The sequence below is a fragment of the Terrapene carolina genome, unplaced genomic scaffold (assembly GCF_002925995.2).
Source record: "Terrapene carolina triunguis isolate 2854851 unplaced genomic scaffold, T_m_triunguis-2.0 Scaffold837, whole genome shotgun sequence".
In the NCBI taxonomy this organism is placed as follows: domain Eukaryota; kingdom Metazoa; phylum Chordata; order Testudines; family Emydidae; genus Terrapene; species Terrapene triunguis.
In genome coordinates, this window is record NW_020665188.1 from 4,695,756 (window position 1) to 4,767,031 (window position 71,276).

The 71,276-nt window shown below is 48.8% G+C and overlaps 2 protein-coding genes across 2 annotated transcripts; one reads left to right on the forward strand and one right to left on the reverse strand.

Annotated features, from left to right (window-relative positions):
- The first annotated feature begins 27,914 nt into the window (after positions 1-27,914).
- TM4SF19 (transmembrane 4 L six family member 19) lies at positions 27,915-36,547 on the forward strand. The gene is made up of 5 exons (XM_024217528.2): positions 27,915-28,091; positions 30,218-30,295; positions 33,503-33,672; positions 34,463-34,652; positions 36,394-36,547. The coding sequence occupies exons 1-4, from the start codon at positions 27,915-27,917 to the stop codon at positions 34,650-34,652; spliced, it is 615 nt and encodes a 204-aa protein (XP_024073296.1). The 3' UTR covers positions 36,394-36,547.
- Positions 36,548-55,919: 19,372 nt separating this feature from the next.
- On the reverse strand, positions 55,920-58,771 carry NEU4 (neuraminidase 4). Its single transcript, XM_024214352.1, has 4 exons — positions 58,571-58,771; positions 57,795-58,050; positions 56,570-57,007; positions 55,920-56,464 (listed from the first exon to the last, which is right to left on the reverse strand). The coding sequence occupies exons 1-4, from the start codon at positions 58,769-58,771 to the stop codon at positions 55,920-55,922; spliced, it is 1,440 nt and encodes a 479-aa protein (XP_024070120.1).
- Between the last annotated feature and the right edge of the window lie 12,505 nt (positions 58,772-71,276).

The window sequence follows — 71,276 nt, forward strand, 5'->3', positions numbered from 1 at the left end:
CACAGAGACTTATCAAAATGGATCTCATGGTGCATTCACCTCTGTTACCAACAAAAGAACCTGCAACCCCCATCGGGCATCAGAACTCATTCTACCAGATATATAGCAACTTCAGTAGCATTTCTGAACAATGTACCACTTATAAACATATGTAGAGCTGCCACCTGGTCTCTGAACATACATTCACAAAACACTATGCAATAGCCCAGAGCTCTGGTTCAGATTCACTGCTAGATCTAGTAGTGTTATCTTCACTTGCTCATGAAACACTGAAGCCCCTTCCCTCCAAAGTGGGGCAGTGATCTACAGTCACCTGAAGCGGAGCACCCATAGGGACAGCACTCAAAGAAGAAGAGAAGGTTACTCCCTGTGCAATAACTGAAGTTCTTTGAGAGGTGTGTCCTTGTGGGTGCTCCACTACTCACTCTCCTCCCCTCTACTTCGGAGTTCAATTTCTGGACTCTACGGTAGAGAAGGAACTGAGGGGATTGGGTCGTGTGTGCGCTAGATGAGGCGCCAACGGTGCTATGAGACAAGGACCAGGCATGGGCAACCTGGATGGGCACTGCTGCTGAAATTTTCCAATCAAAAGTGCAGGGACGCACCAACACCTGAAGTGGAGCACCCGCAGGGACACACATCTTGAAGAACCTCAGGTACTTCACAGGCTGAATAAACTTCTCTCAGTCCTCTCTCCATTCTGTGTCAGCTAGGGCCCCAGCCAGCCATGTTTCTGCACCGAACTCCACAGCTCCAGAGTTGTCAACTTTGATCCACTTGTTGACCTCTTCCAGAAGAAATAGGCAGGAGCATCGCTCCAGAGAAGAGACATGGATCCCCTCTCCAGAACCCTCAGACCTGAGCTACATGAGGCCACACGTGTCTCAAGATCTGCAGCCAATGGGCTAAGATGGGCTCTCGGCACCTCAGTGCCAGTTATGAAAAGACTGCCTGCAGTACCAGCTCAGCCCACTTTTTCTCCAGCACTCTGCCTCAATACCTAACACGTCTCTGATGTCTCTTTTGGTGCCTAGAGCCCATATGGCACCAAGTGCCCTAGGTGTGGGCCTGATACAACAGTGCTAACCCGTGTGAATAAAAATTTGACTTTTGTGAAGAAAAAAATGGAACTTACAATTTAAATTTAAATATATTTTTTTAAAATAAAACTTTAAAATTAAATCTGAATTTAATACAAAATGTTAAGGCCTAAATTTATAATCTCTTACAACATTTAAGTAAAAAATGTCTGCTCTACTCAGGAGCTTCTCTCAGAAACTTTTGAGTTTAAAGACTGCTTTTCTATATAAAGAAAGAATCAGGGGAAAAACATCTACCTTTCAAGGTCAAACTTTATCAGCATCCTACAATAGGTCATGTGCTATATTAAGGGCTTGTATTGTTTAATAAAAAAGAAATTGTATATGTGATTTTGCATGTTTAATTAAATTCCTCTTATTATCCTAATGCAGCTTGACACAAAGCATGAGCAAAAAGTCAATAGAAAATAGGCAGAGTATTCACCATTTTCTAACATATTAGAAATGTAGAATTAATCTGAAAAGATTGAGCTATGAAATTGCCTAAACAAATGTACACTACAACTATATACTTTCCTAAGTAGCAAAAAGATATACCAAATCTAGTGTAAATGCTCTATTTAGTTGTAAATCAACATGCTTTAATGGTTATATCAACCAATGAGAGTGCACCTGCCTTTAGAAAACAATTAAAATCTCTGATTTAAATTGAGGCTTTCCATGTGATTTAAATCATTTAAATCGCTGATTTAAATCATCCACCGTAGTGCTAACTATAACTTTGGTCACCAAAAGCATGGTACTCCTCATACAGTGGTAGCGATGTTAGTACTGGTGACTTCCCCTACCCATGTAGAAGGGGAGCAGGCACACCTTAGCACACAGGAAAGGGTAGCCCAGAGGCCATTCTTTGGGCAGGAGAAGGCATGGGTCTTGCAGGGATCAGGCCCCCTCATCTCCTTATGCTGATCAGTCATGGCCCCAGTGGGCACCCTGGGGTATGCAGTCATATGCCCACCAGCCAACATCCTTTTGCTCCCCTTCCCCTCCACCCCGCCTTCTAGAGTTAGATTCCCTTCCCCTAAGAGGTAGAATACAGGTCAGTTAATGCAATCACAAATCAAAGAGAGACAGAAGGAGCATGAGGAGAGGTGCAATGGGCAGAAACAATTGATCCTGGTGGCAATTTTGTCAAACTCTCCTGATCAGGCAGTCAATCCCTGTCTCATCCAACAGATAACTTTAAGATGTTCCAAGACCTGCTGAAATGTGTGGCCAAAGCCCTTGACCTCCTGCTGGAAGCACTGGAAGAGAAGTCACCCCAGCTGCTAGACATGCTGTGCATCCTTCCATGCCTAGTAGACTCACTATGTCCATTGACAAGGGCTTGTTAGAGCCTGTAAAGGACTTGTGGCAGACTCCAGCATCTATACGTACCACTTCTAAAAGGGCAGATAGTACAAAGTTTTTCCCAATGGCTTTTAGTACTTTCATTTGCGTCTGGTTCCAGGCTCATTCATTGTAGCGGTTGTTCAGGAAAGATCTAAGCAGCAAGGGCCCCTTAACACAACATTAAGGGAAAAGGACTATAAGAGGCTGGATCTGTTTGGCAGAAAAATGTATTCCTGTGCCAGTGTCCAAATATGCATTTTTGGAAAACCTGGACTGGGATCACCATATGCTAGTGGGTCTGACAGAGTGTCAGCAAAAGATATTGCATGCAATTCCAGTCCTATCTCCACCACAACCACCTTCCCTAGCCCTCTTCAAGGACCCCTCTTACAAGATATGATTGAAGCCAGAAGTGGACTTGCTCTGAGATGCAAGAGAAGTGGAGCAGATGCCCTTAGAGTTCAGGGGCAGTGGAGTTATACCATTATCTTCTGATCTCAAAGAAGGAAGTGGGTTGGTGTCCCATCTGGACCTTCAGTGTCTCAACAGATGTATCCATTGTTTCAAGTTCAGAATAGTGACTCTAGCCTCCATTATTCCCTCATTAGATCCGTAAGACTAGTTTGTGGCTCTTGACCTTCAAGATGGCTGTTTTCAGGCATCTATTCATCCAGCCTGTAGGAAATACTTCACATTCCTAGCAGAAAAATCTCACTGCCAATACAGGGCTCTGGCCTTCGGCCTTCCCACAGCACTGAGGGTGTTCACCAAGTGCTTGGCAGTCGTGGTAGCTCATCTAAAGAAACAAGGAATTCAGGTGTACCCATGCTGATAACAGGCTGACTTAACAAAAATCACACCAATAGGTGAGTAACCTTAGTGCTCTTTGCCTCACCAGGCCTCAAATTCATCAGAGAAAAATTCACCTTACTCTGATTCAAAGCAGAGTTAATAGGAGCAGGCTAGCATTCCAGGTCAGCAAGACCTTACCTTCCTCAAGAAATTCCAAACTGAACCTCGTCAACTAACTCCAAGCGCACCCAAATATATCAGTAAGCATATGCTTCAGACTTCTGGGATACATGGCTTCATGCACCGCTGTCATGCAGTTTTCCAGACTTTGTATCTAGCCAGCAGTCACCACATGCACATGTTGCTCATGGTCCCGCAAGAAGTCCTCTGCTGGTTAAACTGGTGGGAAAGCCACAGTTCATGTGTGCAAGGAAGTACTCGTCTCTGCACTACTGCCTACCAAGACTCTTGTGACAGATGCCTTCATTCAGGGAAGGGGGGTTCCTCTAGATCACCTTCAAACTCAGGGCTTATGGTCTCCTCAAGAAGCTCAAAGAACGAGGAGTACTTGTGACACCTTAGAGACTAACACATTTATTTGGGCATAAGCTTTCGTGGGCTAAAACCCACTTCATCGGATGCATGCAGTGGAAAATACAGTAGGAAGATATATATACACAGAGAACATGAAAAAATGGGTGTTGCCATACCAGCTATAAGGAGACTAATCAATTGAGGTGGGCTATTATCAGCAGGAGAAAAAAAACTCTTGTAGTGATAATCAAGATGGCCCATTTCCAACAGTTGACAAGAAGGTGTGAGTAACAGTAGGGGGGGAAATTAGCATGGGGAAATAGTTTTACTTTGTGTAATGACCCATCCACTCCCAGTCTTTATTCAAGCCTAATTTAATGGTGTCTAGTTTGCAAATTAATTCCAATTCAGCAGTTTCTCGTTGGAGTCTGTTTTTGAAGGGTTTTTTTTGTTGGAGTATTGTGACTTTTAGGTCTGTAATTGAGTGACCAGGGAGGTTGAAGTGTTCTCCGACTGGTTTTTGAATGTTATAATTCTTGATGTCTGATTTGTGTCCATTTATTCTTTTGCATAGAGACTGTCTGGTTTGGCCAATGTACATGGCAGAGGGGCATTGCTGGCACGTGATGGCATATATCACATTAATAGATGTGCAGATGAATGAGTCCCTGATGGTGTGGCTGATGTGGTTGGGTCCTCTGATGGTGTCGCTAGAGTGGATTTGGGGACAGAGTAGGCAACGAGATCTGTTACAAGGATTGGTTCCTGGGTTAGTGTTTTTGTTGTGTGGTGTGTGGTTGCTGGTGATTGCTGCTTTGTCTCCAGGGATCCACAATCCAAGTGCTGCTGGACAACACCAGAACTGTGTCTTAACCTGCCTCTTCCTTGTCTGCATATCTCCCTGCTATCAGGAGGCCATTTGCCTCTGGACTTGGCATCCATCACCCAGGTCACGCTGCTGGCCCTCCATCTTCCAGGCATTTAGAACTCACTAGCAGCTCATTTCAGCAGGCAGTTCTCAGACAACCACAAGTGGTCAATTAAGGATCTAGTGTTGCAGGGCATCTTTTGCAAGGGATTTATCCATCCATAGACCTATTTGCCACAGACCAGAATAACAAATACCAAGTGTTCTGTTCCAGAGGGTTTCCAGTCCAGACTCCCTGTTGAAGGCTTTCTCATCCCCTGGGCATCAGGACTGATGTATGCCTTCCCCATGATAGAGGGTCCTGAGAAAACTGAGGCAAGATACATTAATAGATCCTGCAACAGCCCTTGCATGGGGTAGACAGTTCTGGTATTCAGATCTGGTGAACCTCTTAGTGAAGCTCCCCCAGTACCTTACCAGCTGTCTAACAGCCTCACAGTACAATGGTCAAATATACAACCAGGCTCAGCATAATTACAGTTGACAGCCTTGGATGCTGGTTGGATGATATCCACCAGAAGAAGCTGGTCATCTGAAGTTCAGAACATTTTGCTCCAAATCAGGAAAGACTCAACTAGAATATAAAGCAAAGTGATCATTTGGGCAAGCAATCCCATCATGCTGAGCATGTAGGCAGGGTGGGTGTGCCCATGCAAACAAGATCAGTTCCTGAAGTCCTCTTCCACAGCTCATCACTAGATGTCAGGGGAGAGCTCATTCAGACTCTGCTTGCACTTACTTACATTCCCTCAATAAACAGGGACAAATATATTCATCATTGTAGTTGATTGACTTGTACATTAAAGGCAGTGTTAAAAAAATCACAGCTACTTCCACCAGCTTTTTGTTCTGTTGAGTGTTGACAGGCCATGGAGTTGACTACCTGTCAGGCAACAACTCTGCTATGCTGTCCTTAGAGCATCATTTAGCTGGGTGTCAGTAATACAATGTGTCAGCATAGAATCAGGGAAAGTGACAAATAGCATCCGCACCAGGCCTGGCCCAACCAAAGCAAAAGCTTGTGTTGGAGGGTTCCCCTGTTTTGCACTACTATTTCACTATAGAAGCCATAGAGATTTGCCAAAGGAGCCTCAGAGGCAACTTCTGCTGTCTCCAAGGCTTAATTCCTACTACTATCTTAAAATCAGCATTCCCTTGCCCACCCAGTGTCCTATAACTTCACCACATAGATCAGTCTTCTAGCTACACCAAAACAATACTAAAGACAATCCATCTCAGAAATTGGAATGTTCATCTCCACCTTTCCGAGCTGGAAAACAGCATGAATCTGCAATATTTCCTGTCTAGCTTGCAAAATCTCAAGTACTGACTGAGTAAAAATACCTCTTGGTTGATGGTGGGGTTTTTGTTTTTTTTTTCCTCCCAGTATCTGGGTCAAAAAAAAAAAAGTACAGAGTCATGTGAGGACCTCTTTAGAAATTACGAAATGTTTTCGAAGGTGGGTGGTTGTTTTGTGTGCTCATCTGACCTGACTCCCTTAGCCTTAAAATTAGGTTAAAGTTCACTGTTCTCGATTAGCTAAATTTGAGTATGAAAACTTAAGTAAGGTTAATACTTCGTGAAAGATACCATGTTGAGAGCTCTTGAAAACAAAATCCTATCTGTGTCTCCAGTGGAGCTATTGCCTATGCAGTTTTCTCCATGCAGCCCCATCAGTGTCCCTCTGCCTGGCAGGACCAGCTATCATGGGATCACATATTTGTCTTTATGATCTTTCTGCTGAGCCTGTTAATAAGGGTGACAGTTATGATGATGCTGTTGTTTTTTAAAGGGGATACGTCTCCTCCAGGAAGTGGACACAAACCTCTAAATCACTTCACTTTGAACTAATGATTTAGGGCTGACCCAGGCTGAAGTTGAACTGGTGACCTAGTAATGAAAGACTCGATGGTATGTTACCAATCCTTTAGCTGTCCATCCACTCCCTTCCTAAATTCTAACTCGCCATGCAACTTCATCAAAACCCAGTGTGTTTGGGAAAGCCAGCCCCAGCAGGAGAGGTGAGATAAACCTAAAAGCACTGGTTATAATTAGAGCTGACTGGAGGATGACAGTTCCATTTCGCAGCAACTTCTGAGGTTTTGAAATTTGTTTTTGTGTGAGTGTCTGTCATGTGTTCTATAGATTGGTGGGTAGGATGCTGGCCTCCCTGCTGTGCCTGATTCAGTGCAGAGCTTTTCATCACAGATCACTCCAAATTGAGCAGAGCAGGACTCGAACCTAGATTTTTCACATCCTATAGCATGTCTATCTCAGACCCAAACACCTATGTGACAAAAGCTTTGTGGAACCCAGGACACCTCCCTGAAACGTTTTGGCTCTGGTTCAAAACTGCATTCCTCACCAAACTCATTTCAGTGACAGTGTTCTCATCAGGTCTCGCTATAACAGGCCCATGGAAAATTCTGTCTCCTGCCAAAGATGGACAAAGGGTTTCTGAAGGCCACAAGGGATGATTATGATCATCTAGCCTGCCCTGCATAGCACAAGCCATGGCACGCCCACGCCTAGAACACAGTGGGCAGAGCTGGTTGCCCCATCTCAAAAAAGAAACTAGAAATGAAAAAGGTACAGAAAAGGGCAACAAAAATTATTAAGGGGCTGGAACAACTTTCATATGAGGGGAGATTAAAAAGACAGGGACTGTTCATCTTAGAAAAGAGATGAGGGGGAGGGATATAATAGAGGTCTATAAAATCATGAATGGAGTGGAGCAGTGAATAAGAAAGTGTTATTTACCCCTTCTCATAACACAAGAACCCCAGGACTCCCAGGGGTGAAAGTAAGTTAAAGGACTTAACGGTACACTGGAGTCCTGAGCAGGGGCGTGGCCTCAACCGGAAGAGGCGAGGCCTTTAAATCAAGATCACCCCCAAGCTATCAGCTGCAGAGGCGACTGGGAGCCCCAGGGCTCTGGCCACCACTGCCACAGAGGAGCTCCAGGCCCGTTAAATCGCCACCCGAGCCGTGCTGCTGGATCCCCAGCTTCCCGAGACTGGTGATTTAAAAGACCCGGGGCTCCCCGCAGCAGCTGGAGTCCCGGGCCCTTTAAATCACTGCCGGAGCCCTTCCACCGCTACCCCAGGGCTCCAGCAGCGGGGCTTGGGAGGCAATTTAAAGGGCCCTGGGCTCCGGTCGCTGCAGGGAGCCCTGGGTCCTTTAAATCGCCAGCCTGGGGAAGCCGGTCCGGTCCGGTGTACCAGTTCTTGCCGTACTGGCTTACTTTCACCTCTGAGGACACCCTATCAAATTAATAGGCAGCAGGTTTAAAATAAACAAAAGGAAATATTTCTTCACACAACGCACAGTCAACCTGTGGAATTTGTTGCCAGGGGATGTTGTGATGGCCAAAACTATAACTGGGTTAAAAAAAGAGTTAGATATGGACATATCCTCCAGCAACTTTAATGGCTACTAGCCAAGATGGTCAGGGACACAATCCCATGCTCTGGGTGTCCCTAAGCCTCTGACTACGAGAAGCTAGGACTGTACGACATGGAATGGATCACTCAATTGCCCTGTTTTGTTCATGTCTTCTGAAGTGCCTGGCACTGACCACTGTCAGAAGACCGGATACTGGGCTAGATGGACCATTGATCTGACCCAGTCTGGCTGTTAGGTTCCCTTACAGCAGATTAAGCCCATTACTGCTTGTCCTACCTTCAAAGGACATGGAGAGCAGTTGATCACTGTCCTCTCTATGTAAAAGAATAAATAGACACAAATCAGACATCAGGAATGGTAACATACAAAAGCCGGTAGGAGAACACTTCAATCTCCTTGGACATTCTATAATAGATTTAAAAGTAGCCATCCTTCAACAACAAAATTTCAAAAACAGACTTCAAAGAGAAACTGCGGAGCTACAATTCATTTGCAAATTTAACACCATTAATTTGGGCTTGAATCAGGGACTGGGAGTGACTGGCACACTACAAAAGCAATTTTCCCTCTTGGTATTGACACCTCCTCATCAGTTATTGGGAGTGGACCACATCCACCCTGATTGAATTCGCCCTGTCAACACTGGTTCTCCACTTGTAAGGTGACTCTCTTCTCTTCATTTGTCAGTATATTTATGCCTGCATCTGTAATTTTCATTCCATGCATCTGAAGAAGTGGGTTTTTCTCATGAAAGCTTATACCCAAATAAATCTGTTAGTCTTTAAGGTGCCACCGGACTCCTCATTGTTTTTGTGGATACTGACTAACATGGCTACCCCTCGGATACTTGTCTTCTTTATAATGGCCCTTAACACATTTGAAGACTGTTATCAGGTCCCTCCTAAGTCTTCTTTTCTCAAGACTGAACCTGCCCAGTTTTTTTAACCTTTCCTCACAGGTCAGGTTTTCGAAACCTTTGATCATTTTTGTTGCTCTCCTCGACTCTCTCCAGTTTATTTACGTTTCCTAAAGTATGGTGCCCAGAATTGGACATAGCACTCTAGCTAAGGCCTCATCAGTGCCACATAGAGCAGGACAATTAGTGACAATTACACCTCTGTTAATACACCCCAGAATGATGTATTTTTTTGCAACTGCATCACATTTTGACTTGTATTCAATTTATAATCCACCATAACCCCAGAGCCTTTTCAGCAATGCTGTTGCCTAGCCAATTATTCACCATTTTGTAGTTGTACATTTTGATTTTTCCTTCCTAAGTGAAGTACTTCATACTTGTCTTTATTGAATTTCATTTTGTTGATTTCAGACCAGTTCTCCAATGTGTCAAGCTCATTTTAAATTCTTATCCTGTCCTTCAAAGTGCTTGTAACCCCTCCCAACTTGGTGTCATCTGCAGACTTTATAAGCATACTGTCCCCTTCATTATCCATGTCATTAATGAGAATATTGAATCATACCAGACCCTGGTGTGATCCCACTAGAGCCAGCCTCCCAGTTTGAAAGCAAACCATTGATAACTTCTTTCTGAGTCCAATTTTTCAACCAGTTGTGCACCCAGCTTATAGTAATTTAATCTAGATCGCTTTCCCCGAATTTGCATACGAGAATGTCACGTGGGACTGTGTTAAAAACCTTATTAAAATCAAAATATATCATGGCTGCAGATTCCACCCATCCATCATGGTAGTAACTCTGTCAAAGAAGGAAATTTGGTTGGTTTGCCATGCTTTGTTCTTGACAAATCCATGTTGGTTATTCTTTGTAACCTTTTATCCGCTAGGTGCTTACAAATTAATAATTTATTCCAGTATCTTTCCATGTATCAAAATTAGGTTGTTGGTCTCCAGTTCCCTTCCTCCCACCCCTTTTAAAAGGCTGGTTCTGTGTTTGCCCTTATCCAGTCCTCTGGGACCCCCTCACCTATTCTTCATGAGTTCTTGAAGATAATCACTAATGGTTCTAAGATAGCTTCAGCTAGTTCCTTGAGTACCCTAGGGTGAATTTCATCAGGCCATACCAACTTGAATCCATCTAATTATTCTTTAACCTATTCTTTCCCTATTTTGGCTTGTGTTCCTTCTCTCTTGTTTTGACTATTAATTGTATTAAGTATTTGGCCACACAACCTTTTTTGTGAAGACTGAAGCAAAATAATCATTAAATGCCACAGTCTTCTTGGTGTCATCCGTTATTACCTCTCCTTCCTCACTAAGTAGAGGACCTACGCTTTCTTTTGGCTTTCTCTTGCTCCTAAAGTATTATAGAACTTCTTTCTGTTGACCTATGTACCTTGCTAGGTGTAAATCATTTCAACTCTGTGGAGCACAACATTTAGATTGTGCTGTGACAAAGCTACACTGAAGTGTCTTGATACAAATAGGTGGTCATGGCATCTGACTTCTGTCCCCATGCTGGTGATATATTAACCTCTGCCAAAAGGTATGCAGATTTCCTAGATTAAGTGACCACCAGCTTTTCAGCAGCTATTCTACAACACTCAAGCTATGTTAACAGTGGAGAGAAAAAATGAATGAAAACATCTTGCCAGATCTGAGTCATTTGTACAGGGTCATCGTTATGATCCTCACCACTAGTAACTGTATATTGAGCTGTTCATCCAGACTGATTATATTGGTGCTTTCACAACTGGAATTGATGTGAAACGTGAACGTTTCACCTCTTATTCAGAAAGATGTTGCCCTCCCATATAGTTTTAAAAATACTTTGCTGTATCCCTAAATGAGGGAGGGTAAGAATACTACAGACTTGTGAAGAAAAATTATTTCTGATGTTTCATACTGTGTGGTTTGCTTTGAGCCACAGCTGATCAGACCATTGGTGTAGCAATGCAGGCTGCTCACGCTGGTTTGACGTATCAAGGACACAAGATGAAGTTGCAACACTTTTCCAGTGGAAAAAAACACTTCCTCTTCCTTCTGTAAAAAGAAACTCCTCGTGTTACTCTCCTTTGTCAGCTGTTTCAATACCATGAATTTCTTAAGGGAATGTTTCTTTGGTGCTGTCACCTGCCTTCTCAAGGTTAAGCTAATCACTAGGTTGAGCTGAGTAAGTCATGCTATCCGAGAATAAACGGATATTTCCATGTTAGGGCAAATTCAGATTTTCTCCTGGAGGAAGACAACTGACTCTCTGTGAAGAACTGCCCATGTGGACTCCCACAGTCAGGATAAGCACATCCCCCAGACCACAGGAGCTTCTAGAAAGCAAAGCAAGGTCCACTGAGAGCACTTGCCACCACCGCCCCTTTCATGCGTGTAAGGTGTAAATAAGGAGCCCAGCACAAACCGCTCATCAGTTCCTGCTGACAACTGAAGGTGCTTAGAGCATGTTTTGTATTCTCTTTGCTTCCACTGGTGGTCACATCTAGACTGGGAAAGTCTATTATATTTTGAAATATGTTAGCAAACACTATTTTAAATACTACTTTGCATCTAGTGTAGACAAGGCCAAGCTGTGTTTAAAATTCTCAGCTATTATGGTCAACTCTAAGCTTGCCCATTGCCTATATTGTCTGGGGCCCTGCTGACTTGGAGGCACATTCATTAGTTCTGTTTCCCAATGTCAGTCTTGTTCAGCCAGCTTTTCTTCGTAAGTATCCTCCCTGGCTGCAGTCATCTCCCTAACAGATGGCCTCGCAGACATCGCTAAGCTGGCTTCAGGTCTTGTGCTTCATGCTTCAGCATGATGCCTGTTTCAGAGCCCAGAGTCTGGTGCCTGACAGAAGGTCACAAGTCAGAGAGGTGGCCCATCTGCCTCATCTCTGAACCCGTGAAGATCAGAAAATCATTTCAAACCCCTGCTGAACAGGAAGACTCTCCAGGCCTGAGCGACTGAGTCCGATACAGAGCGTTCAGTGGCGATGCCCAGAGGCATATCTATTCCAAAGACCTACTTCCCAAAGTCCTTTTCTGTCCTGCACAAAGTGGCAGAGTCCCTGGTCTCATCCAATACCAAACATCAGGTATCATTGACACTGAGCATCTCCACTCCAGCCTGTTCGCCCAAGTGGCTTTTAACTCCAGCTAAAGGGGCATCAAAGTCCTGCCTCAGCTGACCAGGAGCACGAAGGTGGGTGCAGGTGCTGAACAGGCTCAGGACCCCAGTTTTGCTTGGGGCGGGGGCATAGCTTGGGATCCTTCTTTGCCTGGCTGAAGGGAAAAAGAGTAGAGGCTCGGTTCTCTCAGGTCACCTCTCTGTGTTGCCCAAGGCAGAGAAATGCAGCACTCTCTGTCTGTTTCAGCACTGAGGGGGGAGAAGTGTCGGTGATACTTCAGCATCTGCTCCCTCCGCTCTGGCACTGACCTCCCCTGATGTTCCCTCAGATGCTGGGAAGAGTCGGGGGAAAGTACCTCTTGTCCCAGAGAGCCCTGCATGAGGGGGGCAGGGCAACTGGGCCCAGGGACACTACTTTCCGGAGATTTAGCTACTGTCCAGGGTGCAATCATCCCTGGGTGCGATCGTCTCTCTAAGAACAGCTATGATGGCAAATAATGAGTTTGATTCAGAAACCCGATTTTCCTCTTGATTGACTCTAGTCCTTGGATCTCAGCATTCCTTCTCATGCCACCAGAGAGCCTCATCTTTGAAGGAAGAGGAAAATCATCTCCTTTTGCTCATTACTCCTGGAGACATTCTGCGCCAAAAATTTCAAAATTCTGCGCACAATATTTCAAAATTCTGCAAATTTTATTTGTCAAAATAACACTACCTAATCATGCCAGTTTCAATTATTTTGGTAATTTATTTCAAAATACCTGTCAGCAGGTATATCTGTAACAATACAGACACAGACAAAAATTCCGCCGGGAGTAGAGAGTTAAAGAAACTCCTATGACAACCCAATTCTTGTTTCTTGCCCTCTTTCCCCCCTCCCCCCAGAAGGCAGCCAGGGGTCCCCATACCCCCACCCCCCCCCCCCCCCCCGCCCAGACATCCGCCCCTCTTCTCCCGACAGCCCAGGGATCCAGAGGGAGAAACAGCCTGATGCTTAGTCCCAGGTTTGCACAGAGTTTTCTGTGCACTGCCCTCTCCTCCCCTCAGGGCATGCTGGGAACGGCAGCTGCCAGGAACCCTCTAGCTCAGGGGTGGACAGACATTTTAATCTGGCTCTCAAGCTTCCGCGAGGGAGCGGAGTCCAGGGCTTGCCCCGCTCCGGGGCTCCAGCTGGAGAGGGGGGTTGGGGACTTGCCCCCACTCCACATGTGCCGTGGCTCCGTGCAGCTCCTGGAAGCAGCAGCATGTCCCTCTCCAGTTCCTATGCACAGGGGCAGCCAGGGGGCTCCGCATGCTGCCCCCACCCCAAGTGCCTCCCCTGCAGCTGCCATTGGCCAGGAACCGTGGTCAATGGGAGCTGCAGGGGTGGCGCCTGCGGATGGGGCAGTGCACAGAGCCACCTGGCCTCACCTCCACATAGGAGATGAACGGGGACATGCTGTTGCTTCGAGGAGCTGCTTGAGGTAAGCGCCGACTGGAGCCTGCAACCCTGGCCCCCTCCTGCGCCCCAACCCCCTACCCCAGCCCATATCCCCCTCCTGCCCTCCAAACCCCTCGGTCTCAGCCTGGAGCACCCTCCTGCACCCTCAACCCCTCATCCCCACCTCAAAGCCTGCACCCCCAGCCGGAGCCCACACACACACACACACACACGCACGCACCCCTGCCCCAGCCCGGAGCCCCTTTCCGCACCCTGAACTCCTCATTTCTGGCCCCACCCCAGAGCTCGCACTCCCAGCTGGAGCCCTCACTCCTTCCCGCATCCCAGCCCCCAGTTTCGTGATTATTCATGGCCCCCCCATACAATTTCCATACCCAGATGTGTCCCTCAGGCCAAAAAGTTTGCCTACCCCTGCTCTAGCTCCCTCTCCCTCCCCCCCAGCAGTGTCTTCTATGTGTGAGCTGGGCTCCACTGAGTCCCGTGGCCCCTAGTGGTGGCTAGCAGCACTGCAGCCCATTTCGAGCGGGGGGGGGGGGGGGGAAGGAAATTTTTCATACACAATGTTAATTTCTGCAAAATTCTGCATTGCACAGTGGTGCAGAATTCCCGCAGGAGTAGCTCATTCAATCCCGGGCTTTTCTGACAGGTTAACGCTGTCACTTCCATTGGCCAGCATTGCTCCACAGCTGCATGTGTTTAAACCCAGAAAGGAGCATTCTCTCTAACCTTCTCGGCACTGCAATTACATGCTCTCCTACAACTCATGGGGCTGTCCTGGTTCAGACACTCGCTTCTGGGACAGAGAGAATACTTCTTGCTGTCTCACCTTTTTACCACCAGCCTTATTAGGCAGGACAGTAGGTGAATTTCTGGGGTTTGTTTCTGATACTTCAAGGGCCATCAGGGTAGTTCTTCTTCCAGTATTTTCCCTATGGGTCCTGTGCATCAGGTGTGCATGCACTGCTTGAGCCCTTGATTGGAGCGTTCTAGTTAGTAGTGCCCATTCAGCGCACACATGTGCACTGTGCCTCCTCATGGCAGACACCGAGGTCTATAAAGAGGTGTGCAGGTGAACCACCCTCAGTTCCTTATCTACTGCCTTGGCCCGAGACGGAACACTAGCGTGTCTGCCTAGAGCATACTCAGCTCTCTTTCACTCTTTTTTCTATCAAAGTGAGTTAGAGTTGTTGTTAGTGTTACGTCTAGTTAGTTAGTTTTAGGTGATAGGACCATTTACCTCTTTTTTTTCCTGGGACACTTGTGTTTTCCTAGCAGAAGCCTGGTTCACTGGGCTTCAAATGCTGCTTCTCTTGCCAGGAGGCTATTACCAGTGAGTGACAGAGTGTGTCCATTGCCACATCTCCCAGAAGTGCTGCTTTTTGTTTAGCCCTTAAGTCCAGGGCTAGGAAGTACGGGGAGATAAAGCTCAGATTGCTGGCAGTGGAATGGTCCCTACAACTACTCTCTGAGCCAGGTCGGGAGACATCCCCCTCCGTACATCTGTGCTCGAATAGATCCAGCATCCTGGATCCAGCCTCAGGACGTACTTCCCCTAAGAAAGAGAAGCCTTTAGAGCATGCTGGGAAGACTCCCAAAAAGAGGAGCCCATACCTAAGGAGCCAGCTCCAAAAAAACCCAGGTCCCTGTTGAGGTCCCTGGTCTCCGAGGGTACCGTTGAGGCCAAGGACTCATGCTCTGATCCCAGCAGGTCCGTGAAGCCCTGGAGCTCCAAGGAGAGGCTCCGGTATCCTTCACTAGCAAGGAGACTGGGCAAGGGTACCATAGAGCTCAGCCCCTTCGTCAGCATTGAACATCCTGCTCAGTGTTGGTGCCATCACGCACCTTAGCCCAGCCATCGGGACCAATGCGCTTAGCTCAGCTGGGGGTACCTGTACAAGCCATACCCACGGTGCTGAGCCAGCATCGGTGTCTGACATCTACAAAGCCTGCAGTACACAGATCATCATTGGTACCTTTGGCTCCAGCCATGGCGAATTCGGCTATGATATCGGTATCCGGGTCCTTTCTGGTACCACAGGAGTTCTGATACTCGAGGGACCTCTCCGTGTCAGATGAATCAGAGTCCCTGTTGCTGTTGGGGTTCTGCTACAACCCCTTTGAACCCATCCTTGTACAGAGAGGGCCTTGCAGCTCATCAAGGATGGTGGAACCAACACTGTACGCACCCCACTCCCTTATGGACCCCCAGAATGGCCACACTGGGCCCTGGACTGCCTATCAGCAGCAATTCAATAGACCACAGGTATTGTGCCTTAGGTAAACTGGGATTTCACACCCTCCCTTTACCCTGCCAAGGCAGGAGGAGACGTGTGAGGAGTTGGAGGCTAGTCACCCCTGAGACTCTCATTTTGTTGTCATTGCCAGATGAACCACTCATGCCTCCCCTTCCATTGCCAACTATTTCAGACAGTTCCATGACCTCATTAGAAGGGTAGGGGTTTTTTTCAGACTCAGTAATAAAAAAATGTAGAGTGGTCTCTATTCTTTACTGGACCTAAACAGAATAGAAACACAAATAAGGTGCTTTGCATGTTCTTGTCTTTTTGTAGTTGTTTCTTTTGCTTTTTTGATTGCTTTTTTAAAAAAACTTGCTACATAGTAAGTCTGCTGCTGTGAAAAGTGATATTTGTATGTTTGTTAATATCACTTTTCACAGCATACTTACTCAGCCCCAGCAAGTCTGGGGACAAATTAAACCCTGAATGGGGAAGTGGGCAGGGAAGCCGTGGGGCTCAGGGACAATGGCATGGGTGGTGAGCCTGGGACCAGAGCCTACTACCGTGTGGATGAAGCCCAAAGCCCTGCAGCTGAAGCCTACTTGGACTCAGTGACAGCCAGAGCATACCTCCCTTTAGATAGATTCATGACTCTGTTAAGACTGATAGGGATGATTCAGGGAAGCCATTGGACATCTAGAAGGAATTGTCTCCAACTCCTTGGTCATATGGCAGCATGCATCTTTGTAACCAATCATGCAAGGCTGAGCCTCCGCTGCTTCTAAGGTTAGTTGAGAACTGCCTATTCTCTGACCAGAGATGCCTTGGACAGCAGGTGGTGGTCCCCTTGCACATAAAGAACTCCCTAAACTGCTGGAAGGAGCAACTCCATGTTTGTGCGGGCATTCCTTTCTGCTACCCAACCCCATCAGTGACTCTAACAACCAGTGCATCCCTGTTTGGATGGGGAGCCCAACTTGGCACACTCATGGTTTAGGGCAAATAGAGGGTCCACAAAACCAGTCTCCACATCAACCTGTTGGAGCTCAGGGGAGTCAGGAAAGTCCTGCCATTTATCAGGTGCAAAATAATCAGTCTTGATGAACAACATGTCCTGTGTATTTTACATCAACAAGCAGGAGGAGCAAGATCCCGCCTCCTTGAGCGCCAAAGCTATAAAAGCTCTGGAACTGGTGCATAACCAACCACATCCAGATTTCAGCAGCCTACCTTCCAGGCCTCTGGAACACCACCGCCAATCCCCTCAGCAGACACTTCTGCCACGACTACAAAATGGGAGCTGGACACTCAGGTCCCCCAAGACATATTCCAGAGATGGGGATGGCCAGAGTTCAATCTTTTTGCCACCTCCAAGAAAAGGAAGTGCCCTCTCTTCTGTTCAGGGGGTCTGTGTCCCCACTCCCTAGGGGATGCCTTCCTTCTACTGTGGAAGAGGAGTCTGTTCTATGCCTTTCCCCCAACACCCCCAATTCTAAGGTTGATGAACAAGCTCAGGCCGGATAAGTTATCCTCATAGTACCTACCTGGCTGAGGCAAGCTTTGTACCCTTACCTACTTCAGCTGTGTCCAACTGCCAATCAAGCTCCCGACAGTCCCTCATCTCCTGTCTCAGGATCTGGGTCACACCTCACCCCAACCTGGCAGTTCTACACCCCAGAGTCTGGCTCCTGGATGGTTCTCAGGATTAAAGGTTTCCTGCTCTATAGAAGTGCAGCTGGTGTTATTAAACAGTAGAAAAATGTCAACCCACACTACTTACCTGCAGAAATGGAAGAGATTCATCCATTGATACAGGTGTCACTACTGCCTCAGGCCTGAATTAGTTTCCCTTTCCCTCATCCTAGATTGGTTGCTGGATCCGGAGACATCTGGGTTATCCATCAGTTACGTCAAGGTACAGCCTTCCATCCCCCAGTCAAAGGATTCTCCATTTTTGCTCACCGGGTGTCTTCCAAACTTATTAAGGGTCTGGGTAATCTCTTACCCCTACACTAGACATCCCACCCCATCTTGGGACCCCAACCTGATTCTCAATCACCTCACAAGACCTCTATTTGAACCTGTTCCCTACTTCATTTATCTATGAAGACAGCCTTCCTAGTTGCCATCATGTCGGCCCGTAGGGTCAGGGAGATTGGAGCCTTGATGGCAGATCCCCCCTTTACCATGTCCTTTTGTGATAAGGTCTCCTTACATCCGCATCCTAGGTTCCTAATCAAGGTTACATCAGATTTTCATCTTAACCAATCTATCCATCTACCAGAATTTTTTCCAAAGCCTCACAATTTGGGAATCTTCTTTCCAGACTCTGAACTTTAGAAGGCCCTTGGCCTTCTACCTTGATAGGACTAAGCAGTTTAGGAGATTACCTAGACTCTTCGTAGCCTTTGCAGACAGATCTGAGAGGGCTTCCATTTCTGCACAAAGACTTTCAAAATGGATAATTTGTAGTATCTACACCTGTTATGACATTGCAGGTCGTCAGCACCTCCAGGTCTGAGAGCGCATTCAACCAGATCGCAAGCAACAACTACTGCATTTTTGAAGAATGTCCCAGTATCTAAGCTATGTAGAGCAACTACCTGGTCTCCAATCTATATGTTTTCGAAGTGTTCCACCCAGCTCCATGCCCTTAGATCCGATGCAGTGTTTGGCTCTACAGTACAGTCTTCAGTTCTGGATTCTGTTCTGAAGCTCCTGCCCCCTTCATTGGATACTGCTCTGAAATGGGGCACACATAGGGATGGAATACGACTCGAAGAAGAAGGAAATGTTACTCATCCTGAGCAGTAACTGGAGTTCTTCGAGATATGTATCCCTATGGGTGCTCCACTACCTGCTGTCCTTCCCCTCTGCTTTGGTTGTTTCTTAGGGAATGGCTGAGTAGAGGAGGAACTGAGGGCGGGTTGCCAGAGCACCCCTATGTATCCTCGGTGTCTGCCACCAGGAGGCATAGGGAACATGCGTGGGCTGAATGGGCACTGCTAGCTAGAAATCTCCAATCAAGGGCTCGAGAGGTGCAGGTGGCCCTGAAGTGGAGCACGCATAGGGACACATCTCGCAGAACTACAGTTACGGCCCAGGGTGAGTAACGTTTTCTTAGCCATCAGTCTAATATTGGTTCATAAACTGTTAGTACAACGATTACCACTTAGTTTGTTCAACATACTCCCTTATCAACAGTGGCCAATTGAAAGTTGGCTAGGAAACCTAGTTTGTCACTGGTCCACACCCACCTGTCCTCCTTAATAAAATTAAACATACAGGTAGGAAACCTAGAGCTGTTGGATAGCTGTTACATTCAATCAGACGGCATGAGTGAACATGCAGGAAAGTAATACTGCTCTGCATTTGAATGCATCACAAATTCATGCAAAGGAACTTTTAAAATCATGAATATCTATTTACAGCAAAAAAAGTGGCATAAACAGACACTACTTATTGGTTTCATTTTAGATTTTTCTAGTTTCAAAAGGGTTGTTTTTTTTTGCTGTTTTTTGTTTTGTTTTGTTTTTTAAGTAGCATCAGGGTTGCCAGCTTTCCCAATACTGGATGTTTTTCTCAAAGCCCCAGTGCCTGGAGTCATATGAAGATCTCAGCTTTCATTGAAAAACAAAGTTTCTAGTCCTCATGGTTGTGGAGGAAAAATGGAAAATATGAACCCCAATGGCTCGAAAACCAGAATGCAGACAAAAAGAATCCAAAACTTATTTCAAAATGTCATGCTTTTTGAATGCTTGGGGTTGGTAATGCTGTAGCATTTTGGGAGGGGTTGGGGAAACACTGATGGAAGGAAGGGCCTATGCATAATTTGGGATAGTAGTTAGGAAACTAAAGTTGCAGTGATGAGCTATCATAGCTGAGGGTAGCTTCACAAATATTTAAAGTGTGAGTATACATATTGTAATGCAAATCTGCAGAATTTCAACAAATGTTAGTTTTCCAGCATGTTTTTAGAGGTACCTCCACTATCTCTACTTCTGAATGGTGGTGTCCTTTAATGGATGCCGCACGTCAGGCATTCCAGGCTGCAGATGTAGTTTGAGACATGCAAATACAGCATTTGAATGCCAGAAGAATTTCCTATTAAGGTATTTACTTGTCAATCCAAGAAAAAAAATCGTAAAACACCAGGATGTGCCTCAATAGATTTAAAAGTCTGGTCTCCATTAACATTAACAGTACATTTACAAATAGCTTATAACGGGTTAGTACACAATGACTGTTTTTGACAAACAGTTTATAACAATCGATAAGAATTAAGGCCAACGGGACAATGTGTTGCTTGTAATCATGGCCTATAAACTTCTAACAGTTTCTACTGATGTGCTTATAACCTACTACAATACATGCCATTAATGTCTGTAACATGCTTCTAACATCTAATAATCATTTATTAACCCATATGTGGAATCTTGCTACCAAGTGTGACTGAAAGTTTTTTCCATTTAGTGAAATACTGACTTGAAACAGCTCTGTTTAAAAAAATTGTCATTATCTTATGAGGAATAGATTTCTCCTTAAGATGTCCATGGAGCTTTCCCAAGAATTTTGGATGTTATATCCCTTTCTCCTGCCCTTTGGATGTGTTGGCTCTTTGGAGTGTAAGCTCTTTGGGGCAAAGCCTGTCTCTTAATGTGTGTATATACAGCACCTAGCACAATGGGGCCCTGCTCTCAGTGGATCACCAGGTATTACTGGAATAAACATAACTTGATTAATGCATTTTTCTTTAGTGACAAGTACTTGATAAATGTTGATGTGATACTTGTAAGGTTTAATATTCTTATCTTGACATTTTGTCATTACAGTAACTTGGGACATTCTTAAATGCAATGGACCTCTCGCACACTGGTTTTTGCATTTGATGACGTGTTGATAGAAGTGTGTGTGTATCCGTGGTCTCTGTAGAACAGTCTTTCTGTGCTTCCTTAAGTGTTAGCAAGATTGGAACCTATCATGCACATAAGTATGCATCTGAGTGCTTCAATTTATTTCAGTGGCACTACATGTGAGTAGGGTTACACACCTGCCTAAGTGCATAACCCATTCTGATAGTGTGGCTATCTGTCCACTTCCAGAGTCTGGAGCACAGCATAGATGTCAGATCTGCTACTGTCTCTGATGTAATGCCACTGCTTCTTTAGCTCTAGCAGTAAGAGAGTCATGGCTTTAGCTCCAGCAGTCCCAGATCCAGTCCCCACAGATGGCCTCAGCAGGGCGTCATTGGAAGTGTTTGCAGGATCAGGGCCTTGGGTGTCCAATCCATTCACATTTGCTTGATTAATTCACATGCCAGGGTCACAGAGGGAAGCTCCTTGCATAGACAATCCGCTTCAGCCTCTCTGCCTGGCTCTTGGCTGCCCACATCATTCCATGCAAATGTGCACACACTCTGCCCCACCCAGGAAGCAGCTTTCTTGTTTAGTAACAATTCTCATTTCCTTCCATGAGTGCGAGAATGGGTCATCACCACTTCAGAGCTGTCAGTCATGTGGAAGAGATGAGGCATATGACTGGTGTGTGGGAGACGGATGAACAGAACTTCAGACCATCTATGGGAAAAACTGGAGACAGCCTGATACAGTCAAAACACTTATAAATATCCAATATCCATGACCCTTCAGGGATCTTCGCCTTTCCTTGGGATGATAACAAGCCTCATTAGATCCTCTCCAGTAACCTAGATACTGTCCATTGGGGGAGACAGAGGTGAGACTGCCCTTGTACTGGGAGACAACTCATTGCTTTTGCATCACATCACTTCATTTCTCTCAGGTAAGTGGAGAAGGAAAGCATTCACTGGGATTTGATATGACTGTGGGCTACTTGAGAAGGATGATTTAGGAACCAAATGCATCTGCTCTGAGTGATGACGATAATGATGATTTATTTGTATTACTGTAGCCCCTAGGTCCAACATCAATGGAAGGTTACAGGGAGTGGAGAGTTTCTCTGGGGTTCCCAATCTGGGACTGATTCAGCCTTTGTTGCCAAGCCTTGGGCATCTGTGCTTGTTGGTTTGTGATTGTTGGTGTAGAACAGGGGTAGGCAACCTATGGCATGCGTGCCGAAGGCAGCACGTGAGTTGATTTTCAGTGGCACTCACACTGCTCGGGTCCTGGCCACCGGTCCGGGGGGCTCTGCATTTTAATTTAATTTTAAATGAAGCTTCTTAAACATTTAAAAAACCTTATTTACTTTACATACAACAATAGTTTAGTTATATATTATAGACTTAGAGAAAGAGACCTTCTAAAAACGTTTAAATGTATTACTGGCATGCAAAACCTTAAATCTGAGTGAATAAATGAAGCCTCAGCACACCACTTCTGAAAGGTTGCCGACCCCTGGTGTAGAATCTTTCTCCCTTCTGGATTTCATCTCCTCTAGTGACCCACCAGTGGCCTGTCATGTATGAGATCAGCTGACAGAGAACCTGTTTGCAGCTTGAGGGGAAAGGTTAATCAAAGCCGTTAAACTTCTGCTGGGAAAGAGATTGATGCCATTTCCAAAGCATCCCAAGGGATGTCCCTTTGTACAAGAAACGGGGAGGTTGTGGTTGTCGTTGCCTTCCGTCATGTGTGGCTGCCAGTGTGCAATGAGCCTGTGGGCTCAATCCAATTCCTAGCAGGTGGTGTCCACATCACACTTGGCCCTGAAGAGCAGCTTCTTTGGAAGGCTAAGTAACGAATGGTTGTTTATCACTTGTACTGTGGTAGTGCCTAGAGACTCCAACTGAGATCTGGACCCCATTGTGCTAGGTGCTGTTCAAACACATAGTGCCTGCCCCAAAGAGTGGGGGAGGGATAGCTCAGTGGTTTGAGCATTTGGCCTGCTAAACCAGGGTTGTGAGTTCAATCCTTGAGGGGGCCATTTAGGGATCTGGGGCAAAAATCTGTCTGGGGGGATTGGTCCTGCTTTGAGCAGGGGGTTGGACTAGATGACCTCCTGAGGTCCCTTCCAACCCTGATATTCTATGATAATCAAAATAGACAAAACAACAGGTGGTGGGGAAACAGAGGCACACAAGGGGACATGAATTCCTGAAGAGGGTATAGCAGATCAGCGTCAGAGGCAAGAATCACACTGGACCTCCCAACTCTCAGTCTAGCACTCTCTCCAAGTCCATCAATGTCAGTGAATTTACATTAGCAAAGGTTTGAGAGCAGAGCATCCCAAGCAATAGTACACACATCTTGTAATGTGCAAATTATATTGTTACTCACTCTAGAGTCTTCCTGGCACCTGATTAGTTTATCACTAGTCAGTTGCACTGGCTAGCTAGCTTCAGCACTGCATGGGCTTCAAGTATTAAGCTTCCTTAGAATGTGAAATAGCTGGGCTAAGAGAATTCTCAGTCCGCTTCCTTCTGGTTTAGTTCTGGCAGGATGAATTGTTCTACCCACTTCCGCTCTTGCAAAATTGATGCGTCTCGCCCCGATGCTGAGGTTTTGCAGGACATCAGAGGTGTACAAGGGGTTGTTGGGTAATTATTTTGACTTTCACTTCTGAAATTTCACTTCACCAGTTCCAGTTCGGTCTATTTTTTTGAAGCAAAATAATTTTAAATGATTGCCTTACTGTGATTGCACAATAAATGCCATAGAATCCAGATGCATCAAATAAATTAGTTAAATAGTAACTTCACTGTTCAGGCACGATACTATAAAAAGCACTGGAAATCTGTTTAATCCAAATGGGCATATGCTGATGTGAGTTAATTGAATGTCTCAGCAAGACTGAATTTCATTTGCTGCAGCTGTTGTCTGCAAAACTACTAGCCATAGTTAAAAATCACTGCATGTTGTAAGTATGCTGCCACTTTATTTGCACCAGTAAATGCTCAGAAATTAACTTTATCTGACTACAATACCCCCCAAAATGGGGTGTTGCATTGACCCTTTATAATTTGTAGTTCCTTGTTATACAAAGTAAAGTGAATCTAGATTGATATTACCCAATTTCAAAATACTGCGCTACTCTTACTAAACGATGACTAACTGTTTACTAATCAAGCCGTTCACAAAGAAGATGCTAAATGCTTGGGAAAAGGTTATTTGAGATACTGATCTACCCACACAACTATTGCCGATATACAGGAACCCTCATTTTCTACTGATGTAGGGCCAAGTTTTGGTCTTGGTTCTATCAGTTTAAACTTGGGCGGTGCATGAAATGCCAGCTGGGGTTGGCTAGCCCCGCCCCTTCCACCTGAGGCCCTGCCCTTTCCGTGCCTTCCCCTGAGCCGGGGCCACCGCACAGGGACGGAGCCACGCAGAGTGGGAAGCAGGAGAGGGAGGGCCTGAGGGCAGAGACTGGGAAGGGCCATGCCTGGCTGTTTTGGAAGGCACAACTTCCCGCAGCCTACGATACCCGCCACCCTTGAGTTTAAACAGGAGTAACTCTATTGAAATGAATAATTATTACAAATGTATTCTGAGTGGAATTTGGCCTGAGGACTTTGGGAAGACGTGGCTAGGAGAGGAATTTGTGTAAAATGATGTATCTGAAACATAAACACTAAATATCCCGTGCACAGAATAGAAAGAGATATAAACTGGAAACCCCACCACTTTGCCAAAAGCTCCAGTTTAGACTGTATATGCTGGTGTGAAAACTTGTCCCTTAGACTAAATCTGGTCAGTGAGCTTCAAAACTCTCAGTAAAGTCACTGTATCATGTTCTAATCTGCCACACCAATGTAAATCCATGGTAACTCAGTTGACTTCAGTAGCATGACTGGATTCATACTAGTGTAAATGAGATTAAAATAGTCCGAATGTTACCAAATGATGTTCACTGCTACTTTGTAAATATATTCCAAGTAAAATTTTGAAGAGACAATGCAAAGTGTAATTAAGTGGAGCTGGTCAAAGTATTCAGTACAAACAGCTTGGTTAGATTTGCCCCTTCTCTTTTCGTATTGAACATGAACAGATCATGATTTTTTTCTTATTTATAACTGTTTTTGTACAAACACCTATGGGTTGCTATGAACAGTTTCATAACAAGATCCTTTGAGTATTCAATCACAATTTGCTGTTTGAGTTGTGTAGGTTGTTCGTAAAATGGCATGGTTTAGTTTCTGGTCTTTGACAGGAGACCCTAATCATTATAAGCAAGGGCGGAGGAGTGGGGCAAGTGTAAAGAGATTGATAAATTGGTAGAAACTGCTCTGGAGAAGATCTCTTGGTTGGACCAACACAGGGATAATAAATCCTAGAGGGATTTATTATCTCATAGACTTTAAGACCAGAAGGGACCATCATGATCATCTAGTCTGACCTCCTGCACATTGCAGGCCACAGAGCCTTACCCACCCACTCCTGTAATAGACCCCTAACCTCTAGCTGAGTTACTGAAGTCCTCACATAATGGTTTAAAGACTTCAAGTTACAGAGAATTCACCATTTACATTAGTTTAAACCTGCAACTGACTGGTACCCCGTGCTGCAGAGGAAGGCCAAAAAAAAACAGGGTAGTGACTACAGCCCCCAACCGAGATCAAAGCCTCAGCATGCTAAGCACTTTACAAACACATGGTAAGAGACAGTCCCTGCCCTGGAAATCTTAATATAAACAGCGAGTTCCTTTTCTGGCCCTCTCTCATCTGTTGTTCTCAAACTGTAAGACATTTGGGGAGACAAACAAAATTTTGACCACAAGGCTGTGGAGATCATGTTTTAAGTTCCTATTTAAGGCGTTTCTCACTCCAGCAAAGCTTGTTGATTTTATTAGAGATACTTACCTTTCTCTGCCTGGGATGTGAGTTTCAAGAGGGGATTATTTAAATATATTCTTGCTTTTTCATAAGCTATGTGGGGTTTGTGTAAAGAAATGGTCTCTCTGATCTGGGACATTACTAAAGTTGCAATCCCACTGCAATATATTGACTTTATGAGATCCGTGCAATAGCCCCTGATAGATACAAAGATTTGTTCAGCTGTCTTTATAGATGGCAAAATGTACCATTTATTTGGTTTGGAAATCCAAGAATCTACCCAGGAGCCAACTTTGGTACAGATCAATATCTTTCAGTCTTAGCCCCTACTTGAAAGAAAGCCTCCAACTATTCCCAGTGCTGGCCAGTAGAATTTGGCCATGCTGGGCTCCTTTCTTAGCTTGCTGTAATAGCAGAAGCTGCTTAAACCCAGTGACTAGAACAGGGACTGATATCCTGGTGATCTAGGTATTATTCCCAACTTTGAATGGCCTTTGGCAATCACTGCACCTTTCTGTGCCTCTATTTCCTCCTCTGTGAAATGGGATGATGGTACTCACCTCCTTTGTGAAGTGCACTGGGCACTCTGGCTGCAAAGTGCGAGGGAAGAGCTAGGTGTTGATTAGTAGCAATCTGGTAGTGTTGACTTATTGCTGTTCTTGGGCAGATATTTTCATATCCTTTAAAAAGCTGTCTAAATGAGACGTGTCAGTATTGCACCAGAAGGTTCCCCTCTCATCCTAGGGCTGGGTTTTTTAGATTAGTTATGAATTACGTCTCTTTATCCATGGTATCTTTGGCCTGGTCTACACTGGGGGGCGGGGATCTATCTAAGTTACGCAACTTCAGCTACATGAATAACGTAGCTGAAGTCGACATAATTAGATTGATTTACTGTGGTGTCTTCACCACGGTGAGTTGACTGCTGTCACTCCCCTGTCGACTCTGCCTGTGCCTATCGCCGAGCTGGAATACAGAAGTCGACGGGAGAGCGGTCGGGGGGTCGATTTATCACGTCTAGATTAGACGCGATAAATCGATCCCCGCTGATCTGGCCAGTAGTGAAGACATACCCTTTGTGTCATGAAAGATGAAGAGGTTTTGCTTTCATGACCAAATATTTTCTCTACTATATTTGGTATGCCTGGTCATAGCTGATAGATTTCAGGAAAGGGCACACTCAATCTAACAGCTTAAATCTCTTGGCGGTTAATTTTTCTCATGATGTGCAGAAAAAGGGCTCTTCCTATCCTTGTTAGAGAAGTTTTTCAGATGGAAGCTATACACTAGGCTCCAGATTTTTCAAGTGCTCAGAACTCAAGGGCACCAGAACAGGGGGGGATCAGGGGACTATGGCCCCATCACTTTTTAAAGTACGAGGGCTATCCCCTCCCACTTTGTACTGGCCGGGAGGGAGGGAGCAAAGAGGAGGAGGAAGGGGGTGGGATCTTGGGGGAAGAGGCAGCGCAGGGGTGGGGCTTTGGGGGAAGAGGCAGTGCAAGGGTGGGGCCTTGGGGGAAGGGGCAGCGCAAAGGTGGGGCCTCCATTTCAGGCACCGGTGGCCCCCCCACTTTTAGGGAGCTTCCATTGCCCCTGTCAGAACTCACCATTGGGTTGGATTTTGAGAGCTCACCAAAATAAAGAGGCCAGGTTTTCGAAAGCATTCAACGTCTCCCTTGTGCTAGCCAGCAGTAGGCCTGAGGATGGAGAGTGGGAACAAAGCGGAAATACGTTGAGTATATACAGCTCTTTATTGTCGATGCTTTACCATAGTTATGGCAATGCTCTTACCCGGGTACACGCAGCTAGAGTGAAAACATCCAGCCCTAGTGAGAAGGCAGACAAAGAGGCAAGTGCCCATGGCTTAAGTACCTGAGTAAGTCTTAGAAATGGCATTTAGATGTCATACAAACCCAGAAGGGGAGTCCTATCCTCAGCGAAGCTCTGCAGAACTAAGGGCACGTCTTCACTACCCGCCGGATCGGCGGTTAGCAATCGGTCTATCGGGGATCGACTTATCGCGTCTAGTGAAGACGCGATAAAATCGATCCCTGATGGCTCTGCCGTCGACTCCGGAAATCCACCGCGGCAAGAGGCGGTAGCGGAGTCAACGGCGGCGTGGCAGCAGTCGACTTGCCGCCGTCCTCACAGCCAGGTAAGTCGACCTAAAATACGCCACTTCAGCTACGCTATTCACGTAGCTGAAGTTGCGTATCTTAGGTCGACCCCCCGCTGTAGTGTAGACCTAGCCTCAGTGATGCTATGCTTCCGTCTACCAGATGAGGATCTGGCCCAGAGCGTGTGAAATCCAATCATTCCTTTTCCCCCTCCCTTCTGTGCAGGGCTCACTGGCTTGACGACAATGTGCGTAGGGAAGTGCACTCGGATTCTGGGCCCATGCCTCATTGCCTTGGGTGTGCTTTCCATTGCTGCCAACGTGCTCCTCCTCTTCCCCAGCTGGACGTGGAGCTATGTGAAGGAGGGCCGCATCACCAAACAGGCTATGCAAGTGCCAGGAGTCTGGGGAGGAGGCATAATTGTAAGTGGTGTGACTCCTTTGCCCTCCTTTCCCTTTCCCGCAGCATGTGTGCACTGTCTTGGACAGAACATTCACCAAGGGAGTCACAGGACCAAGGCCTGGACACAGTGTGTCCAGTGGGTAGGGCATGATACCACTGGCCTGCTGGGTGACCTTGGGCAAGCCCATTCCCCGCTCTGTGCCTCAGTTTCCCCACCTGAGAAATGGGGATGTTGGTAAGCTGGGGAAGTGTTAGGCTCCATGCTAGAACCCCTGGCTGACATTCTATGGGCTGTGTTAGACAGCAGGGCAGACTCGATGATCAGGGTGACCCCTTACAGCCTTATGAAAGGCTTCTGAATGTCAATACATCCCCTTTTTCCTCAGGGCTTTGTGTGCTGGGGGCTGACACTAACATACTTCTCATACCTACATACTGTGTAGGACCTGACCTGAAGTCAGCTGAAAGACTCACATCGGCTTTAACAGGCTTTGGATCAAGTCCTAAGGGTAACAGAAAAGAAAATCCAGATAGAAAATCACATATTTACAAACCTCTTGGAACAGTTAACAGATTAAAATAATTAGTCCTTTCCCCCATAATGTCCTTAGTTGGTATAATGACCATTAGCAAGAATCACTTCCATGTCGCATGGGCGGCGCATGAACCACCGGCTGGGGGAGGCTAGCCCTCAGCCCTGTCCCTTCTGCCCCAGACACCACCCCTTCCACCCCTTCTGCCGGAGCCCAGAGCCCCACAGCCACCCGCCCGGGGAGGGCAGACAGCGCCACCGCAGCCCTCCCTCCCAAGCCCTGGAGTGACAGGAGGGTGTGTGGCGCGGCCCCAGCCCCTGGAGCCGGGCTGCAGAGCAGAAGCAGAGGACCTGGGGGCAGAGCATGGGCGAGGCCACGCCTGGCTGTTTGGGGAGGCACAGCCTATGGTACCCGCAGCCCATGCTGTGTCGCCATTTTGCCCATCTACTTGGTGCTAGTAATTTCTGTATTTGCTAATCCAAACTTCTCCATGCTGCTTTCCAGTGAGGCCATTTTGGGGCCTAGCCAGGTTCATGGTGACACATCAGGCCACTGAGTGAAATGATCATTATCTTCCAAGAAAGCTGCTCCAGAATGGCCACGCTTTGCTCTGAACCTCGGCAGTGCAATCAGGGGCCCTGGCAAGGGCTGGGATTGAGCTGGGTAGCGAACAATAGTCTAATAACATATTTGATGAATTCTGGGATGCTTTTAAATTAACTTTTCTTATTGTTTGCCCAGCTCAGCTCCAAGATGGCTACTGGTATGTTGTGCTAGTGTCGGTATAACTAGCAAAGTCTCCTGTACAATTGTTTGCAGTGACTCCTTGGCTGGTTTTAAACAGTAATAATACTATTTTGCTGTTAGAGGAAAATCATTTTATGTGGCCTCATTGATGTCTTTGGCAAAATTCCCATAGACTTCAGTGAGTCCAGGATTCCACCCCGTATCGCTGGCTGCTTTAAAGGCATGTGTTATGTTCATAACTGAGGCACATAGACATTAAGTGATTTTGTCATTGGCGAAGCCCTGGTAATAGAACTCTGGTGTCTGTAGTCCCAGTTCTATTTTATTGGGAATTCATCTTCCATTTTGCATACACCGATTTGTTATGCTTTATTTGTATTACTGTAGCTCCTACGAGCCCTAGTTACAGCCCAGGACTAGGCGCAGGACTCTGTACAAACACAGACTAAAGAGACAGTGGTGGATAACGGCTTCTAAATGCTGGTCCTTCTGACATTTCTAACTTTCTATATGCAGCAAAACATTTGCTCTAAAAGCAAAGCACACGTGCATAACCAGCCACCTAGAAGTTGCAGATAGATATTAGATAAACGTGGTACAGCCTATTGCCAGGGTTCTAACTTTAGCCCTAATCCCACAAGGAGCACAGCACCCGCCAGAACCTCCATGAATGACTTCAGTGGTGCTCTGCATAGGCATGAGGATCTGTCCACAGGTCTCGTTGCAGGATTTGGGGTCTTTAAGTCTGGGATGAAGGGTAGTTCATAAATGTTCCATGCTGAATAAGGGAAGGAACTCACTGGCAGCTCTTGGTGCCAGCAGACTGGATTGTACCATTCATCCTGAATCATTTCCTGCTCTCTCAGGTTCTTCTGGCCGCAACTGAGATCATGGCTGTTGGGTGGCGCTGTGGCCGTTCCTCCGACTATGGAACTTGCCGGAATGTAAGACAGATTCCTTTGACTTGTGGAAAATGTTCTTATTTTAGCTGCAGAACCAGACTCCAGACCCACAGTTCCGGAGTTAACAAGCCTTACCTCTCTGTCACCAGGCCACCAGATTTAATGGTGCTGTATTAGTGTAGCCCCAGAAGGGAACGAGACGTTTTGCAAACAAGTAGAAAGAAAAATTCCTTGGCTTATGTTCCAAACAGGCCACTGTTTAGATAGGGAGTGAGACAGCTCAACGAGCAGCAATTATGTGACAAAGAGAGGAAGGGTGATCCAGTGATTAGAGCTCTAGCCTGGAACTCGGGAGACCTGGGTTCATCTGCTTGCTCCACCCTGGACTCCCTGTAGGGTTGCCAGGTGTCCGGTTTTTGACTGGAACGCCTGGTCGAAACGGGACCCTGGCAGCTCCGGTCAGCACCACCGACCAGCCTGTTAAAAGTCCAGTCGGCAGTGCAGCGGGGCTAAGGCAGGATCCCTGCCTGCCGTGGCTCTGCGCTGCTTCCGGAAGCAGCATCATGTCCCCCCTCCAGCTCTTATGCATAGGGGCAGCCAGGGGGCTCCGCACGCTGCACCCACCCCAAGCGCCAGCCTTGCAGCTCCCATTGGCCAGGAACCACGGCCAATGGGAACTGCGGGGGTAGCGCCTGCGGACGAGGCAGCACGCAGAGCCGCCTGGTTGCGCCTCTGCCTAGGAGCTGGAGGGGGGACATGACGCTGCTTCCAGGAGCTGCTTGAGGTAAGCGCCGCCCAGAGCCTGCACCGCTGACCCCCTGCCATGCCCGAACCCCCTGCCCCAGCCCTGATCCCCCTCCCACCATCCTAACCCCTCGATCCCAGCCCAGAGCACCCTCCTACACCCCAAACCCCTCATCTCTGGCCCCACACCAGAGCCCCTACCCCTAGCTGGAGTCCACACACACACCCCGCACCCCAACACCCTGCCCCAGCCCGGAGCCCCCTCTTGCACCCCACACTCCTCATCCCTGGCCCCACACCAGAGCCCTCACCCCCCCTACACCCCAACCCCATGCCCCAGCCTGCAGCCCCCTCCCATACCCTGAACCCCTCAATTCTGGCCCCACCCTGGAACCCACACCCCCAGCACAGAGCCTGTACCCCCTCCCACACACCAACCCCCTGCCTCAGCCTGGAGCCCCCTCCCATACTGTGAACCCCTCGGCTCCACCCCACAGCCCAGAGCCCCCTCCTGAACACCAAACCCCTCATCCCTGGCTGAACCCCAGAGCCCTCACCCCCTCCCGCACCCCAACCCCCTGAGTCAGCCCAGTGAAAATGAGTGAGTGAGTGAGTGAGGATGGGGAGAGTGAGCAACAGAGGGAGGGGGGGATGGAGTAAGCAGGGGGAGGGGCCTCGGAGAAGGGGTGGGGCAGGGGCGGGGCAAGGGTTTCAGTTTTATGCGAGTAGAAAGTTGGCAACCCTAATTCCCTGTCAGGCCCATCAAGGGAAATTTGGGGCCCCGTACACCATGTTTTCTGGGGCCCCACCCCCTCCCATTTCACATCAATTACAGGCATTTTTGGTGGTCCCCTTTGCCCCCCTCTTGTCAGCCCTGCTTCTTGTGTGAGCTTGGGTAAATCACTGAATGCCTCTGGGCCTCCATTTCTCCTCTGTGAACTGGGGATCACCCCTGCCCCACAGGGGTGTTGAGGGTAAAAACATTACAGCTTGTGGGGGGCTCAGCTACTCCAGTAATGGGGGCCAGATTGGTACTATATCTGGCTGGTCCCATGGCTTTTTTGCCCTCCCCTCGTGCACCGGGGTGTGAATTGCACAGCAACAGAGACTTGCAGTCAGTGTTTGTGTGGGGTAGGGACCACATGCCACCAACCCAGCAATTCACGTTATGCCTCTATATTTTACTAACAGCCCCGAGCATAGGAGGTTTTGGATGAGAATGATGATGCGCTGCTTGGTAAGCTAAGTCCCTGTTTTGCAAGTCCCCTTTTATCCGCATCTCTGCACCCACCCGGCAGGTTTAGGGTGCTGGGACTCTAATGACAAAAACGACCCAGCCTTTTCTCCGATGCAGATCTGAATGTTATTTTCACAAGAGCTTGTGCGATAACAGGACCCTAGTTATCGCTCACTGCTCCGTCCCCACCGGCTGTTCTGTTAGGCAGGACAAAAAAAAAAAAATCCCATGCAGGAGCTTGCAGTTTGCCTCTAGGCTGCGGAAGCAAGGAACCTGCCTTTTTCGGCATTGCAATCCTGATGGGAGTTTCTGATCCTTAGGCTTTTTAAAGGGCCATGCCTGACAATGGCAGGGAAATAGCCAGTGTGCCTGCCCTAATGGAGCTGGAAGGGTAATGCCCCCTAGCCCTTTCCTAGGGTATCTCATGCAAATCCAGCTTTCCGGGAGAGCATAAAGCAGGCTGCCCAGGGCAGCATATGCTCCCATCACAGTAATCTTGCACACTAAGGCCAGGCTTTCAAAAGGAGCCACTGAATTTGGGTGCCACCTGGGCCTGATGTTCAGCGGTGCTGAGGGCCTGCAGGTCTCATGACCTCTAGCTGGAGTCATGGGTGCTCAGCACCTCTGCAAGTCAGGCCCACTCAATCAACTGCCACTTTTGCAAATGGCCTCGGTGCCTTGTGGCTGAATGTGGATGAGCAAGTTGAAGCGGAGGAGGAGAACCACAATGGCAGCCTTGGCTCCTGCCAGCGCTTTGTGTTGGATCAAGCCATGGGACTGATGTGATTATTTTCTGAGTGACTTCCTGTGCACATGTGCCTAATAATGTGTTGGAAGGGGGTTAAGTGCACAGGGTCTTCTGCCTTGTGTAATCTCTTCCAGCATGCAGCAAGCTGCCGATCTGATCTGTCCATGTTTTGCAGCCATGGCACGCAGCTGTAACCGGTGGCACAAGGTGCAGGGCAGTGGGGGATCAGGATTCATGTTACAGTTGTAAAGAAGCTCTGGCTACGAGCCAAGACACAGCTCTCATCTGCAGTGACTCCTTTGGTCAAAGTCATACAGTAGCTGCAAGGGTTTTCCAGCTTCTTCCAGCAGTTGTAACTGCAGTACCTGAGGCCATTAGAGTTCATTTTGCCCCCTTGGTGGTTTCTTGTTGCTCCAGTCTCTGCCAAGGGTAGGCCCAGCCATACGGGACTCCTGACATTTGAGGAGAGAAGCATGATCACCTGGAATTACAAGTTCGTTTCTGTGTCTTTTACCCACAGATGTTCCTTTCCATTGTATTGTCGGGGCTGGCGTTGCTGGGATCTACTGCTTGCTTTATCCTTTCAGGTGTGGGCTTGACAAATGGACCCCTCTGTCTATACAATCAGACTGAAGTCCCGAAGTGGGATTACCCTTTCGTAAACATGGAAAACCAGGCCTTCCACACCAGGTAGAAGGAGCTTGTGTGACGTCCAGGCAGCAGTAGGGCTAAAATACCCACAAAACTTCATCTCTTCCCTTAATCTAACAATCTCAGAGAGAACGTTAATGATTCAGCATTCAACAGACTTGGTAACACTGAAAAAGAAGTTCTCCTCCTGATGGTAAAACCAGCATTACAGCAAGCTGGCTTGCTGTGAAACAGGGAGTGGAGCAATCCAGGCTGAATGGCCACTAAAGATGACCTGAAAATGGGGGGATGGGTGGGGGAGGATTTATTCATAATACATAAAGACAGGTCTGAAAGGTGATTTTAAGGGTGGGGTTTTTTACCTGCTTGTTTTTTCCATTAGAAATTCAGGTCCTGTCTAGCTGGGATGGCTCTGTGGTGCCTGGAGAAACAGTGAAAGTATTACATTAACAAGAGCCATGAGCTCAAGCTGATTGGATGTCAGTGTATGGCATCTTTAGCATTTCCTGCTTTTGCTATTTAACTTCAAAGGCTACTGAACATTTTGGAGGAAGGAAGTATTTGTTGATGTTTTATAATTCAGACCTGATAGATCACAATACACACATCTGAGACCCCCTATGAGGTCCTTCAGAAAAGTCAAGGAAGATCTGATCAGATTCATGTAATTTTTAAAATTACAAAAGTAGCAGGCTGCCTTTATCCATCATAGTGAAGTGAAAAGGGAACACACGCCCCCCCCACACACACACTTTTTACACAGTCAACTGCATGTCACCCCTTCAGATGTCTTTGTCCTATCACTGTCTCATCAGAGTCTTTCTTTAAGGGCTCAGAATTATTTATATGACCCATCGCTCTGGAATTCAGTCTGCATCGAGCCCCCAAACATCGTAGCCTGGAACATCTACTTCTTCTCCATTCTGCTGGTCATCAGCGTGGTCGAAATGGTCCTGGCTTCTCTTCAGATCATCAATGGCTTCTTTGGATGCCTCTGTGGCTTATGTGAAGGCAAATAGGTAACTTCAATTCCTAATAATTCTCTGTGACTGCTTTTCCTCATCTTCCCTCCCTGTGCGAATGGTGCCACCAAAGATTTCAGGCAAAAACTCCTGCAGGCTTTCCCGCATGACCTGAATGCATCATCCTATTGTTGAGATTTCGCCCAGATGTGATGCACAATAAGGACTTGATCCTGTACAGAGTGGGAATGGAGTTATGTATCTGTGCAAGGTAAAATGTGGTGGACAGGGCTGGAAGTGGAGGACAGTATGAGAGCATGGCTGGCTGACCCCCAAGTTACTGCCTTCTACTGGATTGGAGTAAAGGGTTAGGAGTCTATCTAGACCAGCTGTGTGAGAGGCAGCCGTGGGTTGAAATGTAGTGTTCAAAGCTGATGATGGGTCGTGTCTGGACCGAGATACACCCTGCAGTGCACCATGCTACACTGGATCAACGGATATTCTCACTGCAGGCCCACAGTGGTGGTGCAGTGTAATGGGGCTCTGGAATGCTCAGATGTAGCCAGTGCTCAGACAAGTCTGAGACATGCTCCCCTGGCCGCCCCTTCTTCCCACATGGTTAGGTCAATCCCAGCATTAGGAACCCGGTAGCGGAAAAAGAAATCTCCCTGAATATTCCTTCCAGGCAGGGCTTATTTCAGCCAGTGGCATATGCTAGTGGAGATAGGCAAGAATGTGATGATGGATTCAGCCAGTAGAATGAGTCAGGCCTTGTCTCGATGAGGATTTAAAGGGGTGATCTATTTTAGGTAGGCTTGTAAGGATTCCGTTTTTATCGGTAAATGTCGATTTCACTGTACACACACACCCCGCACATGCACATGCACACACACACACATGCACGCACATACATGCGCACACAGCCTGTGATTGCACACACAGAGCAATGAAAAAAACATTCCTATCGATCATAATTGAAATTTACAGACAAGCAAAATAAGAAAAATATTGCTTGAAAACATAATAGTTTGATTTAAGGATATTTACTTTGTATATTTTGATGTGATAGAGACAGTTTGTTTTAACAGTTTTGAATTTCACCATTTACTGTCATTAAATAATTATGATCTGATAATTTACCCCATAATTTCCCACAACTATGAACATTTAAATAAATAAAAATTGGGGAAAAAATTTAAACTGTCCATAATTTTGCATAACTGTGAAAGTTAAAATAGATACAAATCAGAAAAAATGCTTTAAAATAAACATTATCATCCATCAAAATTATTTTAAAAAATTACAAATTCTGCTGAACTGATCAAGCTAAAACTGGAGGGGAATCTACACTATCATTTGACTTGCTAGAAGTGTTAACTGTGGCTACATTGAAAAAAAAACTACTTAACACCAATTGAGTGAAGCTAACTCTGCAAACCCGCCTTGTTTCCCAGTCGTGCCCAGGCCTTACCAGGCAAGAGAGGGAAAGCTGAACAAAAATCCAGATGTTGTTGTAAAACCTTGTCTAAACTGAGGATTTTCAAGCAATTAATCTTCTAATATTGCCCTGGGGCTGCTCCACTGATGCTAATGCTGGTGGGAGGGCTAGTATGTACTGGCTGCTGCCATTTCCACTGCTGTGCCATTGAGAGCTGCTCTGAGCACATCTGGGAAGCTACCAGATGTTTAGGTCTAGGAAACAGATCATTTAGAGATGGACTATCCTTGCTCTCCTCCCGCTACAGGTGAGGCTAAAGTGCTATAATCTAAGCTGATTTGCTGTTTGATTTTGTTGTAGGTTCAGTGGACATCAGATTCCTGAGTTGCCTGGATTTTGCTATGCTGAGTAGAGGTGGCATTTACAAAGGGGTGATCATCCCAGAGCTTTGAGCCTCCTGCATCAGCTACACCTGTGCAAATATTAAACCGATCATGGTCTCCTGGGTAGCCATATTAGCTCATCACTACAAGGATATTTAATACACACTAGAATCACTGCCACCATTTTATTCCTGGGTGGCAGCTAGAGCTGGATATCAGACTTACGCTTTTGTGTTATGGAGCTACAATGTAGTTTCTGTATGAACACATTGTACTGAATTGATGGGGCCATTATATGAATACCCTCTGATTTCTACAGGCGCAAACCCAGGAGGAAGCGGAAATAATCCATGCTAGCTGTTTACCTTTGTCTGGGAAGGGTGTGATGTTCCTCAGCACCAGATTCAGGAAATGCACAGACCCTTTGTCAAGGGAAGAACACTGTGCAAGCCTGGGGCACTAGACACGACAAATTCTGCACGTGCAAGGGATCGCTTTGAAGAACAAATGAATCCTGAGTCATCTGATCTGTTTTTTCCCACCCTGCAGTTTCGTCTTTGCTGAGGCAATACCTCTGGATAGTGGCTTGAAACTGGCCTGTCTGAGGGCTGCTGATTAACAGAGAGATTATGGATGGACCATGTGACCCTTGAGCTGACATTTTTGCTAAGGACAGAGAGAGGGAAGGGGGCATCAGTTGGGACCAATAACCTTTCTGACCTTTATTCATCATAACAAAGCAAAATAGCCACAAGCCCCATTTTTTCTGTTTGCACAACCCATATGACTGTCGCCCATGTAGCGATATTTATAGTGACATTAGTCCAAAATGTGGTTTATTTTTTCACTGTCTTTTAATTTATTAATTTATCTAATACATCTGCATTTAGACAAACTGAGTTGAAGCCTTCTGGATGCTTCCATTGGGTTTGATCGTTGTTTGGCATCTCTGAAGAGTGAGAAACCAATTCCTGGGCTCTGGGTCAGGACCAATGTTCCCTCTAATTTTTTCCATCCATGTGCGGAATAAATGTTGTTATGTGCACCAAGGTAATGTGCGGATGTGCGCCACCAGTAGAAACAAAACACCTAGATTTTTTTTTTTTAAGTTACCATAGGAATAATTACTCCAGCCAGGACAGGTTAAGCATTTTAGAACTCACTACTCAAAGAATTAAAATTAAGTGTAACAGAAATAAAAATTATGAAATGTATAGACCAGCCAAAAAAAATATAACAACACACTTTGAAAGACTAAAATTACAGAGAATATATGTGCATTGCAGGAAGTACCAAGAAGTAACAACAAAAATACAAGTATGTGTTGGGAGCTGGGAGTGTGAAAGACTGTGTGTGTGTGACACAGAGACAGTGTGTGTGAGAGATACAGATTGTGTGTGTGTGTGTGTGTGTGTGTGAGAGAGAGAGAGAGAGAGAGACACACACACAGAGACAGTGTGTGTGCTGGCTGCTGTGGAAGTTTCTGAGAGATGCTGTGTGCTGTCTTTTTAAGGCACTCACTGAAAGCTCTCCTGCTCCTGAGCCCTGTCCTCCCTTCCCCACTCTGTGGAGATGGGGTACATGGGCAGGAGGGAGGGGGAGAGACAGAGAGTGTGTGTGTGTGTGTGTGTGTGTGTGTGTGAGAGAGAGAGAGAGAGAGATTGTGAGAGCTGGCTGTTAGGGAAGTCTCTGAGAGACCGTGCGCTGTCTCTTTAAGCCACTCACTCGCTCACTCACCCGGAAGGCTGGTTCAAACCTCAGACCACAGCAGCCCTCTCCCACTCAGAGTCCTGAGCCAGGCTGTCCCCTCTTCCCTGCTCTGTGGAGATGGGGTACAGGGGTGGGGGAAGGGGGACACCCTGACATCAGCACCCCACTCTCCTGCCCCTTCTGCACAGCCAGCAGGAGGGTCCTGGGAGCAGCCGCAGGAGCAAAGTGGCTGCAAAGTAGCGGGGGGAGGGGCACCTGAACACACGCTGCCAGATGCGCACTTGATTAGCAGAGCTGTGCATGGCACTTGAATCACTCCTGGGTGGCCGCCCGACCACACAGCTTAGAGGGCACCCAGGTCAGGACTGAGGTATGCTTTCTCCAAGGGCAGAGTGAATGAAGTCATCCCGTCCCCATTCCCAAATCTTGTCTGCTTACAAAGACTAGAATGATGTAGTTTACGACTTATAAATGTAGTTTACGACTTGTAAACCCAGTGCCCATTGAAGACAATCAAGTACGTCCATGGATACTTAATAGGTACTGGAACAGATCCATGCTACACTGCTGGACAGAACTGATATAGCCACACTGTTTACATCTATATCAATGCTGGATATGTTTTATTGGATGCTTTTTGTCAAAAGAGAACACAATTTTTAATCATGAGGTAATGCCCATCCAAGAATGAGGTGACTTTAAAATCAGGCCCTGTCCCTCAACATTAAGGCAGTCTGGGGCCATTCATTTCTCTCATCGTTGAGGCTAAGATTTTGTCATTGTTATTTTTAGTAAAAGTCAGGGACAGCTCATGGCAATAAACAAAAATTCATGGAAACCCGTGACCTGATCCTGACTTTTACTAAAAATACCCTGGGAAAAGGGGGGACAAACAGAGCACTGCCGGGGCTTGCAGCTGCTCCAGCCCCTCTGCTGCTCCTGTGACAGGGGCTGACAGCTGCTGCTCCAGCCCCAGGGGAGCTGACCCAACCCCAGCTGCTGCTCTGGCAGCCCCAGGGCTGACAGCTGCTCCAGCCCTGCCCCAGAAGAAGTCACAGAGGTCCTGGAAAGTCGCAGAATCTATGACAGAATCATAGCCTTACTCACTGTGAATTCAGAACTCTCCTAGGCACCACTGGAGGGAGCTAAAATCACAGCAACTGCCAAGCTTTGCTGTGGCTGCTTTTCTCCATCCCTAGAAGGCAAAAGAAAACTAATTCTATTGCAACTTTCTTCTCCTGAGCTGTTTGTAAAGGAGTTTGCAACACCGCACATGGCAGTTTTAGGGGGGCGGAGGAGCGGGGGGTAAAAGGGTTAGAGGGATTGCTCTGGCCCAGGAGTGGTGTCTTCACCTCTAGCCAGAATGTGATGCAGAGTCCAGGGGCAGGCTGCCCACATATGTAGAGTTTTCTAACTCAGACTTCTGTTTGCTAGCAGGCAGATAGTCTTCGTCTATTACTTTTGATGACATCTTCAACTCTACGTAAAAGATTAGTCTTTCTCTCATATCTCTGCCTGCTTTCCCGCCCCTTAGGCAGCTAGTAATCTCCTCCCCCCAGTGATAAGGTCAGAAATGTGGTGCCTAGATCTAAGGGTATGTCTACACTACGAAATTAGGTCGAATTTATAGAAGCCGGTTCTATAGAAATCGGTTGTATACAGCCGATTGTGTGTCCCCCCACATAAAATTCTCTAAGTGCTCTAGTCGGCGGACCGCGTCCACAGTACCGAGGCTAGCGTCGACTTCCGGAGCATTGCACTATGGGTAGCTATCCCACAGTTTCCGCAGTCTCTGCCGTCCATTGGAATTCTGGGTTGAGATCCCAATGCCTGAATGATGCAAAACAGTGTAGCGGGGGGTTCTGGGTACATGTCGTCAGGCCCCTCCCCCTCCGTCAGAGCAACGGCAGACAATAGATTAGCGCCTTTTTACCTGGGTTACCTGTGCAGACAACATACCACGGCAAGCATGGAGCCAGCTCAGCTCAGCTCACCGTCACCATATGTCATCTGGGTGCCGGCAGACGTGGTACTGCATTGCTACACAGCAGCAGCAGCTAACTGCCTTTTGGCGGTAGACGGTGCAGCATGACTGGTAGCCTTCATCGGCGATCTGGGTGCTGGCAGCCGTGGGGCTGGCGGCCGTAGGGCTGCATTGCACCAGCCCCTTGCCTTTTGGTAGAAGATGGTATATTATGACTGGTATCCGTCGTCATCGTACTGCAGTGGCTGTCAATCATGGGCACCTGGGCAGACATGCTCAGTCCTATCGAACTGTCTTGATGATGATGGCTATCAATCGTAGTATGCCATTTTCTGCCAATCGCCCAGTATTTTCTGCTAAGCACCCAGAAGAGGCCGAGGGCGATCTGGGTGCTGGCAGACGTGGGGCTGGCAGACGTGGGGCTGCATTGCACACAGCAGCAGCCCCTTGCCTTTTGGTAGAAGATGGTATATTACGACTGGTATCCATCATCGTCATATTGCAGTAGCTGTCAATCATGGGCACCTGGGCAGACATGCTCAGTCCTAGCGAACTGTCTTGATGATGATGGCTATCAATCGTAGTATGCCATTTTCTGCCAAGCGCCCAGTATTTTCTGCCAAGCACTCAGAAGATGCCGAGGGCTATCAGTCATGCTGCACCATCGTCTGCCAGCTTAAGATGTAAAAAATAGATTTGTTCTGTATTCATTTGCTTCCCCCTCCCCCCGTGAAATCAACGGCCTGCTAAACCCAGACTTTTGAGTTCAATCTTTGGGGGGGGGGGCATTCTGTGTGACAGTTGTTTGTGTTTCTCCCTGATGCACAGCCACCTTTGTTGATTTTAATTCCCTGTACCTGTACGCCATGTCATCACTCGCCCCTCCCTCCCTCCCTCCTTCCCCTGCTCCATCAGATACTAGTTTTGCGCCTTTTTTCAGATCAGACGCCATAGCTAGCACTGGGATCATGGAGCCCGCTCAGATCACCGCGGCAATTATGAGCACTATGAACACCACGCGCATTATCCTGGAGTATATGCAGAGCCAGAACATGCCAAAGCAAAACCAGGCAAGGAGGCGATTGCAGCGAGGCGACGAGAGTGATGAAGAGATTGACATGGACGTAGACCTCTCACAAAGTACGGGCCCCAGCAATGTGCAAATCATGGTGTTAATGGGGCAGGTTCAAGCTGTGGAACGCCGATTCTGGGCCCGGGAAACAAGCACGGACTGGTGGGACCGCATCGTGCTGCAGGTGTGGGACGATTCCCAGTGGCTGCGAAACTTTCGCATGCGTAAGGGCACTTTCATGGAACTTTGTGACTTGCTTTCCCCTGCCCTGAAGCGCCAGAATACCAGGATGAGAGCAGCCCTCACAGTTGAGAAGCGAGTGGCAATAGCCCTGTGGAAGCTTGCAACGCCAGATAGCTACCGGTCAGTCGGGAATCAATTTGGAGTGGGCAAATCTACTGTGGGGGCTGCTGTGATCCAAGTTGCCAGGGCAATGAAAGACCTGGTGATATCAAGGGTAGTGACTCTGGGAAACGTGCAGGCCATAGTGGATGGCTTGGCTGCAATGGGATTCCCAAACTGTGGTGGGGCCATAGACGGAACCCATATCCCTATCTTGGCACCGGAGCACCAAGCCACCGAGTACATAAACCGCAAGGGGTACTTTTCAATGCTGCTGCAAGCCCTGGTGGATCACAAGGGACGTTTCACCAACATCAACGTGGGATGGCTGGGAAAGGTACATGATGCTCACGTCTTCAGGCACTCTCCTCTGTTTCGAAAGCTGGAGGAAGGGACTTTCTTCCCGGACCAGAAAGTAACCGTTGGGGATGTTGAAATGCCTATCGTGATCCTTGGGGACCCATCCTACCCCTTAATGCCATGGCTCATGAAGCCATACACAGGCAGCCTGGACAGGAATCAGGACCTGTTCAACTACAGGCTGAGCAAGTGCCGAATGGTGGTGGAATGTGCATTTGGACGTTTAAAAGCGCGCTGGCGCAGCTTACTGACTCACTCAGACCTCAGCGAAAAGAATATCCCCATTGTTATTGCTGCTTGCTGTGCGCTCCACAATATCTGTGAGAGTAAGGGGGAGACATTTATGGCGGGGTGGGAGGTTGAGGCAAATCGCCTGGCCGCTGATTACACGCAGCCAGACACCAGGGCAGTTAGAAGAGCACAGCAGGGCGTGGTGCGCATCAGAGAAGCTTTGAAAACGAGTTTTGTGACTGGCCAGGCTACAGTGTGAAACTTCTGTTTGTTTCTCCTTGATGAACCCTCTGCCCCCCCCCCCCACCCGGTTCAGTCTACTTCCCTGTAAACCAACCACTCCCCCCTCCCCTCCCCCCTTCGAGCACCGCTTGCAGAGGCAATAAAGTCATTGTTACTTCACATTCATGCATTCTTTATTAATTCATCACACAACTAGGGGGATAATTGCCAAGGTAGCCCGGGATGGGTGGGGGAGGAGGGAAGGAAAAGGACACACTGCAGTTTAAAACTTTAACTCTTATTGAAGGCCAGCCTTCTGATGCTCGGGTAATCATCTGGGGTGGAGTGACTGGGTGGCCGGAGGCCCCCCCCACCATGTTCTTGGGCGTCTGGGTGAGGAGGCTATGGAACTTGGGGAGGAGGGCTGTTGGTTACACAGGGGCTGTAGCGGCGGTCTCTGCTCCTGCTGCCTTTCCTGCAGCTCAACCATACGCTGGAGCATATCAGTTTGATGCTCCAGCAGCCGGAACATCGACTCTTGCCTTCTGTCTGCAAGCTGACGCTACCTATCCTCTTCAGCCCGCCACTTGCTCTGTTCATCCCGCGATTCAGCCCGCCACCTCTCCTCTCGTTCATATTGTGCTTTCTGTAGTCTGACATTGACTGCCTCCACGCATTCTGCTGTGCTCTGTCAGCGTGGGAGGACATCTGGAGCTCCGTGAACATATCATCCCGCGTCCTCCGTTTTCTCCTTCTAATCTTCACTAGCCTCTGTGAAGGAGAAACATTTGCAGTTGGTGGAGGAGAAGGGAGAGGTGGTTAAAAAAGACACATTTTAGAGAACAATGGGTACACTCTTTCACGTTAAATTTTGCTGTTCACATTACACAGCACATGTGCTTTCGTTACAAGGTCGCATTTTTCCTCTTATATTGAGGGCCTGCCGGTTTGGTGTGAGAGATCACTCACGCAGTGCCAGGCAACAGATTTCGGCTTGCAGGCAGCCATGGTAAGACACAGTCTTTTGGCTTTTTTAACCTTCTTAACATGTAGCGCTCTCATTTCCCATACCAAGCACCCGTTGGGTTGGCCATTTAAAATGGGTTTGCAATGTAAAAGGAGGGGCTGCGGTTTCCAGGTTAACGTGCAGCACAAACCCAACTAACTCCCCCCCCCCCCCCCCCACCCAATTCTCTGGGATGATCACTTCACCCCTCCCGCCCACCGCGTGGCTAACAGCGGGGAATATTTCTGTTCAACAGAGCAGGAAGGGGCACCTCTGAATGTCCCCTTAATAAAATCGCCCCATTTCAACCAGGTGACCGTGAATGATATCACTCTCCTGAGGATAACAAACAGCGATAAGGAATGGATGTTGTCTGCATGCCAGCAAACACCGGGACCATACGCTGCCATGCTTTGTTATGCAATGATTCCAGACTACGTGCTACTGGCCTGGCGTGGCAAAGTGTCCTACCATGGCGGACGGGATAAGGCAGCCCTCCCCAGAAACCTTTTGCAAAGGCTTTGGGAGTACATGAAGGAGAGTTTTCTGGAGATGTCCCTGGAGGATTTCCGCTCCATCCCCATACACGTTAACAGACTTTTCCAGTAGCTGTACTGGCCGCGATTGCCAGGGCAAATTAATCATTAATCATTAAACACGCTTGCTTTTAAACCATGTGTAATATTTACAAAGGTACACTCACCAGAGGTCCCCTGTGTGCCCTCAGGGTCTGGGAGCACGCCTTGGGTGAGTTCGGGGGTTACTGGTTCCAGGTCCAGGGTGATAAACATATCCTGGCTGTTGGGGAAACCGGTTTCTCCGCTTCCTTGCTGCTGTGAGCTATCTACATTATCTCCATCCTCATCTTCCTCGTACCCCGAACCCGCTTCCCTGTGTGTTTCTCCAGTGAGGTAGTCATAGCACACGGTTGGGGTAGTGGTGGCTGCACCCCCTAGAATGGCATGCAGCTCCACGTAGAAGCGGCATGTTTGCGGCTCTGCCCCTGACCTTCCGTTTGCTTCTCTGGCTTTGTGGTAGGCTTGCCGTAGCTCCTTAATTTTCACGCGGCACTGCTGTGCGTCCCTGTTATGGCTTCTGTCCTTCATGGCCTTGGAGACCTTTTCTAATATTTTGCCATTTCGTTTACTGCTTCGGAGTTCAGCTAGCACTGATTCATCTCCCCATATGGCGAGCAGATCCCGTACCTCCCGTTCTGTCCATGCTGGAGCTCTTTTGCGATCCTGGGACTCCATCACGGTTACCTGCGCTGATGAGCTCTGCGTGGTCACCTGTGCTCTCCACGCTGAGAAAACAGGAAATGAAATTCAAACGTTCGCGGGCCTTTTCCTGTCTACCTGGTCAGTGCATCTGAGTTGAGAGTGCTGTCCAGAGCGGTCACAATGAAGCACTGTGGGATAGCTCCCGGAGGCCAAGAACGTCGAATTCCATCCACACTACCCCAATTCCGACCCGCTAAGGCCGATTTTATCGCTAATCCCCTCGTCGGAGGTGGAGTAAAGAAACCGGTTTAAAGGGCCCTTTAAGTCGAAAGAAAGGGCTTCGTCGTGTGAACATGTCCAGGCTTAATTTGATTTAACGCTGCTAAAGTCGACCTAAACTCATAGTGTAGACCAGGCCTAAGAGGTGGCAGCACTTGGGATGGGTCAGTTTAGTGGTCACAGCCTAGCCCCAGTGGAGGTTTATCATGATCAGTAGCAATAAATAACCTTTATCAATTTACTTCCATGCTGCTGTCCTGCCATTCAGTCAGCTTCATGCACCCCCAGCCCCTCCCTTCCAACCCTTGCCAGAAAACTGCAGGCAAAATAATCAAGGCTCTAGCCACACTTCCTGCATGATGCTCCTCCTATCCAACCTCCGTTAGCTATATAGCTTTACCTCTGCTCCCCTCCCCCAACCTATTCTCTGCCCTCGTCTCTCTGCTACCCACCCCCTTTGCCTCTCTTGTGACAGATTTCTGTTACCAATCTGCCTGAGGCGTCAGGTGATCAGGCTGAGGTCACAGGATCTTTAGGGGAGGAGATGACAAAACACACCAAGTGTCTAAGTTTTAAAGCTTTATTAATAAAATAATAAAATAACATCGGAGAGTGATGGGTGCTCCCCACATCACTCAGAGGAAGGAAGAAAGCGTTAGTGCCCCAAGCCCTAACCTACTTTCATACTCACACATGCTGTACCCAAGGCTGGGTGTAATGTAAGAAGAAGAGGGGGAAGGGTGGAGGGTTTTTTTTTTTTAAATGGTTGAGATCATAGAATATCAGGGTTGGAAGGGACCTCAGGAGATCATCTAGTCCAACCCCCTGCTCAAAGCAGGACCAATCCCCGATTAAATCATCCAACAGATTTTTGCCCCATATCCCTAAATGGCCCCCTCAAGGATTGAGCTCACAACGCTGGGTTTAGCAGGCCAATGCTCAAACCACTGAGCTATCCCTCCCCCCAGTTCTGTCCTGGGCCCAGGTCATCTGGGGTCTGCTGTAATCTCCGACTTGCTTTGGCTCTCGGGAGGGTTTTAAGTCCTGGGTTTCTTTGGGGGTGTTTTCGTCCAGTGCCCTCTGTTCCTGGTGCTCTTTGTACCAGTCCAAACTGGCTCGCTGTGGCCTCCTCGGCTTCCCAAAACACCCCGGCTCCAGAGACTTGTTTCCCCCCCGTTGGCCTTTGCCGTCTCATTCGCTCTCACTGCTATCTCTGCAGCCCTGCTCAACTTCATTCTCTTCTTATGGCTAGATAGCTGCAGATTTTTTGTCATGCCCGTGACCTTCGACTGGGACCAGCGTCTTAACTTCACACAGAGCTAGCTAAAGTGTCGAGTTAACCCATTCTCTGCTCTCTTCCTTCTTCCCCATCTTGGCCTCTCGCTCACTGCAAGGGAATTTCCATTCCACACTCACTCATACCTTTGACCTTTCCCAAAATGCCCTACAATGCTTGCAACCGCATTAGCAAAATACAATGCTGATCTGCCTTCCCCAGGGGACCCCTGGAGGGAGGGGGGCATTAGTGTGTGACATTCTCACACACTTCCACTCTGACCCCTAAGTTTAGAACAGCCTTCCCCTCCCTCCGTGCCCATCACCCTCCTTTTCCAGAGGGCTGGCGGAAAGCTCAGCTTGTGCCAATAGTTCCAAAGGATAAAAGGGATAACCCAGGTAATTACAGGCCTGTCGGGCTGACATCAATCCCAGGAAAGATAATGAAGCAGCTGATATGGGACTTGATTCACAGAGAATAAAAGGAGGGTAATGTAATTAATGCCAAGCAACATGGGTTTATGGACAATAGATCCCGTCTAACTAACTTGGTATCTTTTTTTATGAAATTACAAATTTGGTTGATTAAAAGTAATAACGTTGACATAATGGACTTTTGTAGGGCATTGGACTTTGTACCACATGACATTTTGATTAAAAAATTGTGAAGAGATAAATATTAACATGCCCACATTAAATGGATTAAAAGCCACCTAACTGTTAGATCTCAAAATGTAATTGTAAACAGGGAATCCTCATCAACCACGTGCGTTTCTAGTTGGGTACTACAGGGATGGGTTCTTGGTCTTACGCTGTTAACAATTTTATTAAATGACCTGGAAGAAAACATAAAATCATGACTGATAAAGTTTGCAGACCACATACACATGGGAGAGTGGTAAATAATGAAGAGGACAAGTCATTGATACAGAGCAATCTAGATCGTTTTGTAAGCTGGGCAAAAGCAAATGTACAATATACATTTTAATATGGCTAAATGTCTACATCTGGGAACAGAGAATGTAGGCCATTCTTGCAGGACAGGGGACTCTAGCCTGGGAGGCAGTGACTGTGAAAAAGATTTGGGAGTTGTGGCGAATGTGACCAAAAAGCTACTATGATTCTAGGATGCATAAAAGGGGGATCATGACTAGGAGTAGAGATGCTGTTTTACCTCTGTATTTGGCATTGGTGTGACCACTGGTGGAATACTGGGTCCAGTTATGGTGCCCGTAGTTCAAGAATGATATTAGTAAATTGGAGGAGAGGGTTGAAAGAAGAGCCTCAAGAATCTCCTTCTTTCATACAGCTTGGGTAGATAGCAATGATTACAAATTTATATCTAGCTTTGATAGTCACACATTGCTGCAGCAGTGAGCTGGTGAATGTCCTTTAGGCCCTGGTGAAAGAACAAAGGGGACACTCAGATATGATGTATTCCATTGTTTTTGCCTGGTGACCACAGTTGCATACAGATGTTTGCCTCATTTTCCATTTAAAGAGGGTTTGTCCACATCTCCCTTGAGATGTCCTGATATGATTCAATCTGCACCAGCCTGTCTGACAAATCAAAACCCAGTGATTCGTCAGCAGGATCAGTGATACCAGTCAGCTCTGTGTTCTTGGGGAACCAGGGCACAATACCTAGCCTGTCTGACTCATGAAAGACACAACACCATCACCACCAGTCTCTGCTTGAACCAAAACCGATCAGAGAAAAGGCTTGCAGAGAGCAGTGAAGGGCGTTGGGAGACACACCTAGACCTCTCCTGACAAGGGTGACAAGATTAAGACATCTCCATTAGCATATGGAATGGAGAACAGAGGCCACTCCCCTACCCTCATCTGCATGAAAGATGGGACAGAGAGACATCCCCATTAGCATACAGAATGAAGAACAGAGAACCGCACTGAACTCTGGGACCAGAAAAGCAGGGAAGCACTGTGTCATGGGGGATCTCTGCTCCAGATGTTAATGAACCTACACTTGCACACACCCAGCTCAGCAGTTATCAGACCAATTCTAGTAATGAATCATTGATTGATATCCAAAATACTGAAGCAGCCTAATTGCATTGTGAGCTCCCTGGAAGAAAACACCACCCATAGCCAAGAGTGATCAGCTCCTATTGTCTAGCCTAAAGAAAACCCTTGCGTCATCAGTTTACCCATAAACAAATCTAGTGTTCTCCCTTGAACCAGTGTTGTTTCTCTACAAAAACCTCTACCTATGCCCAAGTAAGTGTTCTGATGCATGGACCCAAACTCTGCATCAGTTCCACTGGGACTCCATCTCCTGACTGATCGAGCTGGGGGCTCTGCCTATCTCCAGCACTCAGGACCCTGAGCTACCACCATCAGCTGGAAACCCCGACCAGTTCAAGCCTAATGGAGTGGGTGAGATCCCTCTCTCTCTCTCTCTCTCTCTCTCTCTCTCTGTTTTCTTTTCTACTTCAGGTATTAACCTTTAATAATGTAACTGTTATGTTTGTTTAGCCCTCCTTGTGTAGTTATCACTGTTATTCAATAAATAACTTTTATGGTTAAGCTGGTTGCTTCTCTCTCTCTCTCTCTGAACTTTACTCTTTTGTGTTTCTAGTTTCCCCATTTACTCTGCAGCAACGCTTCTTTTACCTAAGCTAAAGATCCCTGTAGCACCCCAAAATACTGTGGGGTTTGCTCATCAAGAGGGTTACTACCAGTACAATTGTAATGTAAAAGTGGGGATAGGGATGTGCTGAACCTGTGACATATAAGGGTGGCAGCTGAAAGTGCTGCTTGGCCCAGCCTATTGAGACCAGGGGTAGATAAGGTGGCAGCTTGAAAGTCCTGCTTTACCCAGCCCATTGAGTATAGGGACATATAAGGGGGTCAGCTTGAGAGTGCTGATTGACCCGGTCCACTCAGACTTGCTCTGTTAGTGTGCATGTGTGTGTGTGTGTGTGTGTGTGTGTGTGTTCATCTGATTCTGGGGCTGGAGGAACCCAGCCCTGGGAAACCTAGGTCCTGCAGGATAGCTCCATTGGGAGGGAACTTGCAGAACGGAGAAGTAGAGCTCCATATGAATACACAAGTGACACAAGCAGTACATTGATAGAATTACAGAAACCCCCCTCGCCCCCCAAAAAAGAGTAACCCTAATAAATGAGCATACCCCAAAGTGACAGGCACATTTGTGATGGGCACATCTGGTAACATCAATGATGAGCTGTTTGTTTTGAATGGTCAAAATGCTCCATGTGGCTCACCATTGAGCCTCAGCATCGAAGTTGGGTGTAAGGTCTTGATGTGGTTTCATAGATGGTTGCAGGATTTTAATCTTGTCTTTGGCAGGTTCTGCAGGTTATTGTGCAATGGGATCCTCGTGTTTGCACTGACATAGTTGAGAAAGCGAGATGTCTGGGCAGCTCTTCTAATCTGTGGAAGCTGGATGTGTGATAGAACTGGGAGCTAGTTGATTTGAGTGTCCCTGACACTATGTGTATGGTGTTATTGAGTTGTGTATCATGGACTTTAGTGTGACTGCTGTGAGACCAGACTGGCACACAGTATTCAGCCGCAGACTGTACCAAGGCAATTGTTGCGGTTCATAAGGTCCAGTATAACACTGAGATACTTTGGGTTAGCTCTGTGGCTGACACTTTCACCACAGAACTGCACATCGAGTTTGGCATTAGCCATTTTATTGTTCAGATGGAAAGTTGTCACTATGTTTTTTTTTGGGTTAGGCCTAAGCTTCCAGTGTTGGAAATAATCAGCCATTGTGATAAGAACTTGGGTTAGGTGCAGCTGATGGTATGGAGGCTTGTGTGCTGAGCAGCTAGGGCAATGTCATCTGTATACATGAGTTTCCTCAACTCTGTCGCTGGTATATCTGCGGTATATAGATTAAAAAGTATCTGGGCCAGGACAGAGCCCTGAGGGATGCCCAAGTTAAGAGTTCTTGGTCTACTGATCTAGCCATTAAGTGGCGGTTCCCAGTCATCGCCACCAAGAGGCGGATCGTTTGCTGGCAGTGAATAACACGGGAGATCTTGAGGATGAGGCCCTGTCTCCAGATGGTGTTACATGCCAATGACAAATCAACAAGCGTGATCCCTGGCTTCAACTTACATTGGAATCCTGCCTCAATGTGACTGGTAAGTGAAGCTACTTGGTCACAGCAGTTCCTCTTCGGGCAAAATCCTGCCTGCCCCGCTGGGAGGATGTCTTTGATAATGTCAGACAGACAGTGGAGCAGCGCCCGTTCCATGAGCTTTCTGGTGGTTGAGAGGAGAGAGATGGGGTAGTAGCTGTCTGCACCCTCTGAGAGTTTCCCAGGCTTCAATAGGGCTACCACTGTTGCCTGTCACCAGCTTGTTGGCACTTCTCCAGTTCTATGCACGGCGGTAAAAAACACCACCAGCCATTCCTGTCCCCGTCTCCCCAGGTTCTTGAGAAACTCCAGAGGAATGCCATCAACCACTGCAGCTTTCCAGCTTTTGGGTTCCGACAAGAATGATTAAAGGATTAGAAAACATGTCTTATAGAATCATAGAATATCAGGGTTGGAAGGGACCTCAGGAGGTCATCTAGTCCAACCCCCTGCTCAAAGCAGAACCAAACCCCAACTAAATCATCCCAGCCAGGGCTTTGTCAAGTCAGACCTTAAAAACCTCTAAGGAAGAAGATTCCACCATCTCCCTAGGTAACTCATTCCAGTGCTTCACCACCCTCCTAGTGAAAAAGTTTTTCCTAATATCCAACCTAAACCTCCCCCACTGCAACTTGAGACTATTACTCCTTGTTCTGTCATCTGGTACCATTGAGAACAGTTTAGATCCATCTTCTTTGGAACCCCCTTTCAGGTAATTGAAAGCAGCTATCAAATCCCCCCTCATTCTTCTCTTCTGCAGACTAAACAATCCCAGTTCCCTCAGCCTCTCCTCATAAGTCATGTGCTCCAGCCCCCTAATCATTTTTGTTGCCCTCTGCTGTATTCTTTCCAATTTTCCCACATCCTTCTTGTAGTGTGTGGCCCAAAACTGGACACAGTACTCCAGATGAGGCCTCACCAATGTCGAATAGAGGGGAATGATCACATCCCTCAATCTGCTGGCAATACCCCTACTTATACAGCCCAAAATGCCGTTAGCCTTCTCAGCAACAAGGGCACACTGTCAACTCATATCCAGCTTCTTGTCCACTATAACCCCTAGGTCCTTTTCTGCAGAACTCCTGCCTAGCCATTAGGTCTGTAGTCTGTAGCGGTGCATGGGATTCTTCTGTCCTAAGTGCAGGACTCTGCACTTGTCCTTGTTGAACCTCATCAGATTTCTTTTGGCCCAATCCTCTAATTTGCCTAGGTCCCTCTGTATCCTATCCCTACCCTCCAGCGTATCTACCACTCCTCCAATTTAGTGTTGTCAGGGTTCCCTCCCCACTCTGAACTTTAGGGTACAGATGTGGGGACCCGCATGAAAGACCCCCTAAGCTTATTTTTACCAGCTTAGGTTAAAAATACGCTGCCACCACTAAGCGTTTTAACCAAATATTTATGGAGAGCCACTTGGAACTCTGCCTTTCCCCAAATATCTCCCAAGTCCCTAAACCCCCTTTCCTGGGGCAAGCTTGAGAATATTTTCCCCCAAGTCCCTATACCCCTTTCCCTGGGAAGGCTTGAGAATATCCCCTCACCAATTAGTCCTGGTGAACACAGATCCAAACCCTTGGATCTTAAAACAATGAAAAATCAATTAGGGTCTTAAAGGAAGAATTTTATTGAAAGAAAAGGTAAAAATCATCTCTGTAAAATCAGGATGGAAAATAACTTTATAGGGTAATCAGATTCAAAGAGCCCAGAGGAACCCCCTCTAGCCCTAAGTTCAAAGTTACAGCAAACAGAGGTAAACCCTCTAGCAAAAGGAACATTTACAAGTTGATAAAATTAATACGCCTTGCCTGGCTGTTACTTACAAGTTTGAAAATATGAGAGACTTGTGCAGAAAGATTTGGAGAACATGGATTGATGTCTGGTCCCTCTTAGTCCTAAGAGCGAACACACCCAAAAATAAAGAGCACACAAACAAAAGCCTTCCCTCCCCCCCAACCCCCCAAGATCTTGTCCCCTTATTGGTCCTTTGGGTCAGGTGTCAGCCAGGTTACCTGAGCTTCTTAACCCTTTATAGGTAAAAGGATTTTGGTGCCTCTGGCCAGGAGGGATTTTATAGTATTGTATACAGGAGGGTTGTTACCCTTCCCTTTCTATTTATGACAAGTGTCATCTGCAAACTTGCTGAAGGTGCAGTCCACGCCATCCTCCAAATCATTAATGAAGATATTGAACAAAACCGGCCCCAGGACTGACCCTTGGGGCACTCCGCTTGATACCGGCTGCCAACTAGACATGGAGCCATTGATCACTACCCGTTGAGCCCGACGATCTACCCAGCTTTTTATCCACCTTATAGTCCATTTATCCAGCCCATGCTTCTTTAACTTGCCGGCAAGAATACTGTGGGAGATCGTACCAAAGCTTTGCTAAAGTCAAGGAATAACACGTCCACTGCTTTCCCCTCATCCACAGAGCCAGTTAACTCATCATAGAAGGCAATTAGGTTAGTCAGGCATGACTTGCCCTTGGTGAATCTATGCTCACTGTTCCTGATCACTTTCCTCTCCTCTAAGTGCTTCAGAATTGATTCCTTGAGGACCTGCTCCATGATTTTTCCAGGGACTGAGGTGAGGCTGACTGGCCTGTAGTTTCCCGGATCCTCCTTCTTCCCTTTTTTAAAGATGGGCACTACATTAGCCTTTTTCCAGACATCCAAGACCTCCTCGATGGCCATGAGTTTTCAAAGATAATGGCCAATGGTTCTGCAATCACATCCACCAACTCCTTTAGCATCCTTGGATGCAGCGCATCTGGCCCCATGGACTTGTGCTTGTCCAGTTTTTCTAAATAGTCCTGAATAACTTCTTTCTCCACAGAGGGCTGGTCACCTCCTCCCCATGCTGTGCTGCCCAGTGCAGCAGTCTGAGAGCTGATCTTGTTTGTGAAGACAGAGGCAAAAAAAAGCATTGAGTACATTAGCTTTTTCCACATCCTCTGTCACTAGGTTGCCTCCCTCATTCAGTAAGGGGCCCACACTTTCCTTGATCTTCTTCTTGTTGCTAACATACCTGAAGAAACCCTTCTTGTTACTCTTAACATCTCTTGCTAGTTGCAACTCCAAGTGTGATTTGGCCTTCCTGATTTCACTCCTGCATGCCTGAGCAATATTTTTATACTCCTCCCTGGTCATTTGTCCAATCTTCCACTTCTTGTAAGCTTCTTTTTTGTGTTTAAGATCAGCAAGGATTTCACTGTTAAGCCAAGCTGGTCACCTGCCATATTTACTATTCTTTCTACACATTGGGATGGTTTGTTCTTGCAACCTCAATAAGTCTTCTTTAAAATACAGCCAGCTCTCCTGGACTCCTTTCCCCCTCATGTTATTCTCCCAGGGGATCCTGCCCATCAGTTCCCTGAGGGAGTCAGTCTGCTTTTCTGAAGTCCAGGGTCCGTATTCTGCTGCTCTCCTTTCTTCCTTGTGTCAGGATCCTGAACTCGACCATCTCATGGTCACTGCCTCCCAGGTTCCCATCTACTTTTACTTCCCCTACTAATTCTTCCCTTTTTGTGAGCAGCAGGTCAAGAAGAGCTCTGCCCCTACTTACACTTCCTCCAGCACTTGCACCAGGAAATTGTCCCCTACACTTAACAAAAACTTCATGGATTGTCTGTGCACCACTGTATTGCTCTCCCAGCAGATATCGGGGTGATTGAAGTCTCCCATGAGAACCAGGGCCTGCAATCTAGTAACTTCTGTTAGTTGCCGGAAGAAAGCCTCGTCCACCTCATCCCCCTGGTCTGGTGGTCTATAACAGACTCCCACCACGACATCACCTCAACAGAGATTGAGCTCCCCAATTCTATCTATTTAGCTTAACAAAGAGAAGGTTAAGGGGCGACTTAATTACAATCTATAAGTATCTACACAGGGAACAAATATTTAATAATGGGCTCTTCAAGGAAGCAGAGAAAGGTCTAATATGATCCAGTGGCTGGAAACTGAAGCTAGACAAATTCAGACTCGGAATAAGGTGTACATTTTTAATAGGGAGGGTAATTAACCATTGGAACAATTTACCAAAGGTCATGGTGGATTCTCCATCACTGGCACTTTTAAAATCAAGATTGGATGTTTCTTCTAAACAATATGCTCTAGGAATTATTTTAGGGATGTTCTACGGCCTGTGTTATATGAGAGGTCTGTGTAGATGATCACAATGTTTGCTTCTGGCCTTGGAATCTCTGAATCTTCTCCTTTAAAGACCATCATTTGCAAAGTTGAGCAAACAAAGTAAATCAGCCTAGCTTCATCATTAGGGGCCTAAATAAGTAGCTTGATTAGCCTGGTTTGAGGTGGCAAACTCTGGGTATGTCCACCCTGGGGTGCCTGCAGCACGAGTAGCCCTTCCCGAGCCAGCTTTAATCTGGCTGTCCTGCACAGCAGCCGCAGGGCGGCAGCAGTGGCACAAGTGGCAGGCTGGCTTGTACAAGCCTGACCAGAGCCCTGGGGAGCCACACCAGTAGCTAGCCAATACTGCCACCTGTGCAAGTACCGCAGCTTCACAACTAGCCGTACCCACGCTGTCTTGAGCCAAGCTAGATACTACAGTGCTGCAGTCACACCTCGGACTGCAGTCTAGCCAGACCTCGGCCAAAGTGTTCAAACCTGAGGGACGTGCCCATGGCCACACATTGCCTGTGGCAGAGCTGTGACTGATGCTGAGGCAGTCCTAGTTCCTTCTCCTCTAATCCTTCCTCGGGCCTATGCCTACCCTTATGGCCAAAGTTCACTTCATTTGACAAGTCTTCACTAGCTGGGGAATTTTACATAGCAGAACCATCCCTTTGATGAGGCCATGACAGAGACTAAAACCAGGCTTGACAGATAAAAAGGGTGTTTTCACAGTTCCTATACAAAGGAGCCATGGCTAGTTGCAGCTGAAGTTTTCTGCAGGCTTTCTGACGCAGTGGTACGGATGCCACAACTGGACATGTCTATTCTAGCTGGTAATGAATGAGCAGCATGGATCATTTTTTGTAACGTCTAGTTTTCTTGCCATTGGGTCGCTGGGTCTCATGCCGCATGGCACCTTGTGGTGTCATTTACACCTGTGCAGCAGGGGTGCAATATTGTTACCCCGGAGACTGGTAGGAGCATTTTGCAGTGCTGCATACTACTGCACAGAGCTCAAGGCACTGCTGAATCAGGCTCACTGTATCTTAGAGCAATCGCACATCAGGATGTTTCTCTCTTATTAAAAGTGAGTCCCCTTTAAGTAAAAGTGCACAATGTTTTGTGATTACTTGTAAAAATGTACTGTGTTCCTGCACAGCTGCACTGTAACATATGGATAACAGATCCTTCTAGGATATTAAACCATACATTGGGCTTGAGCCTGACTGCAAGCGTTTGCTTAAACAAGCAAGCTCTATTATGCATGTTCTAGTCCCGTTGACTTCTGTAGGATACATGAATATGCGTCTGCAGCTTGGGCCTTTGATGTTTTCACTGATGAAGGTGTGGGTCAGCTCCTCAGCTGGTGTAAGGCAGCATGCCTGCACTCATGGCAGGGGAGCTGTGCTTGCTTACAGCAGCTGTGGATCCGGCCCACTATCAGTCTGAATACAAATAATTAGGCATCCTTCATGCCACCGTGTAGCGAGTTCCATCCCACACTTCTAGCTCCTGAGTGCTGTGGAGTTGGAGCTTTAGGAGGTGACACAACTCCTCCCCCTCTTTTTCTTATACAAGTGGTGCTTCGGGTCTGGTGATGTGGCTTTCAGGGGGATGTTCTGAATCACATCATACAGTGTGAACATGCTGAAGGAGATCTGCTCATAGGGGGACCTCATCCCATTTTCATACAGGCAAGCAAAGGCTATGGCTGGGATCCCAGTGGCTGAGAACTCAGAGTAGGTCAGTTCAATGTAGGCCAGATCTGAGTAGGCACTGGGGCCTTCATAAATAACCCAGGGCTCTGTCCAGCTATCTGCATCCCTGGGGAACGTACTGAGATAGACACCCATGTTGATCCGAGACCTGGAGCTTGTTGGATGGGAATAGAGCACCCATGTTGGGGTCTGGAAGAGGAAAATGGATTTGGAAGCAGCTCCTGGTTCAGGCTGCTCCTGACCTCCACATGACACAGCTGAGGACATGGAATCATGGATCTTGTGATGGCTGCTGGAAGGACTGGGCTCTTTAGACCCTGCCAGATGTTGGTGGTCCTGCAGCTGGCTGCCCAAAGACATGGCTGCTGGGTTTTCAACAGCCATATCACAGAGAGGGCAATAACAGTGTCTAGTGTTTTTTCTAGACAACAGTAGGCAGTCTGGGCCATTGATAGACCAAGGCGTGCTCCATCGTGAATAGGGGCTGCTTGGGGCATAGAAGAGAGGGGCAGGGAAGCCAATGATACTGCCATGACAGCCATGGGGGGGCTCTACAAGCCGCTGAACAAGCTGCCCCAAGTGGAAAACTGCTCCATCATCCATGCTTAGTGCCTGCACTCTGAAGCCCAAGGGGCTCCTGGCATTGCAGTAGAGGACATTGCTGCCATCCTCCTCATCCACAGAGACCATCTGACATTCCACGGTGGGCAGGTTGGGGATGAACTCGCCAAAGCGCCATCTCTGGCCGTGGTCATCGCTGTAGAAGGTGAAGGAGTGAGGGGTTGTCTTGCAGAGCTTCCCAAAGCACTCCTTGCAGTCAATGTGGTAAGTGTAGGCTGGAACCAGCAGTCGTCCCGACTTGAGCTGAATTCCATGGCCAGGGCCTAGAGCAAAAGTGGCCCAATCTGTGCAGAAAAGAAAAGACCAGTGTTGGGAACCTTCCCTTCTACCCTCTCCATCTTCTCCCCCTAACTGTCTTTCCCTTAGAAGTGCACTTAGTGCCAGAGCCAGGGGCTGAGCCTTTGAGCCTGTGATGTCCCCAGCACAGCATGTGGCAGCGCCAGCATCCCTTATGCACCCCTTCATTGTGCCTCTATCCTGAGCTCCAGAGACCTGTTCTCCAGGGAAAAGGGTAGTTCTGTCTCCAGACTCATTCACTCCTCAGCCTCTCTGCCAAGGATGCCATTGATGGTGCTACTTGTGAGAAGCCCAGCTGTCCACTAGCACCTGAACTGAGAGTCAGGAATGTCATTGAGCCCTGTGTTGTCATGTCAGCCCACCGAGCATGAGGTGCAGAGCCTAAGGCAAGCAAGGCAGAGCCTAAGGCCAGCAGCAACTGAGGGGAGGCGCAAGCCCAGCTGATCAGCCTTTCCCCTAAGTATCTTGGCCATGGCCACAACTGATCAAAAGAGAGAGAACCTTGCAAATATTGACTCTCTCCCATGCTCCGCCTCCTCGCCTTCTCTCCTGACTCTGGTGGCTCTGATCCTTCTTTCCTGCTGTTCCTATTGCCTTGGGCCTGGCCATTTACCAGTGCTGGGCAAGCAAAGCTCCAGGCTGCAGGAAGTGCGCTTCCTTCTGACTGACGCCCACACACAGCTTCCTAGGAAGCCAGGAGACAGCACTTTGCCCCAGCCATCTCTGAACCCCTTCGTTCTCCCCTGCCCCCTGCCTAGCTCTTGGGATCTTTACCTGTGATGGACCTGCCAATGACCTGCTGTGTCAGGTCGGTAACCTTGCTCCAGCTCTGCCCCTGGTCGGAACTGGACACGTAGCACAGGCGGGCGACATTCTGGCCTGTGATGATCTGATAGGCCTCAGAAGTCTTGCCCAGCACAGCAGTGAAGAAGAGGAAGACGATGCCTGTGAATTCATCGTAGACAGGACAGGGGTTCATGGACCGATGGTGCTTCAAGGTCGCAGTCTCCAGTGCTCTCATGTCTTCCCACTAGCAGGAGAGGGCAGGATGGGGTTACTGGATCTCACTGCCTCTCTCTCACCCATCTTTTCTCCTGAACTGTGGCCTTTGTCTGTTCCCTCACAAACCAGGTCACCTCAGCCATTGTCCCACACTGACTCCATAGCTCTGCCCAGTCACCATCCTCTTTTCGGTTGCTCTCCCTGCTGGAGCTGGAGGTGTTGCTGTCTTTATGAAAATGGGAGTTCTGCACGCCTCACAGCAACTCACACAACAGACAGGCACATTGGGCCTGCTCCTTGGGTCACGTCATGCCCAAGGCAGGACCCATGGGTGGGAACAAGATCAGGTCATGTCATCTTTATCTATCCTTCCTCATTTTAAAGCCCCACAGAGAAAAGCCTCACGGCTGCTGTAAGTTATATCATGTTACACAGCCACACACCCCATTGATCCCCTGTCATGCCCCACACTAGTGGGGTGGGAAAGGGTGATGTAGAGCCAGATCTGCCCCATTAGTTGATTTAACAGCATCGGCCTTGCCACTCACCTCCACATAGTTCCTGAGGAAGGTCCCTCGTCTTAGCACCAGCAGGTTTGCATGGGCATCATCAATACTCAGCCTCTCCTCAGCAAAGGCCAACAGCTTTGCCATACAGGGGATGTAGAGCAGCGCTGGAACGCGGTAAGTCACTCCGCTCGGCTCCCTCTCGAACAGCACGGTGCGAGCTGGGAAATGGCGCGATCCCATCACGGCTGCAGCCTGGGACAAAAAACACGTAAACCCCCAATAGATGAGGTATAACAAAGGAGAAAATACTGGTGCAGTTACCTGTGTCTGTATCCCCCCCCTCCCCTCCCTTGGTCCGCTCCAGCAGTGCCCAATCAGGTCTCAGGTCTCCAGTCATCGCCGGTCTCTGGGTAGGGACCCATGTCCCACTCCCTCCTGACCAAAGGTTTTAAGGCTGCCTTAGACTGGAATAGCCCCAGCAAGCCACCTGCCTAACTTCTGGCACCTGTGCATTGCTGTCTCTCTGAAGGCTGTGAACAGTGTATTGTCAGCAGTCCCACACAGCTCTTCCTAAGCAAACACATTTATTCTTCAGGTAAAAGCATTACAGAGAAAACATGTAAAAAACAACAAACAGATTTAAAACACACCTAATACCACAGTCACCCCTCAGTCTTATAAGCCCCTAGCAGGCCAAAGTCTTGTCCCACCCTTCTGCTAGGCTTGGGCCCCTCTGGGACAGACAGCCCCAGCCATTTGCTGGAACAAAAAGAAGGCCTGTATCAGTTTAAACTCAGCCTTTTTACACCAAATCTTCATTTGAGTCTCTGGAAAACCCAGTCTGACCCAGAGATCCCAGGGAGTGGAGCTTTCCTAGAATTGTTCACAATCCCCAAGGTAATCATCCCCCCCTCCCCCCAATTTTTAGTTCCTGGAGGTGCTGTGGTAACCTTCCTCCACAGAGGAAAACATAATTATACATCAGCCATTTATAAATTTAATACAATGGTCCCCAGAGATACTGCATGGACTTGCAATATCTGGCACAATCACCACCTACTCAGCACGTGACATAGGCTGTTTGGTGCTACAGGATGGTGCATGGTCAGGCATGGAACATTTTCCTAGCACAAGTGAGAACACCAGGGAATGCTTTCACCTGGCAGCTGGATGCATGAGCCATGTCCAGGGTAGCTACTTGCCAAGGCCACGGGGCACCTCCAGACAATGACCTTGTTGATGTCAGCCAGGAACTCCAGGGAAGAACCTTGGCCATCCTTGTCTTCTATTCATTCGGCCCAGCCTGGAACAGTAAAGGCCCTGATATGGAACCCAGGGAGCATGAGGTCCCAGTAGCATATGCATGGGTCAAAACATTGTCTATAGTCTCCACTGAACAATTTACACCTCTTTTTTAATGATCATTTGTATTAAGTTTTCAAGTGAACAAAAAGAGCTGCCACCACCACCTGGACCAATCCCTGTTAAATTCAAAATCAGTGTGTGGTTTGTGATGGAGTGCCGAGATTGCTGGGAGCATAGCACAACACATGTGTGGACACCTTGAAGCTATTGAGCATAAGACACGGGTAGAACCACAAAGGGACCAAGGTGTTGCAATGCTCAGTGTGGCTACTCCTTGTTCCTAGCCCCCCTGCTGCACAGTGGACTCCTCAGGCCCCAGGTAGACCACCCGGCTCCCCATATAGTGCATGGGGTGAGTTTGGTGCCTAACACAGGGATTATCAGAAACCAGCATGCTGAGCAAGGAGTTAAGAGTGAAATGCAGAGGAAAGGGGCAGGGCTCAAGGCCCAGATCCACAAAGGTTCTCGGGTGTCTAACTCCCATTGATCTGGGCCTCTAGGCAGCTGACTGAAACCCAGATTCAAATCCCCGCTCTGACTGACTTGGAGTACGGTTCAGTGCAGTCTCGCACCTCCCTGGTGCGTGCCCTAACCATCAGGTTATGGGGAATTCAGGAGGGGCCTCTCTCTTGGAGAAGCTATTCCAGTTTATATGAATAAATATTCACTGGAGCAGAGACTTGAGCCTGACTTTTCCACATCCCATCTGAGTACTTCAGTCACTGGACTACAGTGGAATAGCTTCAGCAGGAGAAATTCCTGTCACAGTTTAGGGCAATTGCATCTGTATTCCCCCTCCATGGTCCACCAAGGACACCCACTCTAGGTTCCTCAGCCATCACCTCTCTAGAGACCTGCACCTCTCTCCCTCCTGACCGAGTTTTCTCCAGGCTGCACAATTCCCTGCCTACACTGTGATATTCTGAGCAAGCCAGACTGCCTAAACAGTCCAGTGTTTGCACGTTGCTTTCTCTCTGAAGGCTGTGAACAGCTGTAATTGCCAGCAGTTATAAGTTACCACACAGCCCAGTATAAGCAAGCACCTTTATTCTTATGGTGAAAGCATTACAGAGAAAACATTAAAAACAACAAAAACTTACATGCAGGCTAAAAACCTTACCACAGGTCCCCCACAACTCCAACCTTGGTCACTGGTGTGTGTCGGTCCTTCAAAATCCACAACTGGGTTTTTCCTGTGGTTACAAGTTCATGACTGTCTCCGATTCAGAATTAGAACAACCATGAATAGTTTAGTCTTTCCTTTATACAGCTTGGGCCTTTGATCCTGACTTCAGGTAATAGGTGATCAGCAAACAAAGACCCACTCTGTAGCTTTAAAAGCCTGGCTTTTTGCATAACCAGAGGGAATCTGCATTCATCTCCCCCTAGATATTCCCCAGGAAAACCACTTAACATACTTTGTTCCAAGAGGCCATAGTTGTCTGGCACATAGTTTAGTATAGTCCTTTGAGCCCCCAGGTCTCACGTCTGTCATGTCTCCTACCTTGAGAGGTTACATACAATCCTGGCCCACTGTAGCGGGGTGAACGCCCACTCCAGCCCTGAAGGGGTTGGAAAAGCCCTGCAGAGGGCTGGGACTGTGTAAAGGAGCAAAACTCCAGCTGATTGGGGAAGTGGCTGCAGCTGGGGCCACACCCCAAACAGAGCAACTCAGCCTTATAAGAAGGCCAGGGTAGCCAGAAGCAGAGGAGTCGCCCTCTGACAGGAAAGAGAGACAGGCCTGGCTGCAGGGAGTTCACCCGGGGACCTAGAGTGAGGCAGGGCTGGGGAAAGGCCTTGGGGGCTGGGAAGCCCTAGGCCAGCAACTCCCCAGGCTGCAGGGCCTGGTCCTAGGCCCATATAGGTATTGGGGTTGCAGAGGGGCAACCTGAGAGTCGGTAAAGGCAGCCAGTCCAAACCCCTTGTTTCCTGTGATGATTGGCTGATAGACTGCAGTCCGCCTCAGCGCACGGGGGCTAGTTGGTGACTGGCAGTAGCTATAACTGAGGTGACATTGGGATAGGGGGTGGGGGTTCCCCTGGGTGGGGAGACCCAGAGAGAGAGTGAGGTACTGCCAGGTGGGCAGCACCCAAGCCAAGGGCACCGGGGTCTGGGAGGGACACGGGGGCCAACGACAGGCGGGACATCTGGCCTGCAGAGGGCGCTCCGGATGCTGGGTGAGCTAATTCCCGAGACGACCAGTAGGAGGCGCCGCAGGGGTGAGTCCACGCCTGATTACACCCACAATAATACATAAACCCTTCATTTAATACAATGGACCCCAAAGATACTTAATTCAATAAGGTCTCCCTAGGATGTGGCAGGAGCTTGCCATGTCTGTCACAATTCCCACCTCCTACTCACCTGGGAGACTTGTGATCAAGACCCTGCTCCAAGTCAGGCAGACCAGGGATGTGAATCTGGGTCTTTCACCTCACAGGTGAGTTCCCTGGCCATTGGGTGTCACTCATGAATATGCCCACTCCTGTCCTGTGATGCCCAATGAAATGTTAGCTGTGGGGCAGGAGCAGGACTCCGGTGGTTTTGCACATGCCCATGAGCAAAACTTAGTTGGCAGCTGAGCTGGGGTTTTCAGAATGTCAGTGGCAGCTAACTGTTGGACTTAGGCACCGTAGTCATATTGTGGATCTGATTAAATATGATTCGATTTGAATTAAATCTCAGGGAAAACTTCCTAACTGTAAGAACAGTAGGACAATGGAACAGACACCTAGGGAGGTCGTGGAAGCTCCTTCACTGGAGTTTTTCAAAAGGAGGCTGGATAGTCACCTGTCTTAGATGGTTTAGAAACAACAAATCCTGCATCTTGGCAGGGAGTCAGACTAGATGACCCTTGCAGTCCATTCTAACCCTATAGTTCTATGATCTAGCCCACAGTATGTAACCAACCCCAGCATGCAATAGCAGACAAATATTGATAATCCGGAGAACCTGCAAATAATTTAAAGTGCTAAAGATCACAAATACAAACTTGTGAACAGATTCTGTGTGTATTCTTCACAAGGTAATAAATCCTTCAGAACTTCCCTCTGTCAAATACATTAAATATCAGTTCTGAGAGATATTGACATGGCTGAACTGGGTTGACTCCAAGGATTAGCTGCATATCTTTGTCACATGTAAACAAAGCTATCCTTTGAATGAATCATCTTAAAATAGTCAAATTCTAGAGAGCTTCCCACTTATTTTGGTTCTTGTTTAAAGGTGGTGCACCCTCCGTAACACACTGGGAACACAAAAAGAGGTATTTTCCCAGAGTATGTTCTTTGACCATCCAAAAAACATGTTGGTAGTCCATCGCTGGCAATGATGATGCAATTCTCATCTATGGCCATGCATATGGATTCACCAAGGGCAAGTCATGCCTGACCAGCCTGATTACCTTCTATGATGAGATAACTGGCTCTGTGGATATGGGGAAAGTGGTGGATGTGATATACCTTGACTTTAGCAAAGCTTTTGATACAGTCTCCCACAGTATTCTTGCCAGCAAGTTAAAGAAGTATGGATTGGATGAATGGACTATAAGGTGGATAGAAAGTTGGCTAGATCATCGGGCTCAACGGGTAGTGATCAATGGCTCAATGTCTAGTTGGCAGCCAGTATCAAGTGGAGTGCCCCAGGGGTTGGTCCTGGTGCCTGTTTTGTTCAACATCTTCATTAATGATCTGGATGATGGGATGGATTGCACCCTCAGCAAGTTTGTGGATGACACTAAGCTGGGGGGAGAGGTAGATACACTGTAGGATAGGGATAGGGTCCAGAGTGACCTAGACAAATTGGAGGATTGGGCCAAAAGAAATCTGATGAGGTTCAACAAGGACAAGTGCAGAGTCCTGCACTTAGAACAGAAGAATGCCAAGCACCGCTACAGGCTGGGGACTGACTGACTGAGAGGCAGTTCTGCAGAAAAGGATCTGGGGATTACAGTGGACGAGAAGCTGGATATGAGTCAACAGTGTGCCCTTGTTGCCAAGAAAGCTAATGGTATATTGGGCTGAATTAGTAAGAGCACTGCCAGCAGATCGAGGGAAGTGATTATTCCCCTCTATTCAACACTGGAGAGGCCACATCTGGAGTATTACGTCCAGTTTTGGTCCCCCCACTACAGAAAGGATGTTGACAAATTGGAGAGTCCAGCGGAGGGCAATGCAATTGATTAGGGGTCTGGGGCACATCACTTATGAGGAGAGGATGAGGGAACTTGGCTTATTTAGTCTGCAGAAGAGAAGAGTGAGGGGGGATTTGGTAGCAGCCTTTAACTACCTGAAGGGGGGGTTCCAAAGAGGATGGAGCTAGGCTGTTCTCAGTGGTGGCAGATGACAGAACAAGGAGCAATGGTCTCAAGTTGCAGTGGGCGTGGTCTAGGTTGGATATTATGAAAAACTATTTCACTAGGAGGATGGTGAAGCACTGGAATGGGTTGCCTAGGGAGGTGGTGGAATCTCCTTCCTTAGAGGTTTTTAAGGTCAGACTTGACAAAGCCCTGGCTGGGATGATTTAGTTGGGGATCGGTCCTGCTTTGAGCAGGGGATTGGACTAGATGACCTCCTGAGGTCTCTTGCAACCATAATCTATGATTCTATGATATGACTCTGAAGTCCGAACTCTGATGTACAGAGTCGGCTACATTGAGGACATGGGAAGTCCACAGCTATGATGTTTGATGGTGCAGCTCTGTGGTGCCTTTCACGTGCAGCCTAGAGATGATTTCATAGATCCTGCTCAAGCCCGTTACATGCTGATCTTGTCAGAGGCCACCAGTGAGCCCTGTTATGAGCCATTTACTCGAGTTCTTGGAGATTGATGGCAGCCCACTGGAGACTGCTCTTCAGGTTATCTTTGAAGTGCTTATATGGACAACCTTCTTTCTTTTGCCATGCCTCAGCTCCCCATACAAGACCTGATTTGGGAGACGGTGGTCTTGTATTCTGATGACATGTCCAGACCACCTAAGGTGTGCTCTCAGTAGCATTTCCTTGATGCTGGTTGTGTTTGCTCTGTCAAGGATCTTAATATTGGTCACTCTGTCCTGCCAGCGAATGCTCATTATTGAGCGGAGGGAGCGCATGTGAAATAGCTCAAGCTGTTTATTGTGCCATCTATAAAGAGTCCATGTCTCAGATCCATACAAGAGAGATGTTAGAACCACTGCATTGTAGATCTTCAATTTGGTAGAGAGACGAATGTTGTGTTGGTTAAGGGTTTTTGTTTGGAGTTGGCCAAGGGCCTGGCTGTCTTTATTAATTCTGGAGGCAATTCCCTTATCAAGTGACCCATCACTTGAGATGGTGCTTCAACTGATCCACATTTTCCAGCTGTGTGCCTTGGATGAAGATGGCTGGTGCTGGGGTATTGGAATGGGGTGCTGGTTGGAACAAGACCTCTGTCTTCCCAAGACTGATGGTAAGGCCTGTGATGGACTCAGGCCAGAAGGATATAAGAGGCTAGTCCTATTGAGTACCGGGATGTGCTGAAAGCCCCTCCTCCAGCCTAAGGAGGGGCTACTAAACCCGGAACTCAACTGAGTTCAGGGGACAACAAAGGCAACAACAGGAACAGGTGTGTGGGTCAAAGGGCCAAAACTAAGGAACCAGAAGGGGACACCGAGCAGAGAACCCCGGACAGCGCCCACTGCTCGTCGAACACGTCGAGAGAGCCGGTGGACGCTGCCCAGAGGAACTCTGCCCGGATTCGTGACATGGACCTGCATGTGCATGCACGTCAGGCCCTGTCTGTCCTGCAGAGACCCAGTGCAGAGACCCAGTGCAGTCCCAGCCAAAAAAACCCCAGAACCAATCTCTGGAGATTGGCCAGGAACCCCGGGGGCGGGCACAGGGTGTTGAGTCGGTGCCAGAGCATGGACAGGACCAGTTGGTTGAGCACCAGTGCTCTCCCCCTGAGGGAGAGGCACCGGAGCAGTCCTGTCCAGCTCCGCAACTGCCCAGTCACCCTGTCCTCTAAACAGTGCCAGTTCTCTGGCGGAGACGGATGTGTGGCAGAAAAATAAATGCCAAGATAGAGCAGCGGACCCGCGCTCCACCGGATGGCTTGAAGCGCGGGTGGGAGGGGGCTCACCTGCCACCTGGCCCCGACCATCAGGCCAGAGCTCTTGACCCAGTTGACCTGGGCAGAGGAGGCTGCTGAATAAACAGCTTGACAAGCCTCCACCCACACCAGGTCGTCCGGGTCCTGGACCATGAGGAGCACGTCTTTGGCGTACGCTGCCAGGACCAGCCGCACCTCCGGCTCACGGAGCACCAACCCCATCAACCTCATGCAAAGGAGATGAAGGAAGGGCTCAATGGCCAGAGTGTACAGCTGACCCGACAGCGGGCAGCCTTGACGCACCCCTCGCCTGAATCTTACAGGCGCGGTCAGGGTCCAGTTGAGCTTGACCAAGCACTCTGCGGAGGCATACAGCACCTGGAGAAACCCCACAAACCTGGGTCCGAAGCTGAACATCCACAGAGTGCCCAGGAGATACCCATGGTCCATCCGGTCGAACACCTTCTCCTGATCCAGGGACAGGAGGGCGAACGACAGACCATCCCTACACCCAAGCTCCAAGAGATCCCAGATCAGATAAAGATTGTCAAAGATGGTACAGCCCGGGACGGTGTAGGTCTGGTCTGGATGGACCACGTCCGCCAGCACGGACCGTAGCCGCAGCGAGATGGCCTTCGCCACGACCGTATAGTCCGTGCTGAGGAGCGAGATGGGATGCCAATTCCGAAGATCGTGGAGGTTCCCCTTCTTTGGCAATAAGGCTAGCACCGCTCGCCTGCACGAAAGAGGGAGGACCCCACTCTCCAAGGACTCGGCCCAGACGGTGGCAAGGTCCGGGCCGAGGATGTCCCAGAACACGCGGTAGAACTCCACGGTCAGCCCGTCCATGCCCGGAGATTTATTGGTGGGCATGAGACGGAGGGCTTCCGAGAACTCGGCCAGAGTGAGGCAGCTCCAGCCGGTCCCGGTTGCCCGCGCTGACCGTCGGGAGTCTGTCCCAAAGCACTCCGCAGGCATCGGCATCGGTTGGATCCGGGGAGAAAAGGCCAGCGTAGAGGGCCCTGGCCCTCTCGCACATCTCCACCGGATCCGTGAGGGGGGCGCCGTCCTCTGCCAAAAGGCAGAGGATGTGCTTTTTCACCCCCCTCTTCTTCTCCAGGGCATAGAAGAAGCGGGAGCCACGATCCATCTCCTGCAGGAGATGGATGCGGGATCTTACGAAGGCACCCCAGGCCCGAAGATCGTCGAGGGCCCGGAGCTCCTCCCGCTTCTCCCGGTACGCTCCACAGAGGGGTAGATCTCCGGGGCTGGCTGCCAGATGCTTCTCCAGCTCCAATACCTCCCGCTCCAGCTGCTCTATCACCATATCCCTTCGCCGGCTGGCGCCCCGGGTGTGGCTACGGCAGAAGAGCCGGGCGCGCACCTTCCCCACATCCCACCGCCGCGCTGAGGGAAAGGCACGCCTCTGTTCCCGCCAGGCCAGCCAAAACTCCCGGAAGGATGCCACAAATCCCACATTCTCCAGCAGGCTGTTATTGAAATGCCAATAGGCCGGCCCCAGCCTCTCCGAAGAAAGAGAGGCCGTCACGGCCACCAAATGGTGGTCCGAGAACGGGGTCGGCCGAACGCTGGAGGAGTGGGCCTGCGAAAGATGACAATGAGAAAAATAGATGCGATCCAACCGGGAGTGGCTCGACCGTTGTTCCTCCACCCGGGCAAAAGTGAACGTAGTGTCATCGTCCAGGTTGTGGTCGCGCAAGACGTCCACCAGGGAGTGATGGACTACGATCTCCCTGAGGACGTATGCAGCGGTCGGGCTCGGCTCGATCCCCATGCGGTCCCGCTCCTCAAGGGTGCAGTTGAAGTCTCTGCCCAGGACCAGGCACTCGCAAGGATCGAAAGTACCGAGGAAGGCGGACACCTGCTGAAAAAAGCACGCTCTCACCGGGCCGGACGCTGGGGCATAGACATTGACAAGATGCAACGTTAGCCCCGCCATCTGGACCTGGAGGTGCAGCAGGCGACCCGGCACAACCTCGGTAATCCCCAGCACCCCGGGCTGTAGGTGCGGGGAGAACAGGGTCGCCACCCCACCCTGACGGGCTGAAAGCTGGCTAAAGTAGACCCTGTCCCCCCACTCCAGCTGCCAGCTCGCTTCGGCGGCTGGCTCCGCATGGGTCTCCTGCAGGAAAATAACCGAGTACCCCGCCTCCTGAAGGAAGGAGAGCACCTGGCACCTGCAGAGACCCGACCTACAGCCAAGGATGTTCAAAGTGGCAAAGATGGACGGCGACATAAGGAGGGCTGGGGATGATCCTCGCAGTCTGGGGCACTAGCGACTCCCGTCAGACCCCGCAGCAAACCGTGACCAACCCCGAAAGCCAGCTGGGCGTCATGGAAGCTGCGGGTCCGCTGGTAAGCCGCAGCATCCCACTTCCCAGTCCCTTTGCCCTCCCCCATAATGGTCCTCACGGTCTGGAGAACAAGATGGAAATCGCCCCAGTGCTGAAGAGCGAGATGCATTCTACTCATGGAGCCACAAGTGTCCTCCAAGAAAGAGCGCATCTCGCTCCTCTGCGCAACAGGGATGGGGGTCACGGACCCCGGGGTGTCCCCCGATTGGACCCCCTGCCAGCCCCGTGGCCCATCGAGATGGGCACGCAGGGATCAGAGCCCCGCCATGGCACCCGTCCCTCCGGCACTGCGCCACCCAATGCAGCACTCGGTCCTAGGAACAATGGCGGAGGGAGAACTGCAGCCCCTGATGGGCCAGAAAAGGGTAAAACAAAAACCACCTCCCGGGGGCCTCCATAAAAAGAAAATGAGGCAACGCCGGGGGCGGCAGCAACAGGAGGGGGGAGGGAAGAGAGGTTAAGGACAGGAACAAGGGCTGGAACAGGACAAAGATCTAGGATGGGAGCAGGGTCCGGGCAGGGAGCGGGGACAAAATCTAGGGCCGGAGTGGCAGAGCCTCTGGGGCATGGTGCCTCATGACCCGACACGGTAGTGAAAGGGGCAGCAAGGGAGTGGGGTGCCTCCACAGCGCTAGGCTCAGGTGCCCCACTAAACGAGGCACCCACCATTACAGCGCTGGGGGGAGGCGAGAGCTGCGGCCTCGCCTCATGGGGTAGGGCACCCATCGGCTCAAAACCTGGCCGCTCGGCGTTGGCTGTCGCCACAATGGGCATGGCGGCATCAGCCAGATTACCAATCGTGGCTGGGCAGGTGAACATGGCCTGGGGTGTTGCAGGGGCCAAAACGGGGGCAACCACCTGAGGTGGAGGGAAGCAGAAAGGGGCAGGCACCAGAGAGCAATCACCCTTAACAAGGCCTTCTAACAGGGGGGCATCCACTCCCTCAGTGGTTGGAGTCAAGCCCAGGGCCTCGATCTCAGCGAAAATAGAGGCAATGTCCCCACCTGCCTCTACAGGTTCCCCCTCAACAGCAGCCGGGGCAATAGCCATTGCGGCACCTATAGGGGGCACAGATGGCAGCGGGGGCGCAGTCCATAACTCCCTCAGGAAGGGACTCCATAGGAGAGGTGGTACTACCCGCCTCCGCGGCTGCAGCGACCTTGGCCGACTCCAAACAATGAACGTCAGCAGGGGAGTCAACGGAAGGCCCAGCACCAGCAACCCCCTTAATAGTTTTACAGGGGGTCCCCTCCCCCTCGCCAATGAGGGGGGGTGCTGGGCCCGTGCTCCCTGCTTGCGGCATCTCCCCCGCACAAGCTCCCAGCTCCCCAAAGAGCTGGGTCAGGGTCTGGGAGCGAGGGCAATAACGGGAGAGTAAGGGAAGGCAAGGGCAGGACAACAGGGAAAGGGACAGACTCCCCCTGAGGCAAGCCCGCTCGAGTCCTGCTACCGGCCCTGCCACCCTCTCCTCCGCGGGCCCCGGTCTACTACCGACCTCAGCGGCAGGGCCCGCACGCTCATCTGGGCACGTCGGGGGGCCCTCCCCCGAGACCCGAGTGGAGTTGACAACGGTCACAGATGGAGGAGGGGCGACCCCAGGGACTGGGCGATCAGGGCCGCCGGCGAAGATGGAGTCCCTCTGGACGTACCCCGTCGCCTGGCAGAGAAAGCACCGGGCCACCCCCGAAGAATAATAAACCCGGTACTGGGCCCCTTGATGGGCCACCAGAAAGGACCCCTCCAAAGTCCCCCCGTCACGTGCTGCCAGCGGAACTTGAACCTGCAGCTGCCGGTGGAATGACAAAATGTGACAGAGGGCGGGGTCCTTACAGCCCAACGAAAGGGGGCTGAGGACAGACAGGAGCCTCCTCAGGGTGGAGAGGAATGGCAAAAGGGCGGCATTGGGGAGGAAGGGAGGAACAGAAGAGAACACCATCCTTATGCCCAGGTCCTCCAAAGGCTCGAGGGGGACGTGAACGCCCCCCACCACCAAGCCCCTCTCCAACGCCTCCTGGGCAGCGGCCTCCGACGCCAGGAAGAATACCACCTTCCCAAACATCTTGGAGGCCGCCACCACAGCCGTGGGCCCCACCACCCGTGCCAACGCCCGCATGTAGGTTTCTACATGGTGCGAGGCCGACACCAGGAGGCAACGCACCCCGTGCTCCCTGGTGAGGGTGGGAAAGGGGCCCTGGGCGCCGGGAATGGTATTCAGGGAGGCAGCTGGAGCAGACGGCAAGGCGGCAAGCAGAGGGGTCGCAGCCACCTGGGCGTACGCCCTGGGGGCCAAGGGAGCAGCACCCCCAGAGCTGGTGGAGGGAACAACGGGCAAGGGAGAAAGGGGAGCTGTGGCCGTTGACAGGGCTGCAGCAGGAAAAGGAACCACTGTCACCGGGGGTTTCACCTTCCGGGCAGGGCCCTTGCCCTTTTTCGACCCCCGGCCCTTCCCACCGGCCAAGGGAGCAGTCTCAGAAGTGGAAGCGGCCGAGGTCACGGCAGGAGCAGCGGCGGAGTCTCGGGAGCCCCTAACCGTGCCTGCTGGTGCCTCAATGGCAGCGATGGTAGGCAACCTGGCAGCAGCAGTTGAGGCAGCCATCACAAGGGAGGGTATGGGGAGAGGGACTAGAAGGGAACTGCAGGGGCGTCCAGGGAAGTCCCACCCCCTGAATCACCCACCACAGGAAGGGAGGGAAGAGGATGGTCACTAGGGCAGGGAAATGGAAGGAAGGAGTGGGAGGGGAGGGGAGAGGGGGGAGAACGGCTACCACACCCCACCCGCTAGGCTGAAAACAGGGTGGAGGGGCGCCAACAGAAAGGGACAAAAGAAGACAAGGAAAACAATTGCAGCACAAGATGAAAAAGAAACCGGCTCCCCCGGCTGCACTAAGGAAAGGAAGGGAAAAACTAAAACATCATGGGGGAGTTTGCAGCAGTGA

What these genes read in the sequence shown, in the direction of transcription:
- NEU4 (XM_024214352.1), bottom strand. Translation starts at nt 58,771, where the DNA reads ATGGGATCGCGCCATTTCCCAGCTCGCACCGTGCTGTTCGAGAGGGAG. An exon ending in TCCTCAGGAACTATGTGGAG is followed by an intron (nt 58,051 to 58,570) that starts GTGAGTGGCAAG and finishes CTCTCCTGCTAG; the next exon opens with TGGGAAGACATGAGAGCACT. An exon ending in CATTGGCAGGTCCATCACAG is followed by an intron (nt 57,008 to 57,794) that starts GTAAAGATCCCA and finishes TTTTCTGCACAG; the next exon opens with ATTGGGCCACTTTTGCTCTA.
- TM4SF19 (XM_024217528.2), top strand. Translation starts at nt 27,915, where the DNA reads ATGTGCGTAGGGAAGTGCACTCGGATTCTGGGCCCATGCCTCATTGCC. An exon ending in TCTGGGGAGGAGGCATAATT is followed by an intron (nt 28,092 to 30,217) that starts GTAAGTGGTGTG and finishes CTGCTCTCTCAG; the next exon opens with GTTCTTCTGGCCGCAACTGA. An exon ending in ACTATGGAACTTGCCGGAAT is followed by an intron (nt 30,296 to 33,502) that starts GTAAGACAGATT and finishes TTTTACCCACAG; the next exon opens with ATGTTCCTTTCCATTGTATT.